At 41.8% G+C, this 72089-nt stretch overlaps 1 protein-coding gene across 1 annotated transcript; it reads left to right on the top strand.

Moving 5' to 3' along the window:
* The first annotated feature begins 41943 nt into the window (after window positions 1–41943).
* On the top strand, window positions 41944–67000 carry wscd1b (WSC domain sialate O sulfotransferase 1b). The gene is made up of 9 exons (XM_006807234.3): window positions 41944–42181; window positions 43185–43833; window positions 51573–51687; window positions 52731–52915; window positions 62116–62237; window positions 63042–63219; window positions 63971–64135; window positions 64242–64442; window positions 66150–67000. The coding sequence occupies exons 2-9, from the start codon at window positions 43440–43442 to the stop codon at window positions 66500–66502; spliced, it is 1713 nt and encodes a 570-aa protein (XP_006807297.1). The 5' UTR covers window positions 41944–42181; window positions 43185–43439; the 3' UTR covers window positions 66503–67000.
* The last annotated feature ends 5089 nt before the right edge of the window (window positions 67001–72089 follow it).

Raw genomic sequence — 72089 nt, 5'->3', positions numbered from 1 at the left:
TTGCAAATAGGAATCTTCATTGTTTGCATTGCTTTTGTCTAACCAGCTAGACGTGCTGTCGTTAAGCCGCATTAACAGCTGTTTTGCATTAGTGTCACGTTCTGGTGGTATAGTTGTGCATTGCATACTGCCGTAAACCGGTGAAAAGAACAGATAAGACATAACTGCAGAAACTATTTGATTTTTAAAAATTCATAACTGAAAACATTTGAAAATGTGAAAATCACAAGCATCCCTAATGGAGCTGTAAATAAATGTATAAAAATCTTATTCTGCAACCATGTCAGAAATCGGCAGATCACCTACACACAAATATATTTACACAAACTCAAACAGCACAGGGTGAGAAGGGTTCGCTTTCACTTCCACAGGGTTCCCAGAGGTTCCCGGGTTTAAGCGAACAGGGCTGTGCTCGCAAGGTTAAAAGGTTAGAAAAGACACAGCAGCTGAAACAGAAAGCTACACTCACTCAGTGTGAGTCCCAAAGATGAATAAAGAACAGCCTCTTCATGTATAAGTCATGCCGTATGACACGTAAACACTGAAGGCTATCGCTGCAGCTCAAGAGAGCACGAGAGTCTGGCTGAGGAGAATAGTGAAGCAAGGAAAAAAGAGCAAAGGCCTCACAGAGAGAGACGTTATAATGTGCTTCAAAACATGTCCAACAGCATTCCTCATCTCAAGAGGTCAAGGCACGATTCTGAAAGCCAGACAGGCTCTGCCATTGTTTCAAAAAGAACAGGTGTTTAAAGACTTGGCGGAGTAACTTGCACCTCACAGCTAAAACCTGATCTGATTAAAGTCTCACAGTCAAAGTCAATATTAATTAGTTACTAATGAATACTAATAATTAATTAAACCAATAAATGATATTCTGGTTTTGTAGCTTGTTTTCTTTATAGGAGCTCATATACCTTCAAAAGGACCCTCCTTTTAAATAGCAGTGCAGGCACTACGATATATTAGAGCTGAACATAAAACCATGATCTCATAGATAAGCAGGTATGCAGTAGGCATACTGCATAAGTGGGTGCTGATAAAGCATGGCAGAATGTATTTGGTTTTAGTAGCTGGATAATTAGAATAATCTATTACCAGTAAAGGCTCTCCTGTCATGGTCTCGGGGCTTTTGTGCTTTTTGTGCGATTAGTTTTTTCCGAGATTCTTTGGATTTAAATTTTGAGTTTCTAGATTTCCCCAATGATGACTTTAGTGTTTAGGTGTGTTTCTAAAATTTGAAATTGTTAGTTACATCCTCTTTTATTTTGCTCATCTTTATTCCCCTGTGTCTTTTATTTTGTTTCACTTCTCCTTGTCTCATTACCTCGATTGTTTGCACAAGTCAGTTTTCTGCATCTGTGTCCACTTCCGCTTATTAGTCCTGTGTGTATATGCAGCTTCAGTTTTCCTTTCGTTCCTTGTCAGACTGTGAGCCTTCCCTGTGTTTTCCTGTCACTGCATTGCTGTGGGTTTCATTTAGCTTTCCCTTTTGGACTTTTTGTTTTGCTTTTCCCTTTGAACACTTTTGCAACAGCCTAATAAAAAAACCTCCCTTGTGTTAAATCCTGTCTCCTTTCCGTGTCTGCATTTGGGTCCTCAATCTCACACTCCATGCATAATCTGCAGATTGTGAGGTGTGCTCCAAACAGTGTTGGGAAGGTTACTTTTAAAATGTATTCCATTACAGAATACAGAATACATGCCCTAAAATGTATTCTGTAACGTATTCCGTTACGTTACTCAATGAGAGTAACGTATTCTGAATACTTTGGATTACTTAATATATTATCATGCTGTTTACAACTACATGAATGTACTATTGCTGTGATTTATTACTGTTACTGAAGGTCCGCGGCTCCAAACCGTAGTAAAGGGACCTCTGGCTAATACGGTGGGTTCTGAGTCGGGCTCGTAGCTGAAAACTAGCTTTACTTTGTTGTCTGGGTCAACTTTCCTAGCGAGAGACAGAGAGAGGCGTTGAAAGGCTGCTCCAACGGAACTTATTGTTTCTGGAGGAAAACACGAACACGGTGTACAGTCGAGTCTTAATAGCTTACTTACAACTGGGCTCGTCAGGCTCTCTTCTTGGCTGCAGTGGTTATTATTATATTTACATGCTTCCAGCTCCCGTTTTTGCTCGATGACAGCTCGTACTTTTCCTTTTTCTCCCTCCCTCGCTCACAGACACATAACGTGTATGGCAGTCCATTCTCCCTGCAGCACGGACTACACTGCCCATGATGCTACATTCTTTAGCGCTATACCGTTAGCATTCTGCCTATTAGCTTAGCACAACAACAACAACAGGCGCTCTCTCACCCAGGAAACACGCAGAGAGAGAGCGGCACCCTGTAACCATGGCAACTGTAACACAACAGAACGTAGCTGTCAAACAAAACCCAAACAGTCCTGACCCGCCACAATATGAAACAGGAAAGTACCGCCGTGTAATCCATTTATTTCAACAAAGTAACTGTATTCTAAATACCACCTTTTTAAACGGTAACTGTAACGGAATACAGTTACTCATATTTTGTGTTTTAAATACGTAACGGCGGTACATGTATTCCGTTACTCCCCAACACTGGCTCCAAAAATCACAGTAAAAATGTACTTGAAATATCTTTTCATTGTAAAAATGGAACTGTGTATTATGACGTTATGCCAGGTAGTATCATGACGCATCTTTGTACGTGCTATTTGTCAAAAATCATTTGAGTACTTTGTAAAGAACTGTTATAAATTGCAAGCATTATGTTGGTTAGAATCAATTAAATACCAGAGGGTGGCTGTTATCAGCTCATAAAGACTGCTCTTTGGCACTCTGGGGATAAAAGCTGCCATCAGCACATTTTACTCACAGTTACTTCACTTGAAGGTAAAGCCACATTGAGGTACCCTGGGCCCTGCGATCCAGGTTTTTCAGAGACCCCCTCATTCTCTAACACTGCATGACCAATGCAAACCTAAGTCTAATTTACTGATACATAAGTCTACACATACATAAACATACACAGCTATCTTGCTTTGGGATGCTCATTCAGATATCCTGTAAGAATGCAGACAGACCTATTCAAACAGCTTCAATTTTCTGTCAATCCACAGATTTATAGGCCTCGTATTAGTCTGCAAAGATGTTTTAATTAATTGTAGCAAAGTGTAAAGTTGTAAGTAGTGCCTTCATTTTGTGTGTGTGTGTGTGTAGGGGGGGGTGTTTGAGGAGGAGGATCAACTTTACTTTGATCTATCTTTCTAGATTCAGTGTCATTCAGCTTCATTCTCTTCAATACTCTTTGTAAAACACTGTGAATTAAAGCATACAAGGCCAGACTCAATATACATAAACAGTGTTCTGTAATTTGGAGAGCTCTGTGCGAGTGCCTCTGGCAAAGGCAACCATTCCTATTACGTGTTGTTTTTTTATTCCATAAAGGAGAATTTCCTCTTACTTGGTGTGAGATTAATATTTCTCGCCATCCTGTGTTCGTTCATCTGCACAATGGAAAAATACAGAAGAAGCTTCCAGACCGCGCACTTTAGAATAATCCTAACTTTTCTGAGTCTCTGGGTAAATTATTCAGCTTGCATGATTCCATTTCTCAGTTATGATTTAATCATTCACAACTGCACTACAGACCATGTTTCCATCGATTGCATTCCATAACACAGATTTCTTTCAGGGTATTGACTGTTTTAAGACCTGCACCTTGAACCATCCTCCACTGCTATCATATTGTTAGGAGCTGAGATGCTCATACCAGTTATATTTTAACTCCTTTATTTGAATCATGTAGTTGTGTAATTTACTATGGATCAAACATCCATAGCAGTTGAAATAGTAAATAATATATTTGTGAAGTAATCCATTGTTATTGAATGCATTTGTGTAGATTCATTAAAGCTGTCTGCTGTAATGTCTGATGGAAGGGCATCAATAGTTGACACGAAGCTTCATGACTGATATTTATTTGGAGCCATTTATATCTGGTCATTATTGTGAGTACAAGCATGTTTGACATGAGGAGACACGTGCGAGCAGCAGAGAAGAAAATGGGTCACCACTGGGAAGAAAATACTGTTGCAGCATACACGCACAAGGACGGGGGAAAGAGCCAATGGGCATCCTCTTGTATGTAAATGCTTCTGCACCTTTAATGACTGGTTTATATACTTTGGATACTGGCTTTCCCAGTAGGAATACAAGATAAGAAACAGGATAATTACATTCAGACAGCTTAGTCAAACAGCTTTGCCATGGCCAGGAGTGGTTGCATAGACAATATATATGTGAATACTGCAGCTACCTATATGGTAACTGAGTATGTTTAGTGTTCATGATTCAACAACAAAAAAAAAGAGATTTCAGACATTTTTCGAAGATGTTCCACCTCTCATCATAGAGGCTTCTTTGGCTCTAAAACCAAAAGGTAGAGGTAGAGTGCAGGCATTTAAACCCTAGTGGAGGTTGAGGAGGAGGTGATCACTGACACACTATTAATCATGCTTGTAATCATGGCAGTTGTGAGTCCTGAGAAGGAATCTCAAGACTGTTGGTGTCATATGCCACCACCTCTGTTCACAGTGGCCTATTTTTTATTCTTCTTTCACACCATCTGTCTTCTCAGTCCAAAATGTGAACACTGGCATACTTCAGGTACAGATGTACATTTGAGTCTTGTCCTGCCAAGGTGGCTCTTCTATGTTGGGCCATGCATTTATGGGGAGGCTGTTTGGTTTCTCCACTGTAGAGGTCCAACACAGTTTATGTTTTACAGGTCTGCACTGCACAGCATAAACTATGATCCTAGCTTGTCTTTGATAGAGCGTGAGCAAAAGTGGAATTAATGGAATGGTTCCAAGGCAAAAACTGCTGACCACAAAGAACACAAATGGTTGTCTTAAATGATTTTCCAAAATGTCCTTTTGGGAAAACTTTTTGTGGAGTGATGGACTTTCTGGAAGGTTTGCATCCTTTGACATCCTATGTGGTGTAAAACTAACGCAGCATTTCAAGTTCAACAGTCAAACATGGTGGTGGTAGTGTGAACGTCTGGGGCTGCTTTTCTGCTTTATATTTCAGGACCTGGATGGATTACTATGATTGATGGAACCATGGAGAATGTCTTACCATAAGTTCATTCCCTGATGCTCAAGTGCATTTCCATTATGCAGCAGTGCAATGATGCAAGTCTCTGAATGGCTCAAAAACAAATAAAATGAAGATTTTGTAGGGGCCTAGAAAAAGTCTGGATTTAATCCAAGTAAGATGCTTTGATATCAGCCTAAACAAAGTCCTTCATGCTCACTGGTAGCTACAGTTATAGCTGTTTTGTATATATCCCTCTTTATTGAATATATTTCTCCTGTTTGCTACTTATTCCTGTTGTCTACTATTTATATTTTACTCTGGCACAGTTGGTGTGGAGCACCCACAACTTCGCTGTACATGTACAATAACAACTGCTATTCTATTCTATTCTATTCTATTCTATTCTATTCAAAAAACCTCCTCTTTCTTTGTTACCATACCATACCAGCTTTATAAAGCACTTTAACATAAAATCAGGGTTCACACAGTGCTGTACATATACAAATGGCATAAGCAAAAATAAAATAAAATAAAATAAAATAAAATAAAATAAAATAAAATAAAATAAAATAAAATAAAATATTATTTTATTTTATTTTATTTTATTTTAAATTTAATTAAATTAAATAACATAAAATTATTTTATTTTATTTAAAATTATTTTAAATTAAATTATTTTAAATTAAATTAAATTAAATTAAATTAAATTTTGAATTAATTCAAAAATGCAACAAAGAATAATAGCGATGTGAAAAACTTGTTATCGGAAATCTTAATTGTAGTTCTTGCTGCCAAAGGTGGGACAATCAGTTATTAGGTTAAGGGTGACAATTAGGTTTTGACACAGAGCCAGATGGGTCTGGGTAGGTTTTTCCCTTAATAAATGAAAACATTTGAAGTATCTGTATTTACTCTGCTGTCTTTGTCTAATATAAAAATTTGTTTCATGATGTGAAACATTTAAGTATGACAAATATGCAGGACAAAAACCCAAAAACTATAAATAAAGAAAAACATTTTTACTGCACTCTAAATACTACAGGGGTTAAAATGTTCCATTCAGGTATGATCGGCACACTTTCAGGCCCTGGAAGACTCAGATGCACTTTATGTTTCATGCAATATTTACATATTGAGAGAAAGATTTTGAGAGTAATGGTGTCTTAGAATATCACCTTTAATATTTATATTAACGGAGTGTCATGATGCTCTTGGTTCAACGCACGTATGTCCATAAGAGATGTATGAGAGGGATCGTATTTTGCTGTTGCTTTGCTCTCTGGGGGTTTCCATTCGTGCCACGATTCCTTGCAGATGATAGAAAAATGTGAGGCATGTAGAGACATGCTGATTGTGTTTGCCATTTCTAAAGCTTTAACAGCACGGCTCTTCCAGTACCTTAATCCAGTTTATCCCTCTGACGCACAAACAGTGAGCTTGCTCATAGTCAATCTCTTGATTGTTCTGTGACCTTGAACAAGCAAATAATAAGAGTGCTTGGTTAGCATGAACCATTCTTTGGCGGAGCCATGTCAAAGAGATGGAGACCTGAGAGGGAAAAATAACTGCCTCATTAAAAGTAAAACCTGTAGATTAAGTCAGAGAGGATGTAGAAATTAGCAGGAGCCAGAGTATCTGTGCTGTCCAAAAGCAGCATGAATAGAGAAAACAAAAACAGCAGCAAATACATTTTTTTTCATAAGTAGCCATTTTTAACTACTTGGGAAGTCACATGGTTAATCAGTGGGCCCAACACGGGGGTAAATAATGAAGATCATCAAAAAGGGTGACATCATTCTCAGAAAAAAGTGATTCAGAAAACTCTTTAATGAAAGGAAAAAAAATGGACAATATTACCCAAAATAGGGTTACCAGGGCCCCACCCTGGAGCCAGGCACATGGGACTCGGCCAGGCTTGCCCTCCTGTAGGGTCACACCTGCAGGTGATGCCACAGAAGTCAGGAACAATGTGTGTCTGACGCAGGGCTGGACTGGGACAAAAAATTGGCCCGGGCATTTTGACTAGAGACCGGCCCCCCAGGTATTATAGGAAAAGCCATAAAGCCTTTGAATGAAAACAGACGCTGTTGTGACAGTGATGTACAGTCTTGTTGGTATATGTATGGTTTCTATACATTTTACATCAGATAAAAACTTTGTTCGCAAGATTCAGATAATTATTTAATAAAAGCGAGACATTTTAAATGAGAATAAGAACGCATTTCTTTGTGCCCCCCTCTCCCTGTTAATGCCCTACCTGGCCCCCCTGGCAACACTTTGGTAGATCCGCCCCTGCACAGTTACCAGCTGTAAGCGTAAAAAAGGATCCTGGTGTTATTTGTCTCTCAGAAACAGTTCATAACTTCCCTTCAACTCATTCATATCACCTAAAAGGTAAACCTGTTTCTCCATCACCTGTTCTGCTCTGATGATTCAGTAAGGACATCTCCTGGTTTCATCTTCATGTTTCCCTCTCACCACATATCCAAACCGATATCATGACCAGCAGGTTTACAGCTGTGGCTCCAGCAAACATCAGCTGATACTAGAAATTAATATTAAATAAATTCTATCAACAACTGATCAAGCTTAAACATGCAGCTGTTGTTTAACGCGACATCGGCTGGTTTCCGATAAATAAACAAGAGAGCCGATCAGCTGATCATTGATCAGTTTCATGATCATGTTCATTGAAGTAGAAACAGGAGAGGGAGGGAAAAGAATGAGAGAAGAAGAGGCAGCTGACAGCGTAACGACAGAATAACTTCAGCTTTGTGTCTTTTTTTCATTATAGCGAAAGTACGGGACAAACTGTTCCTTTTCAGCTCAATACGAAACGCGTAATATTTTCTCTGAATGCGGGACGATTCCGTCTTTTTACGGGACGGTTGGCAACTCTACTAACGAACCTTATGAATAAAATAAAGTTCACTATCAGTAACATCATAGCACCCACCCAGGTGTATAGAAACTCATGCTAGCTAGAGTTATTGTAACTGATGGTAAAAAGTCAGCACAACGAAAATAAACTCCACCTAAACTTGGTTTATATCTGACCCAGATAGACTGCAGGTCATAACTTCTTACCTGAAGTTCAGTTCACCTGACACTTGGACCGGCGGCTGCCTCGGGTCTCTCCTCCTCCTGCCTCCCCTTTCTCTCATCCACCTGCTGCCTCCACCACTTGCTAACGTTACTGAATCTGTGGAAGCTCTGCGATAGCCACCACTAAACAACTGAGTTATTTTTACACACCGGCCAGCATCTGACCAATCCACCACCTTTCATTGTTTATACCGTTACCAGAAAAAAAATTAAAAATCACTGGCCCATAAAAACGAAAAATCACCATCGGCCCACCAAATGCCCGGTATGCCCGATGGCCAGTCCAGCTATGGTCTGACGGCAATCAGGGGTGGAGGCCCTAGTTGTCCGATCATTAGCTGTTGAGAAGGGCTACTGTGACATGGAACATCACCACTCTGGTAGAGAAAGAGTCTAAGCTGGTGCATGAAAGTTAGATACAGTCAGACTCTTAACGCACAGTGTGAACTCTGCAACCACAGAGGGGCTGGATTCTGTTCAGTCTGGCGTTGCCGTCAGTGAGAGGAGGCAGATATTTGTGAGTATCCATGTATCCCCTCAGCTTATTGCCGTATGTGGGGTTTTTACTGATGAATGAGGGTGTTGCGAAGCAATAATGTTACCAACAGTGAGACCTGGTGGGGCATAAATGGGAGGAATAGTCTGTCTGATCTGAGCCCAAGCAGTATTCTGTTATTGGACTTTTGTGCAAATCAAGTGAGCACCATGTTCAAACATAAGCGTGTAGGTCATCAGGAGATCCGAGATCGCAGGCCGATGATTGATTTTAGAATTGCATCATCAGATCAGTGGCCCTATGTTCTAAACATGTGGTGGTTAGCTGGATCAGGTGGCAGGAGAGGATGCTTACAGGTCTGGTGCTGGTGACTTCAGCTAAGGATATAGACACGTCTTTTGTAGAGAAAGCATTATCCGGGGACACAGGGGACAACTCGTCCATCACTGGGGACGAGGTCGCTGAGGTAGTTCCTTGTTGACGTGGCATCTGGGGTGGAGAATATTTGCCTTGAGTTCTGTAAAGTCCAGGATGTTGCAGGTCATCTTGGTTGACATGTCATATGGAGATCTGGGGAGGTGCCTCTAGATTGGCAGACTTGGTGGCATTGCTTACTAAAAGGAATTTTATCAATGTGCAAAGGAGATCCCACAGTGGGACCATTTGAAAACGCATTGCTGGTGGAATTGTGAGTGCTAACTTGATTGGGTGGTGAAGGCCAGAGGGGGAATCCTATTGTGTTCTATGAAGTACGTAAGTATTACAATGTCAGAGTAGATGGCATAGCTGTGGATTCAAACAGATGGACCACCAGTGTTGGTCAAGTTACTTGAAAAAAGTAATCAGTAACTTATTACCGATTACTTCCCCCAAAAAGTAATCCCATTACTTTACTGATTACTTACTGAAGTAATTAATTACTTAGTTACTTTTTTAAAACACGCTTTACAACCTGAATAGGTGATAAAGCGATAGATCTTTCAGCCCAATTCTACTTTTTCTACATAATCCATCATACAAAATGTAATCAAATGGAAAAGTCTCTTTTTAAAACTTGTTTTATTAGTTTTAATCTTTTAACTTCATGCATCAAGCAAAAATTTAATTATCTGCAACATTCTCTGACTGGAAGAAATTAGTTTAACATTTAAACCTATTTTCTGCACATTCCAGCACATAAAATAAAATATTGTTTTGTGTGTTTACACTCATTCTTTCAAATAGATGCAAGTAAAACAAGCAGAAAATAAATAAAATCAAAGACTAGCGGTCCTTTTGCTCTATTTTCACCTGTAAAGCAGGAGTCAGGCAGGCAGAGGTTTACCCTGGTGCAGGTGTGCCGCAGCGGTCAGTGGAAGGATACGGCAGTTTCTCTGTGAGTTTCCCATTACGTCGTAGCTACTCGGTGCTTGCTCTGAGGTTTAGGGGTTTTTTCGCTTTAAAAAGAAGTTTTCTTCCCACGCACAACGGACACTAATGTTTTTGTCACTTTTTATGGAATCAAACTCAAAGTAAGGTCAGTACTTCCACGCTTTAAACGCTGCACGCTCATACTCTCTCCCGCACTCGATATATGATCCATTGTTGATCTGCACACAGCTGTTGTCACGAACGTCGCACTCGCTTACGTCACTGTCATGAGACATTCTCGCAAAAAAATCACAGTTTTAGTAACGCAGTAACACAGCGTTCCTACGGGAAAGTAACGGTAATCTAGTTACTGTTTTTGCAATAGTAATCCCTTACTTTACTCGTTACATAAAAAAGTAATCAGATTACAGTAACGCGTTACAAGTTACAAGTAACGCGTTACTGCCCATCTCTGTGGACCACAGACAGCTGCTACTGATTTTGACTGAGACCAAGCCCTGCAGGTCTGGCGCTCTCCACTAGTAATACAGAGTGAGAACCGCAGTAAGCCTGGGCAGGTTGCAAGTCAACTTTTCTTACAGCAAATCATAAAATAGTGATTTCATCATACATAGTGCTGTGATGCATTTTTAATCATGCAGAAAGGGTTAATAAAACAGAAAATATTATGAAGGAGTGGTGAAGCATGAAGAAAAGCTAGATAGTAATGCTTATATAGTTGTTAAATCGTGAGAAAATCAAATTCCTTTGTCATTGTCTTGTTATCATTCATAGGAAAGAAGAGTTCTTGGCACCATGAACAGTGGATAGATGGGGAACCATCTGCATGAAGAATCTGCCAATACTGGTTTATCTTCATAGAGACACATTCTGCCCACAAAGAAGAATGCCAATGCAAGTTGTAGCAGAGAGGCTCAAAAGAGATGCTGGCATGGTTATGAGTGTGAGAATAAAAAGTAGTGCAAACTGTTTCATCCCTTTGCTTTATTTCTTTGTGTACTGGTGTAACACAATTTTTGTCCCTTGCTTCTTTCAACCCCTGAATTAAAAAAAATGAAATAATATTCTTTGTAGTTACATTTGAATGACCAAATGTAACCACGAGATTCTGTGATTTTATTCTTTTCTTATTCAACTTTAACTCACAGAATATATTTGATAGGTGAAACATTGGTGAGGGAGATTTAAAGGCACAGCATGCCACTGTTTAGTCGCTCTTGTGAATTCAAGCTTTAGTACCCCTTCATCTCTTGGCAGAAACCACTGTGAGGCCCTTATGAGGGAGTCGGGGCAGATGGCAACATTTCTTCCTGCCCAGCTATAAGCAAGCTTGTAGAGGATAGTGCTTGCAAAACATTAAGCCAGTGAATTCAGCTGTTTCTGCGTTCACCACGTGTACCTAAAATATCACAGGAAAGAAGACAGGCAGATGTTTTTGTTTTTGAAATCATGATATGACTGCAAACGGTGTGTTTTGCTTCCTTACACTGTATATAAAACATATGGGTGTTCACTGATATAAGGCAGAGCTACACTTATAGATACAAGTGAACTTAGCTTAGCATGAGGACTGAAAACAGAGGGAAACGTGTAACACTTCACAAAAGAAACTGGATCATATCAATTTTCTCCAGTCTGTAATTGTGCAGAGTATGTTTCAGCTATATTTGACAGAAAAATGCACTATTCTGATTTTGCATTAAAGCCGTCAGGCTGTATTTTAATGTGCATCAGTCTTAAATGCATCTTCTAAAAAAAGCAATTATATGAAAAAGAGACTAGAGATAAGATTTTCCTTGTTTTCAGTGCTATATAGACCTATGCAGGTCAATTTCTTTCAAAAGAAAAAAATAAGGTTAAGGATGGGAACAGGTAAGAATTGTGCAATTCCAATTTGTTTACCAATATCACAATTTGATTCCTTATTAATTCTCGTTGGGTTCCAATTGGCTCCGCTTTGAGAGTTACCATCATTTAGAGCTGGGCGATATAAGATTTTTTCATATCACGATATGTTTTTTTCATTTCAGGCGATAACGATATATATCACGATATAAGCCAAATAACTATATTTGTAAGATTTAAATGTGTCGTTGCTCACAAGTAAAATGTGAAATAATCAGCAGCTTGTTTTGATTTAAATATTTATTTCCCATAATAAGTTCAACAGGGTAGATGTACTTAAGGAACATGAGACTTTTTCAGATAAATAAATGGCAAACTACACAAAAGTAGCCGCTAAAGCGTTTAAGTTTCAAAACAGAACAAACGAAACAGACTAAATTGTCAATTCCACTTAGAAACAAAATATTAATTCTAAAAATAAATCTTAGTTTGTTTTACAGAAGAACAGACAAAATTGACTAACTTTTGTCAATATCAAATAAACTGAGAACTAAAAGGAAATTCTCAATCTCTCCTTGTTGTATAGCTGAGCTTTTCAAACAGTTTTAACAGTTACGTTAGTCTGACAAAAGCCGAATGACGAATTAGCGCTTCCAGTCAGAGATTGAGCATGCACCGCTTTATTGTATTTCCAGACTTGCTTTACAGTGCGCGCTACTCTGTCGAAATACCTTCACACTACGGAACTTCTATGGCTCTTCCATTCGACAGTCTCTCCGTTATTGGAACCTTCATCTGTTTTCTCTTCGGTAACCTTTGGTCACGCTCTCGGAACACTCATTTCCTCCATTACCCGGGCGGCACGGCGGCTGGCTGCTTGCCAAACAAATACACATGTGCGGCTTGGCACTTGTGCTGTACGTAACAAGTCACGTGACATGACGCTGTCACGTCATGTCTGATAAATGTTTGTGCATTTTAAAGGAATTTCCCCTGTTTGTTGTGATCAGTGTTGGGGTCATTACTCAAAAATAAGTCACTATTATACATATTACACACTTTTCTTTAAAGGAATGCAGTATGTTACTTAATTACTCCAAGGAGAAAGTAATTAATTATATTAGTAATTACATTACTTTTGTAATACTCTGTAAAACAGATGAACCCGATGGTCAGTAATACTGAACTAAACACAGTTAATTCATGATTTAACAAAGGGTGCAAATACATTTTCACCAGGTGGGGCCAGGTAAGTTTAGATAGCACTTTGACCTTAATAATTAACCTCCTAGGACCTGGCGTCCACATATGTGGACATCACATTTTGGGTTATTTAGACTAAAATATTCAATTTTGCTCTACATGGGCCTGATATCCACTTACGAGGACATTATACTGCTACTGTTCTATCAAAATTTTAAATGAATATCCTCATATATGGCTCTTATTTTTCTAAAAAAATCTGGTAATTCTTTGTTTTTACATTCATTGGGCCCCAATATGCACAAATATCAAAGAGAAATGAAAAATGCATGTTGTGGAAGAGTTCGGGTCTTAGGAGGTTAAAATAAATACATAAATAAATGGATAAATTAACAACATAAAAAAATAAATAAGTTCAGTAATACCCATGTGTCAAAAGCTTCGGCAGTAGACTCGAAACACTCAGTTTAAGGCCCCTTCTTTTTGCTCTTAAGTATAGCTGGATATTGCTAATATTGACATCTCAGGCTTGCAGCTTTGCTTGTGAGCACAGAAGCCTCACCAACCTTCTGTTCACATGTTCAGTTTGTGATTCAGCCAATCAGATAAAAGCTGGCTTAAAAGGAAAAGAGCTGAAACAGATTCTTTTAAATAAAGGATGAATTGAGGGGCCACACCAAACCACCCACTATAGAGTAAATAAGAATTACTTTGACCTATGAAATATCTAGTCCAAGAATAAAAACATGTCAATAGAAAGGACCAGACTAGGTTTTATTTTAAAGACTAGGAGGGATAATATACCCCTTATGTCATGCCAGTGATTTATGGTCCACTGTCCAACTTTTTATGACTTAGGAAGTAATAAATGTTTAAGACAGATGATAATTTTTATGAAAATCATCAAATTATGATGTGTCATAACTTGGTAATAATCAATAATCACATACCCAAAAAATATGACCATGGAAATGTGTGTGTGTGCGCGTGTGTGCAAAATCATATATAACAATCAGGTTTACGTGTAAAGTGTAAATGACGCTTTCAAGACTGATCATTACACTGTAACCAGTATAGTTCTGTACGAGCGCACGAGTAAGTGTTCCGTGTACCTGTCAGGGTTTAGCTCTGTAACTACCCTACGCCCCAGATGCATATCTAATGTTCACATTTATTTTTCTAAAAATACCGTACTAGCATAATAGTTAGAATTCAGAAGTCAGTCATCTACAACACGTGCTTCAGTAACTCAAATTCTGGTGAAATTTATTATTTAATATATAACAATGATGTAAATTTAAATTTTTTTGGTTAAAAAATATTTTTAGCCCTCCAACTGTGGTACAGAGAGTTTGTGTATCAGTTATTATATACACATTCCTCACTTTGCTACTGGCTTTGTTTTGATTCAGCATTACAGTTCTCTTGCTGGCTATACTTAATATACTGACAGGCTGACAGAGATGGGCAGTAACGCGTAACGCGTTACTGTAATCCGATTACTTTTTTCAAGTAACAAGTAAAGTAAGGGATTACTATTGCAAAAACGGTAATTAGATTACTGTTACTTTCCCGTAGGAACGCTGCGTTACTGCGTTACTAAAACCGTGATTTTTTTGCGAGAATGTCTCATGACAGTGACGCAAGCGAGCGCGACGTTCGTGACAACAGCTGTGTGCAGATCAACAATGGATCATATATCGAGTGCGGGAGAGAGTATGAGCGTGCAGCGTTTAAAGCGTGGAAGTACTGACCTTACTTTGAGTTTGATTCCATAAAAAGTGACAAAAACATTAGTGTCCGTTGTGCGTGGGAAGAAAACTTCTTTTTACAGCAAAAACCCCTAAACTTCCGAGCAAGCACCGAGTAGCTACGACGTAATGGGAAACTCACAGAGAAACTCGCGGATTCTTCCACTGACCGCTGCGGCACACATGCACCAGGGTAAACCTCCGCCTACGCCACTCCTGCTTTACAGGTGAAAATAGAGCAACAGGACCGCTAGTCTTTGACTTTATTTATTTTCTGCTGTGTTTTACTTGCATCTATTTGAAAGACTGAGTGTAAACACACAAAAAAATATTTTATGTGCTGGAATGTGCAGAAAATAGGTTTAAATATTAAATAAATTTCTTTCAGAGAATGTTGCATATAATTAAATTTTTGCTTGATGCATAAAGTTAAAAGATTAAAACGAATAAAACAAGTTTTAAAAAGAGACTTTTCCATTTGATTACATTTTGTATGATGATTATGCAGAAAAAGTAGAATTGGGCTGAAAGATCTATCACTTTATCACCTATTCAGGTTGTAAATCGTGTTTTTAAAAAGTAACTAAGTAACTAAGTAATTAATTACTTTTGAAAATAAGTAATCAGTAAAGTAACAGGATTACTTTTTTGGGGAAGTAATCACTAATTAGTTACTTTTTTCAAGTAACTTGACCAGCACTGGTGGCTGATCATTCGTCAGTAGGTCAGGCAGCTGAACATGAAACTGAGACAGTCAATATACTGTTTCTTTTAGTATACTTCAAAGTATTTATTCCATTAAGCTTAGATGCTTCCTGCAGTGGAAATGGCCTCACCAGCATCTGTGAGGAATAACAAAGCTGCTTTGTATAACAAAATTTGCAGTGTAATATGAAAATCCAACTTTTCATTAATGTTTACTAGTCCTCGCAAGCTTGCTTCAAGCCCCACGTTAATGACCTCTGGAAACAAATCTATACTGTTCAATTTATATTCATGCCGTCTGAAAGATCTGGCTGCAGTGGAAACTAGATGTATAATGTTAAAGCTTGAGCTCAACCCACACATTGATATTCATGTTGGCTGACTGTTGAGGTATAGAGAATTAGAAGAAAGAAACGTAGGGGAGAAAAAAAACAAGTCTCACATGAATCATTTTAAAGCAAAGACAGATACACGAGGAAGATGAGGGGGAAAGGTGGATGTGCAACGCTTCAGTGGGATAGAGTTTTCAGTTCAGACTTGGAGATAGGGAGCAACTATGTAGTCCTGTCAGGGGTGGAGAGGTCATTGCGCTACTGGGAACACAGGGAAAAGAGAGCCGAGGTGCTGAATTCAATATGAGGAACCGTGGAGACAGCGAGCGGGGGCTGAAATGGAAGAATTTAGTGTGGATTAAAATGAGACGGGCTGCAGCCTTCTGTATGAGTTGTAGAGGCTGGAGAAAGGTCGGCCGGGAGCTCAGCCAGGAGGGAATTGTCGTCACGCAGACGAGCAGTGGTTGCACAGTGTGCGAGTTCACACCAAGATTATTGCTATTCTGAGCAGAAGAGAGTGTGGAGCTGTCAGTGAAACGGCGGTCTTGTACAGGGATTTTAAAAAATTGTCTTGGATTGATGTGTTTGGCAGATATCCAGCTGCAGATGTTCACCAAGCAGAGGTGCAAACCTTAAGATGCGAGTTGATAGGAGAAAAGAAGAATGTTCTTATCATGCTGTCAGCTATAAACATAACATATTTCATTTTGCCATGTTTTCTCTGTCATGTACTGTTACAGTCTTAGATCCATCCATCCATCCATCTTCTGCTTCCAGGGCTGGGTCCCAGGCGTAGCAGTCTAAGCAGAGAAGCCCAGACTTCCCTCTCCCCGGCCAGCTTCTCCAGATTGTCCGGGGCAACACCGAAGTGTTGCCAGTGCAGCTGAGAGATATAATCTCTCCAGCATGTGCTGGATCTGCCCCAGGACTCCTACCGGTGGGACACCATGAACACCTCACCCAGGAGGCATCCTTGTCAGAAGACTGAAATACTTCGACTGTCCAAATTCTGTACATCAAAATTATGAACAGAGAATTGACAAAGGGCAGCCCTGGCATGCTGGTTATGCAGACCAAGCTCTTGCAAATGTTGTATAGGTGTCGAATGGCTCGTAGCAACGGGCCAGGCACTCCATACTCCTGAAGCACCTCCCACAGGACACTCTGAGGAACATGGTCGAATGCCTTCTCTAAGTCCACAAAACACATGTAGTCTGGTTGGGAAACTTCCATGCACCCTCTCATATCCTTGAGAGGGTGAAGAGCTGGTCTAGTGTTCTGTGACTGGGACAAAAACCACTTTGTTCCATAACATATACCACAGACTTCTGCTGTAGCCATTGTTACTGTTGATGCTTCTGCTGTCAGTACTCATAAGCACTCAAAAAAATTGAAAATGCCATGTAAATAAGACAGCATTTAAATGGTTTGCTGGTTATTTTTAATGGCAATTTATGTAGTATCCAAACATTTTGGAAACAGGACTGTATTTCTGTTTGAGACCTCTACACCAACAAGTGCATTAGCTGTGCTCAAAAGCACAAGCTGTTGCAGGATTTCTCGAATCCTGACAATTAAAAGAAAGGGTGGCCTTAAGTCCAAGGGTAATATGGCCTCGTTTAGGCTGAACTGAGTAAGATTTGTAAGGAAGGAGTCATAGGATTGAAAAGTACAGAGCTGAAGGTGTGCTTACTAATTCCGTTTGCAATTTTATGTCACGGTGGAGTCAAGGAGAAGATGAATGCGAGTGGATTCTACAGCCCTGGGATAATGTGTGAAAACATAGACCCTGGTGAGGGCAGATTAGAAAAGTCAATCGAAAAAGATTCTTTGGAGAGCAAACATGAAAAGGGACACTTGAGGTTAATATGGTTCAAAGCAAAAACAGCCTGAGCTGAGGTCACTTCTGAAAGACATACTTCTCTTACATAGACAGACTTATGCTCCAACTTGCAGATAACATTTTCTTCAGACCTGTGAACCTGATGAGGTGGAGGTCTACTGCTGAAAGCAACGGTAGGGGAGACTGGGTGGAATAGTAAGAGGGGGCTGTAACACTGTATTTGTCTGTGACCTTTGCACTTTCAGTTTTTTATTGAACATTTCTGTTTTGAGCCTTGTACTATTTTTTTTTTTTGAGATATCTATGGGTTGGTTTCTTCATATTTATATCCTGAGGTTTTACTTTAGTTGTAGTTATCTGGGTTATTTTCATTGTTGTTCGGCTGTATTGTGTTCCTTCTTTCAGTGTATTTTAGGTTTCCTGTGTTACTGGTGTCAAGTCTGTTTCTGTGTCCCATGTTTGGTTACTTCCTGTTTTATTTTGCTAGTCTCTAGTCTTGTGTGCTTTGTTTACATTTGCTTCCCCTCTGTCTCATGAGTTGGATTTGGTTCATCCTTGTCTTGTTTTACTCAGCTGTGTTCTCGCTCCCTAATTGCCCCGTGTGTGTATTTACTTTAAATTAGTAACTTAGTTACATTACTAGTTACTTCTATCAAAAGTAACTCAGTTACTTCAAATTACACATTACTTTCAAAGTAACTAGTTACTAGGGAAAGTAACTTTGTTTTTACTCAGAATTCTCTTGTTAATGTGTTGCTTCCATAATTGGATACCCAGCCAGATTGGCAGTCTTCTAGCTTGCTTACTTGCCACAGTGCACTGTGCCACCTACCAATAGAAAGGAAAAAATAATCTGCATATTTCCAAGAGAGAAATCCCACGCCTGGACCGTTGTTGACCGCCGCCATGATTCTAGCCTACGTCACAGCGTCATGTGCGCTTTTTACATCCAACACAAAAACTGCAGTCGTGGTGCTTTGATTGTACTCAGAACTCAGAAATTCTGCCTCCTGAATAGGAAGATGTAGGTAACACCAGACTGCAGATGAGCTGCATACAGGGCTGGAGTGGGACAAAAATCAGCCCAGGCGTTTTGACTAGAGACCGGCCGCCATTATAGGAAAAAACATAAAGCCTTTGAATGAAAACAAACGCTGTTGTGACAGTGATGTACACTGTTTTGATGGTATATATGCATCAATCTATCAATCGTTTGTAGGAAGATTCAGATAATTATTTTTTAAAAGCGAGACATTTTAAATGAGAATAAGAAAGAAAAGTATTTCTTTGTGCCCCCCTCTCCCTGTTAATGCCCTACTGGCCCCCCTGGCAACACTTTGCTAGACCCGCCCCTGCACAGTTATCAACTGTCAGCTACTTAGAAAAGGATCCTGGTGTCTCTCAGAAACAGTTTATAACTTCCCTTTAACTCATTCATGTCACCTAAAAGGTAAACCTGTTTCTCCATTACAGCTCTGATGATTCAGTAAGGACATCTCCTGGTTTCATCTTCATGTTTCCCTCTCACCAGATATGCAAACCGACATCATGACCAGCAGCTTTTACGGCTGTGGCTCCAGCAAACATCAGCTGATACTAGAAAGTAATATTAAATAAATTCTAACAACAGCTGATCAAGCTTAAACGTGCTGCTGTTGTTTAACGCGACATCCGCTGGGTTCCTCTTTCTGGAGCAAAGTGGGAGATAAACAAACAAGAGAGACTTGAAAAGACGATCAGCTGATCATTGATCAGTTTCATGACTGAAGTAGAAACAGGAAAGGGAGGGGGAGAGAATGAGAGAAGAAGAGGAGCTGTGCAGCGTAAAGACAGAATAACTCCAGCTTTGTGTCTTTTTTCATTGTAGCTGAAGTCCGGGACAAACTGTTCCTTTTCACCTCAATACGAAACGCGTAATATTTTCTCTGAATATGAGATGATTCCGTTTTTTAGGGGATAGTTGGCAACTCTAATAATTAACCTTATGAATAAAATAAAGCTCAACATCAGTAACATCATAGCACCCACCCAGCTGTATAGAAACTCCGTCATGCTAGTGCGCAGTTTATAACTCTTACCTGAAGTTCAGTTCACCTGACACTCGGACCAGCGGCCGCCTCGGGTATCTCCTCCTGCCTCCCCTTTCTCTCATCCACCTGCTGGCCTCCACCACTTGCTAATGTTACTGAATCTGTGGAAGCTCCGCGATGCCACCACACGAAGTAACGAATAATGACCCTATCTAAATCCCAGTAACGACTAACGCATTCCTGATTTTGGCATAATAACTAGTTACCGTGCTCGTTACCACAATAATAACGCATTACTGTAACGCGTTACTTAATAACATGTTTGTCCCAACACTGGTCATACTACTTGTTCTTCATGTGCTCCCTGAGAAGTCGTTGTTTTCACTCGGTGCCTGGGTTTTTCTGTTGTGCCATATAAAGGTTTGTTCTTGCTTTTCTTTTCTTTTCTTGCTCTTAGCGTATGTGTTTGGTTTCATCTGCCACACTGCGCAGAAACAAACTCGAGTGATTACATGTAATCAGAAAATGCTCATTAAGCCCAGGATTCTTTCTCTGCTTATGGGAAAAGTGGAGTTACTTCACTTCTTAACTTTTTCAGCAGTTTGAGCTATAATAGCTCATCTTTTGCGTTGGACCACAGAGGCCAGCCTTCGCTCCCCACATGAGCATCAGTAAATCTTGGCTGCCCATGACTCTGTCACTGGTTCAACATTGTTCCTTTCTTGGACCGCTTTTGATAGATACTGACCACTGCAGTCCAGGAACACCCCACAAGACCTGCAGTTTTGGAGATGCTCTGTCCCAGTCTAGAAACCCCAATTTATCAAACTCACTCAAATCCTTGCTCTTGCCCACTTTTCCTGCTTCTACCATCAACTTTGAGGACAAACTACTCACTTGCTGCCTAATCTATCCCACCCACTAGCAAACGCCATGATGAAGAGACAGTCGGTGTTCTTCACCTGTCAGTGGTCATAATGTTATGCTTTGATCACACAGGTTGAAGTACCTGACATTTCAACAAATCTGTAAGTACATGGGACAACTTTTTCTTTTAAAGTTGCATTATTAGAGACAACTACAGTAATGTGATTAGTAGATTAGTATGATTAATACTAATTTAAATTTCAATGTTACGATTGCTCTCATTGGTGGAAGCAACTGCAAAACTGTCTTTTTGCATGTGTTTTGCATGAAGATTGAGGATACCTTCCCTCAGCTAAAAGACACAGGAGGGTTTGAACTGTTGAGAATCTCGGGTACAACACGAAGCTGTAACCTGTGCACAATCCCAAGCCCAGACACTGGATATACAGTGCGATATCTCCGCAGTCCATTGAGTGGAATTGGACAAGCTTTGATCAATATAAGGCCACTGCAGAAAAGTATTGGTTTGGAAGACGTGAGTAATGACTTGGGTCAGAATATGTTATTTGCATGTATTAATAAACTAGTTCAAATGGCTAGCTAAGCTCAACTATGTGTCAAATCACTTTAGCTGTCAGCTGGTTAGAAACATGACTGCATATGAGTAATAATGGTTCTGAATGTGTATGTAAGCAATTGTTAGAAAAGGTTTAGAAGGAGATATGTCACTTGTCAACTAGCAGCTGGTTCATTTGTGCTGCCAGGCACTCGTGGAGTGCAGTCAGCCTCTTCAGCCAGTAGGCGTGAACCATATCAGGGCCTGGTGCTGTCCAACTCTTCATACTGGAGACCCTTTCTTGGATATCTGCTACTGTGATGGTTACTGGACCCTGTTCGGGGAGGTCGCTGTGGTCTGCCCTCAGATCCACTAGCCACTGAGCACTGAGCAACTGCCATTATGGGTTGCGTCCTTCTCCCATATGCTCTTCCAGTATTGTTCTGTCTCCAGCCTTGTATTCTTGTTTTAGCTTTACTGAAGACACCAGAGAAAGTATGATATTTAAAACGCTGCTGTAATAGACAAAACTATTTCAATAAACTCGCTATTTAACATCAACTTTGTTATGTGTTATCAGAGAACAATCAGCTGCAAACAGCAATGAAACATTCAACTATGTACTATTTAAAGCACTAATGACCCTTCTGTCTACCAAGATGTGATAAGTAAGTAGACTGTGGAAAGCTTGTGGGTCTACTCTCTGTGTAAAAGGTTCCTACAGGCTCCACTGCCCCCAGTCTCCGAGTTAACACACTAACAGCTAACACTGCATCGGCTAAACGTGTCTCAACGCCGAGATGGCACCGATAGCTTTAGCTGTAGCTGCCCCACTTATTTAGGCAGTCACAATAAAAAAGCAAGCGATAATATTTCAATGTCAAACATCATAATTAAGGTCAACATCTGAATAATGCTGTGTACAGACTCACACAGGTGTTAAATTACAGCGTAAACTTACCTCAGACATTCCTCCGTCATTCTCCTCCTAATTGTGCTCGGAGACACAGAAAACATATCGGCAATTACCCCGATGGTTATCCCGGACAGCACTAATAGACCCTTCTGCATTGAATCATATCTGTTATTAATCTCTGTCTCTCTTCCACAGCATGTCTTTATCCTGTCTTCCTTCTCTCACCCCAACCAATCACAGCAGATGGCCCCGCCCCTCCCTGAGCCTGGTTCTGCTGGAGGTTTCTTCCTGTTAAAAAGGAGTTTTTCCTTCCCACTGTTGCCAAAGTGCTTGCTCATAGGGGGTCATATGATTGTTGGGTTTTTCTCTGTATCTATGAAGTGCCTTGAGGCGACTTTTGTTGTGATTTGGCGCTATATAAATAAAATTGAATTGAATTGAATTGAACTAAAGTCCTGAGTGCTGCAGCCGGGATGTCAAGACGTGGACGACCAACATTTGAAGACAGTTGTTCTTCAGCGTATTCCAAACGAACACGGCGCTGAATTGATCTTAAACTTTCGACAATGTTGTCATCGATGCTAAGATCTTGAAGAGCAATTATCATCCCAAGCATTTCAGAAATATCATCTAAACGACTCAAAACAGTATCTACAGGTAAATGATCCCTCTCTATCTGATCTGCTAAAATGAGCAGAATTGATTGAAGTTCACACCAGTCCGCCATCCTCCGTGACTTTTGACCTAGCACGTTTTTGCAAGCTGTGGCAGCCGTCCGCGGAGCAGGTATCCAGGAAAACTAGTCGATGGTAAACGATAAGCCAATAGGCGCAAAGGTCCAGCCCACTCACACTGATTGACAGACAAAGTCATTCTGCTGAAAAGTCGCATTGTGAAATAAATAGGCCATTGGGAAAAATGGGATTTTTAAATAAAGACTTTGAAAAAAGTTTCACAATATCATTCTCACATTAAATATCTGTGTCTTATTTATTCACATAGTTATTTATTTCATCATGTCCTATTTATTTATTTAATTTTGAACACTTTGGAGTTCCATATTAATAAGCTTATCTAGAGATGCATTGATTAGGGATGCACCGATACCACTTTTTTGGAAACGAGTACGAGTACGAGTACTTGCATTTCAGTACTCGCCGATACCGAGTACTTAATAAAAACATGATTTAAATTTACAGGTAACAGCTTTAGTCCTATAATTTAACAAAAAAAAACAACAACAAGGGACTAGTTTGGAATTAAGAACATTTATTTAAAATGAAAAGCATGTTGTATGCAACATATTACAGAATAAATAATTATAAAAAAGCAAAATTTAATTTTAAATTTGTTCGTCTGTTTCTCTGTTTAGAAGTCTCACTAGCACAGTCACAGCTGGGATGACATCAGAGGCTAGTGCGTCGTAGCTGCTCACTTTTTTCGTTAGTTCCTCAAAGGGGGCGAGGATGGCAACAGTCGTCTCCATAAGAGCCCATTGGTGAGCGGTGAGAGAGTCAGGGAGTTCGTGCTCGGACACGCCCAGCACTCGCTTTTGCTCAATGAGGGACTGGAGCATGTAATACGTGCTGTTCCAGCGCGTCTGTACGTCCTGCTGCAGTCTCTTTATTAATGGTTGAGCTGTCCCTGAATGTCCTCGAGGCGGGAGTAGGCTAAGGCGGGATGTTTAAAATGCCCAACTATTTTCCCCCCCACTGTTTTAGCATCAGCTATGCTCCTCTGTGCTAATAAGCGTGGGTAAATAAGCGTGGGTAAACTCTTTGTACTCGTTGTCGTGTTGGGATTTTGGTGCTTGATTAAATTACTTGTGTTAAATGCGCTACCTTTAGAGCCTCCTCTGGACAATTTCGCTGAGCACAATTTGCAGTCCGTCTTCGTTCACTTTGAAATAGTTCCACACGGCTGACTTGTCTCGCCTGCCCTTCTCTCAGATCTGAGCTGCAGCCGGGGCCTGGGGGCGGGCACTCGGGGCCTGGGGGCGGGCACTCGGGGCCTGGGGGCGGGCACTCGGGGCCTGGGGGCGGGCACTCTGGGCCTGGGGGCGGGCACTCGGGGCCTGGAGGCGGGCACTCGGGGCCTGGGGGCAGGCACTCGGCACCTGTGATTAACCCCTTACATGCCGCTCAAACATAGACAGGTCTCAGACCGTGGTATCGGTTCCCGGTATTCGGGGGACTTTTAACGAGTACGAGTACTTTAGAAAATGTGGTATCGAGGCCGATACCCGATACCAGTATCGGTATCGGTGCATCCCTAGCATTGATTGATCAGCTATCAACAGGAACTAATGTGTCCAGATTATGGTCAACTGATCAGCCAATGATTTTTCCGAGCAACTTCAGAAAACTAACCAATCATGATGATGTAGACCATGGCAACAGCTCTCCAGCATGATGAACGGAAGAGGTTTCTTTGGATCGGTTTATACTCCTCCACACTTTTCTCACCATAACTCACATCTGTCCAACATATATTTTTTTGCAAACTGGAATCAGATCATCCAGACTCTAACTACAGCTCTGGAATCAAAGGTGACACAAAGATAAGAAGCAACCCTAGGATTTTTTATTTTATTTCTCTAATTAGTCTTTCCTCATCTCCTCTGGCCTCCTCTTTCCTGCCTGATGACCTGGAAATCAATTTCTGTGCAATATCTTAAATGATTTCCTAAAATGGACCGGAAAGAGGCGTGAGGAGGCTCGCTGGAGGACAGAAAACACACAGCTGTTTTATTCCTGCATTTATTAGTTGTTTTGGTTATTTACTGTAAAACCAACTGCATAATTAGGCATTTCATTCAATGTAAATGTAAATATATAGTCACAAACACTGTTAGGCTCACCTCATATCTAGGATCATAAAATACAGCATTAGGCTGCAACAGAAGAGGCGATAGTTTTAACAAATGTCATGTGTCATTGACATGGTTTCAAAACGACAGCTTGGGAACAAGGATGTCTCATTTTGTAAAATTGCAAAATACCTGCTGCCTTGTCTACTATCTCCTCATGTCTCTTCCTCGCTTTAACCACTCGCATATGTGGGAGGATGGACTAATACATGAGGAGAGGCACTGAGGATGCATGAGCTGAGAAATCAGAAGGTAGGCTACAGCTCTCTTGTGCTGTTGCTAGTGTAGAGAGTTGAAAATAGCTTTCTAGTAAAATCTGGTATCAGAAATAAACTAGGGAAAACAGCCCCCCCCCAAAGGTTTTTGTTGTGATTGTATTTTTGTACCTGTCATTTAAAATGCTATCCTACACCCAGCCGCTAGAGGGCGCATTACGCGCAGTGGTATCGAGTAGCGTTTTGGGGCACAGAGGAAGAATAAACCTTCCTGTTGTGAAACGGACATCAGCTCAACGTGTGTCCCTTTTTCTATTCTTTATCACAGGTTAGTAAATGCATTTAAATGAATGTATACTGCAGACCTTACAAACGGACGATGTTGTTTATGTGGGTAATGAGCGCAACTCGCTAAAGAAATGGATTCGTTCTGAGTTGTGTCTGAATTGTGGGTTAAGGCTGCAGGCTAAATGATGCTAATGCTAGCGGACTTGGCTAATGTGGGATACTGAGTGTGTGTGGGGAAGCTAATCTGACCTGTGAGAGACCTCTGGACTGTGAACTCTTAATGTATTATGCACTCTGATAAATGGGTTTTATACTATGTTTTATTCTTCTGGTTGATCTTGTGGTTACAAGAACAAGTTGTGGTTTAATACAAAGACATTTATAGAGTGTTATAAGGAAACTATTTGATCAATGCTGACTGCACAGTAGTAGTGAACGCTGTTAAAGGAGCATTGCACTCTATATAGTTGTAGGTTGTATAAGAACAGTGAATATGTTTGTTTTATGTCAAAGACATTATTTTCTTGTAAAGAGTAAAATAGCTATATTTTAAAAAAAACAGAAGTTACATTGTCAGTACAGTGGAAATACATTTCACATAAATAATTTAGCGCTGAACAAGAATTAAAATGTTTAAAAATGAGTTCATTTTATGATGTTTGTAATTGTAGTTAAAAATGAAGTACAGAGTACACTATTGTGTTGTGTTTATCTTTGTAAAACAAATGTGTTTATTGTGATACATTGTGGATCTGATATTATCAATGGATTTAAGCAACATTTTGTTTATGTTTTGTCAAAGTTGTATTGAGAGATTTATACAGTCTCTAGCTCAGGGAATTGTGGCCATGTATGGTAAACTGGACTGAAACATAAGGCCATTTCTTTACAGTTAGTATGGTGATACCTGAAGCTGTTCTAAGCTGTTGTGTAGAATAAACCTTCCTGTTGTGAAACGGACATCAGCTCAACGTGTGTCCCTTTTTCTATTCTTTATCACAGCACCACACGTTGTTGAACAGGAAACCAGTTGCCCCTCTGGTCATCATCTTAGGGAGGCAACAATTCTGGGGGCTCGTCCGGGATTAGCGCCATGGCGGTCAGGTGCTAATCAGCCAAGAATTGCGGGATCCATATCCCTCTGATGCACAGCATTAGTAACGATTGACATCAGGTATCCAGACATGGCCACTCTGCACGACCTACAGTGGGAGATCCAGAACCAGCTTCATCAGCTGACCAGAGCCGCTAACAGGGACCTGCTACATAAACTTGCAGTCTTGTGTCAAGAAGAAGAGGTGGAAGATGTTCCCAGCGAGGATGCAACTGAGGTGGAGCTCTTTGACTTTATTGTTGACTTTCTGAGAAGTAAACGACTGAAGAGCCTCGAAGATCAGGGCATGTCTCGTCTGCTTGCATTTCGTGACCTCATTGATGACCTACAAGCACCTCAGGTAACTGTTGAACTTGGTCAAGCATCTGATGAAGGGGATGCTGTTTCTGTATCAGAGACTGAACCAGCAGTAGTAGCATCAGTAATGAAAAAGAGTATCCCAACATCGGTGATTGCTGATCCTGTAACTGGTTTAGTAAAACTGACAGATGTTGCTGCATTGTTACCACATAGAGAATTTAAGATACATGGTGGTCAAATCTCAGATTCAGCTTCTGATTTGAGTTTTAACTGTGTATGTAAACAAATTGATGAAGGTCTGGCTGAGGGGTTCTCAGAAGCTGAGGTCCTAAGAACGGTGCTCAAGATAATTAAGTCTGGTACCTTTAAAGACATGCTCATGACCAAAGACACCCTGACTCTTGCTGAGTTAAAAAGGTTCCTTAAAGCACACCTTAGGGATAAGAGCAGTACTGAATTGTTCCAGGAACTAAGTAACGCAAAGCAACATGACAAAGAAAGCCCACAACAGTTTATGTATAGACTAATGGGGGTCAAGCAGCGTATAATGTTTGCTTCTAAACAAGGTACAGACTTTCAATATGATAGCAAACTGGTGCAGGGAGTGTTTCTTCATTCGCTTTACCAGGGGATGAATGAAAAATGCTCATACATCAGACGAGATCTTCAACCACATATTTCAGACATGAATGTGACTGATGACGTTATACTCGATGTGATCACAAGATCACTGAGGGAGGACACCGAGAGGAAAACCAGGTTGGGACAGGTATGCAAACAAAAAGCAATCAGTATCAATACAGCCCAGCTGGACAGTGACAAACAGAATGCCATTCAAGTGCAGGCAGAGGTGCAGGCCAATCGCAGTGCTATACAGGAGTTAACAGCCCAAGTGTCATCTTTGGCCAAAAGTTTGGAGAAAGCCATCACACCGGTAGTGAATGTGGCAACAGAAAATACCTACAACCCTTTGCCACACACCAAACAGTCAGCCAAGCCTGAAGTTAAAGGGAAATGTCACCAATGTGTATCCCAAGGAAATGACACCTGCTCACACTGCTTCCGATGTGGAAAAGAGGGACACAGAGCTATTGGCTGCTTACAAAAGGGAACTCTGTCGGGAAACCGTGTGAGGTCGCTGGGGAGGGACCACCAGTGACCTTGGAGAATGCAGAGTCCCCAATCCCAGAGAAGCTGCACCCGAAAGATAAAATTCCATCTTCAACCAAGACCTCAAAATCATGTCAAGTGTCCAAAAGGGAGCGGGTTGCCCAGCTGATTGGGGGCAGGTGTATGGTAACTTGTTATCTAGATGGGGTCAAACTTCAAATGTTGTTGGATAGTGGGGCCCAAGTAAGCATTGTGGAGAAGTCTTGGGTGCAAAAAGCCTTGCCAAATGTGACAATTAGGCCACTGGAAAGCCTACTCTCAGATCACCCACTCAAAGTCACTGCAGCTAATGGGACAGATGTGCCGTTTGAAGGGTGGATAGAAGTTTTTCTTGAGATCACAAGTAGCAGACATGGCTCAGTTGCTATTCATGTTCCCATGCTAGTAAGTCGAGGAGGGTTGAGCAGCCCACTACTAGGCTTCAATGTGATACAAGAGATGATTGCAGGGAATGGTGATCAAAGAGACGACGACAACTTAGTGAGTCTCCTTTCAGAAGTCCTGAGAATTCAGAAGAGTAATGCTGAAAGTCTTGTTTCGGTGGTTCACACAAAGCAACCCCTGGAAGAGTCAGAATGTCCAGTATTACGAGTTGGAAAGAAGGGACTCACGATCCCCCGCAGTCAGATCTGTCAGGTGAAATGCCGCATGAGAGCTTTTCCTGGAGGAGGAGTCATGTTGTTTGAGCCGAATGTAGACTGTCACTTGCCAGATGGGTTGGAGTTATTTCCTGCGCTCGTTGAAGTGCCGGCCGGCGCCTCAAAAATAGTGAGAATACCAATCCAGAATTCAACAAGGCATGATGTTTTTTTACCTCCAAAAGCAGTCTTAGGATTCATTGAAGAAATTACTGAAAGCACACCTGTAAACATCCATCCAACTATGCAGGGGCCTGAAGAACCACACAATGACAACCTTCTGTGCGCTACCCAAACAAGTCCGACCAGTGAAGAACAAAGTAATTGGAAGGAAAATCGCTGGGCTGGCAGTGTGAAGGAAAGATGGCATCCAAATGTGGATTTAGATCACCTGCCGGAGCCTGACCAGAGCACGGTACGGCAAATGCTTTATGAGGAATCAGACGTGTTTGCTCGTGATGAAGGAGACATTGGGTGTGTCCCTGGCTTACAGCTCAAAATCAATACAACTGATGACACTCCAGTTCAAAAAAGCTACAATTCCATTCCACGGCCACTGTTTAAGGAGGTGAAGGAGTATATCCAAAATCTCCTAAACAGGGGGTGGATTAGGAAGTCTGTTTCTGCCTATTCCTCACCTGTAGTGTGTGTGCGAAAAAAAGACAACAGTCTTCGCCTGTGTGTTGACTTCCGTGAGCTTAACCGCAAAACCGTCCCAGATCGCCATCCACTCCCACGGATCCAGGATTTGTTGGACAGCCTAGGAGGCAATTCATGGTTCTCCATCTTGGACCAAGGGAGTGCGTACCATCAAGGGTTTGTGAGTGAGGAGTCAAGACATCTAACTGCCTTTAGCACACCCTGGGGACTCTACGAATGGGTACGAATACCCTTTGGACTGACAAATGCACCAGCTGCCTTCCAGAGGTGCATGGAGGGAGTGTTAGAGGGCATCAGAGACGAGTGTTGCGTGCCGTATTTGGATGATGTCCTTTGCTATTCCAAAACATTTGACGAACATGTAGACCATCTAAGACAAGTGTTCCACCGGATGCGACAACACGGCATTAAGCTTCGCCCAGCCAAATGTGAGCTCTTTAAGAGACAAATTCGGTACATCGGGCGAGTGGTGTCAGGAGAAGGGATTCAGATCGATCCAAAGGATTTGGAAGCAGTTCTAGCCCTGAAAGACAAGAAGCCTCGCACAGTTGGAGAGGTCCGGACATTGCTTGGATTTCTCAGCTACTACCGGTCCTTTATCCAAGACTTTTCACGACTGGCGAGGCCCTTGTTTGAAATTCTCCAAAGCCCAGCTGAGACAGGTCATACCATCAAGCCTCAGACTGTTAAGGGAAAAAGTCCAGCGACCAAAGGGAACAAGGGGCAACTTCCCTCTCGCTCACCTGTCACTTGGACTACTGAACATCAGAACGTGGTGTCCAGGTTGGTGGACATGTTGACAAAACCCCCCATCCTGGCCTACCCAGATTTTGATCTTCCATTTGTGTTACACACGGATGCTTCAAACGAAGGTCTGGGAGCTGTATTATACCAACGCCAAAACAACAAACTGCGTGTCATTGGGTACGGCTCCAGGACCTTAACACCTGCAGAGAGGAACTATCATCTGCACTCGGGCAAACTTGAGTTCCTGGCACTTAAATGGGCTATTTGCGACAAGTTCCGGGATTACCTGTATTATGCACCAACTTTCACGGTCTATACCGATAATAACCCCTTGACCTACATCCTGAGTTCAGCAAGACTAAATGCTGTGGGTCACAGATGGGTTGGGGAGTTGGCGGATTTCCATTTTGACATTAAGTATAGACCCGGAAAGAGGAACGCTGATGCCGATATGTTGTCCAGGTATCCCGTGAACCTGCAGCAGCAGATGAGTGACCATACAGAGACAGTGTCACCGGAGGTGGTCTCTGCTGTGTGGCAGGGGACAAAAATGGTACAAAATGATGATGTTCCCTGGGTGGCTGCATTGCAACTAAATGGTGATGATGGAAATGCTGTACCACACAATAGCGTTTCAGGCATCATTCCCAGAGATATTAGAGCTGCACAACAAGCAGATCCAGCTATTAAGGAAGTTATTTCTTTGAAACTGAGAGCTTGGACTCCAAATGAAAAAGAGAAAAAAACAATGTCTAAACAGACAAGGAGACTGCTCTATGAGTGGAACAAGCTAGAAGTAGAAAATGGACTACTCTACCGAAAAACAAACCAAAACCGACAACTGGTCCTCCCTGAACAGCTCAAATCAGTGGTACTGAAAAGCTTACATGACGACATGGGGCATGTAGGTTCTGAAAAGGTGATCCATCTGGCCCGAGAACGGTTCTATTGGCCGTACATGCAGCAAGATGTGGAAGAATACGTGACAAAAAAATGCCAGTGCATTAAACAGAAGCGCCCCAATATCCAGCAGAGAGCTCCAATGGGATCCCTCACCACCAGTGCACCTTTTGAGTTGGTCTCTATTGACTATTTGCACTTGGAGCCAAGCAAAGGAGGATATGAGTATATCCTTGTCCTCGTTGATCACTTCACGCGCTTTGCGCAGGCATACCCAACGAGAAACAAATCAGGAAAGACAGCTGCTGAAAAGATATTTCAGGACTTTATTCCTCGCTTTGGGTATCCAGAGAAGTTGCATCACGACCAAGGACGTGAGTTTGAAAACAGCCTGTTCCAAAGACTGCAACAACTATCAGGAATTGCACACTCACGCACCACTCCTTATCATCCTCAGTGCAATCCAGTGGAGCGATTAAATCGCACACTTCTCCAAATGCTGCGCACCCTACAAGAAGAGAAAAAGAGTGAATGGAAAGATCATCTGCCTCAGATCGTGCATGCCTACAATTGCACAAGACATGATGCAACAGGGTACTCTCCATTCTTTCTCTTGTATGGCAGGGCTCCACGGCTACCAGTTGACCTACTTTTTCACCAAGGGAAAGACACTGAGGCACAAAACCACCAAACGTTTGTCCAAAAGTGGGCAGAGAGGATGCGAGTCGCTTACCAAATAGCTGCAAATAACAGCCGACAATCCTCAGCCAAAAGCAAAAAGCAGTACGACAGACATGTAAGAGGTATCACTCTCCAGCCAGGTGACAGAGTACTGGTGAAAAATTTGTCAGAGAGAGGAGGGCCAGGAAAACTGCGCGCCTATTGGGAGAAGGTAGTACATCGCGTGGTGGAGAGATTGGGAGATGGACCGGTCTATAAGGTACAGCCAGAGAGAGGTAGTAAAGCCATGCGGGTTCTTCATAGAAACCTCCTACTACCAGTAAACGACTTACCTTTTGAGGAAGAACTTCCTGTGGAAGAAAAGACAAAAGCAAAAAGGCAAAGACAACCTGTAAGAGATGTCAATGAAACGGCAACCAGTAGCTCGGATGAGGAAGATAGTTATACCTACCACCATGACCTCCGGAGGAAGATTCCATGCTACAGACTCGTGAACCCTCAACAACAAGGACCTGCTATTCAACAGGAGCACCCTCAGCAACAGGAAACTGTCATTCCAAAGCAGGATTCTCAAAGTCAGCCCAAGCTACGTGCAACAGCAAGAGAGTTCTGTCCTCTTGACAGGCCAGAATACGGGGGAGAGCAAGATGTTGTGGAGGCTGAGGAGTTAGCAGAAAAAGACATGGAGGAAATGGATGGAGAAAATAGAGAAAATGACTTTGTAAGGAGGTCACAGAGGAAGGGGAGACCAGCAGAAAGACTCACGTACAACGCACTGGGTCAGCCATCATACTGTCACTGGAGGGCAGAAATGAACACCCTTTCAGCTAGCCAACCCTGGATGTGGACACACGGCGTCCCATCATTCTTTCACCCCATCTATTCTCAGCCGTACTACCACAATGACTGCACACTCATACACTGATGGGTCCACACATGAAGAAACAAATGTCAGGAGACATTCTTTTAAGTGGGGGAGAGTGTAGAGAGTTGAAAATAGCTTTCTAGTAAAATCTGGTATCAGAAATAAACTAGGGAAAACAGCCCCCCCCCAAAGGTTTTTGTTGTGATTGTATTTTTGTACCTGTCATTTAAAATGCTATCCTACACCCAGCCGCTAGAGGGCGCATTACGCGCAGTGGTATCGAGTAGCGTTTTGGGGCACAGAGGAAGAATAAACCTTCCTGTTGTGAAACGGACATCAGCTCAACGTGTGTCCCTTTTTCTATTCTTTATCACAGGTTAGTAAATGCATTTAAATGAATGTATACTGCAGACCTTACAAACGGACGATGTTGTTTATGTGGGTAATGAGCGCAACTCGCTAAAGAAATGGATTCGTTCTGAGTTGTGTCTGAATTGTGGGTTAAGGCTGCAGGCTAAATGATGCTAATGCTAGCGGACTTGGCTAATGTGGGATACTGAGTGTGTGTGGGGAAGCTAATCTGACCTGTGAGAGACCTCTGGACTGTGAACTCTTAATGTATTATGCACTCTGATAAATGGGTTTTATACTATGTTTTATTCTTCTGGTTGATCTTGTGGTTACAAGAACAAGTTGTGGTTTAATACAAAGACATTTATAGAGTGTTATAAGGAAACTATTTGATCAATGCTGACTGCACAGTAGTAGTGAACGCTGTTAAAGGAGCATTGCACTCTATATAGTTGTAGGTTGTATAAGAACAGTGAATATGTTTGTTTTATGTCAAAGACATTATTTTCTTGTAAAGAGTAAAATAGCTATATTTTAAAAAAAACAGAAGTTACATTGTCAGTACAGTGGAAATACATTTCACATAAATAATTTAGCGCTGAACAAGAATTAAAATGTTTAAAAATGAGTTCATTTTATGATGTTTGTAATTGTAGTTAAAAATGAAGTACAGAGTACACTATTGTGTTGTGTTTATCTTTGTAAAACAAATGTGTTTATTGTGATACATTGTGGATCTGATATTATCAATGGATTTAAGCAACATTTTGTTTATGTTTTGTCAAAGTTGTATTGAGAGATTTATACAGTCTCTAGCTCAGGGAATTGTGGCCATGTATGGTAAACTGGACTGAAACATAAGGCCATTTCTTTACAGTTAGTATGGTGATACCTGAAGCTGTTCTAAGCTGTTGTGTAGAATAAACCTTCCTGTTGTGAAACGGACATCAGCTCAACGTGTGTCCCTTTTTCTATTCTTTATCACAGCACCACACGTTGTTGAACAGGAAACCAGTTGCCCCTCTGGTCATCATCTTAGGGAGGCAACACTAATGAAGCGACTCAACACACCTAAATAATCACCACACAAATTTCCCAAACATTATGGTGCCGTGAGAGAGGGGGAGACTATAAGATGCTGTGATTTTCTCCTTGCTATACAAAAACATCAACAAATTGCTTTTCGTAAAATGTTACTAGTGCATTTTAACAAGAGCAAATTGTCTGTTCACCAAATGAAAGCTGTGAAGCACAAAGGAGAATAAAGGACATAAAAAATCAAATTGTTTCTCCCAATCAATCTAGAGGGCACTGTTGATAAGTGTTAGACCTCCAGATTATGTTTGAACTGATTTCACATCATCTCACACTGAGTTGAACCTTAATGGAAAAGAAGCAGATGGGCAGTGATTGTCTGAAGGGCTGGGGGAGGTCAAGAGTGGCTGTGTTTCCCCCAACTAAGGTTTGAGATTTCAAAACCTTATAGCGGATGAGGAAAGATTGAGATCAGCACTGAAACATTCTGAATCAGCGGGGTCAGAGGAGGATACAAGGATGGAGGAAAAAAGAACCCCCAGATGTAACGCATACATAATCCTTTGCCGTGTAAGAGCGGGGCAGAGTGCATAAAGGAGGAGATGGAGGCAAGTTTCCACAGAAATGCTGTTTAGTTTTTTTAGGGTTTTTTTGCTGAAAATTTCCGCTGAGCCAAGCTTTTTTGCCTCTTTGTGACAGCAGCTGGGAGGCTTTTACAATTAATTTTGCAAGGTTTTCAGACAGCCAAGCTTCAGGAAGGAAATCATGACAGTGAAGGTCAAAAGAAGAACAGAGGACGGCTAATGAAGGAGGAGTGCAGTCTGCGGAGGAGTTCTACAGCCTGCAGATTCTGCTAAGGAGACGTGCTGTGAAGTAAAGCCAGATTAAAATTCTAAGTTGACACAGGAATTGGTGGCAAACTGCTGAATACAATGTCAGATGATATTTTTTAATATTAATAGAAAGATGATCAAATCAAAGATGAAAAATTAAAGACTGTGGTAAAGATGAGACAGAAAGTAGAACTATAATACTTATTCATGTATTATTTACAATATATTCAGTGTTGGGAAGGTTACTTTTAAAATGTATTCCATTACAGATTACAGAATACATGCCCCAAAATATATTCTGTAACGTATTCCGTTACGTTACTCAATGAGAGTAACGTATTCTGAATACTTTGGATTACTTAATATATTATCATGCTGTTTACAACTACATGAATGTACTATTGCTGTGATTTATTACTGTTACTGAAGGTCCGCGGCTCCGAACCGTAGTAAAGGGACCTCTGGCTAATACGGTGGGTTCTGTGTCGGGCTCGTAGCCGAAAACTAGCTTTACTTTGTTGTCTGGGTCAACTTTGCTAGCAGAGACAGAGAGAGGCGTTGAAAGGCTGCTCCAACGGAACTTATTGTTTCAGAGGAAAACACGAACACGGTGTACAGTCGAGTCTTAATAGCTTACTTACAACTGGGCTCGTCAGGCTCTCTTCTTGGCTGCAGTGGTTATTATTATATTTACATGCTTCCAGCTCCCGTTTCTGCTCGATGACAGCTCGTACTTTTCCTTTTTCTCCCTCCCTCGCTCACAGACACATAACGTGTATGGCAGTCCATTCTCCCTGCAGCACGGACTACACTGCCTATGATGCTACATTCTTTAGAGCTATACCTGTAGCATTCTGCCTATTAGCTTAGCACAACAACAACAAAAAGGCGCTCTCTCACCCAGGAAACACGGAGAGAGAGAGCGTCACCGTGTAACCATGGCAACCGTAACGCTGCTACCTGGAACAACAGAACGTAGCTGTCAAACAAAACCCAAACAGTCCTGACCCGCCACAATATGAAACAGGGAAGTACCGCCGTGTAATCCATTTATTTCAACAAAGTAACTGTATTCTAAATACCACCTTTTTAAACGGTAACTGTAACGGAATACAGTTACTCATATTTTGTATTTTAAATACGTAACGGCGGTACATGTATTCCGTTACTCCCCAACACTGAATATATTCATTATTGTTTTTATCCTTTCACTAAGCAGTAGCTGAGGCTGAGGTAGAGAGATGCCTAAAGTCCTGTTTGCATGTCTATGTGCCTTTCTATGAGCAAGATCATACAACGAGGCTGAATTTCATAAAACAAAAACGTAATAACTTAAAAACTGGGCATGAGAAACATATGGAAAAGGAACACTCATCAGAGCAAAGGCCACGACTGTTAATGACAGTGTACCTGAATGTAACACATATTAATTAATATGTTATTAATTTTTATGCTGCTCATTAATTCTTGTAAATAAACAACCCCTCAGGCACAGGAGTAACATTCAAAAAGTGGGTTTTCTTGTACCTCAAACAGACAAAAATGATGTAAAATAATAATAATAAGCTGCCCAAGGAAGAGAGAACTCAGTGGTGCAAAACCTTATCAACACGAAGGGAAAAACACCACAAGGACAAGAAAGTCGGCACAAGAAACTCATTCCCCCATGCTGTCACAGCAGATGGTTCAGGCCATTTCTCTGCATTTCAACCAGCTCCACCTCCTCTTATATTAATCCAGGATGGACTGATGTAGCAGACGGGTAACTCAAAAGACAGACAAAAAGTAACTGTTGCCATTTATATCCATTGATGACATAATGGTGTAAACCAAATATGTGCCACCATTATTTAGAATACAGAGACCATAGTGAAACCATAAACCTATATGTCTGATTTATGTGCATGTAGAGGGTGGATGAATATTATTGTTATTACAGGTTTGTGATTGTAGATACACAACAATGTGATAAAAACACAAAAATGTCACTGTTCAAAGTAAAGCTGACTAATCTAAGTCACAGAGACTGCACAGAATAATGGACTGTGTTCAAATGCTGCTTGTTTATGGACCTACTGTAAAACTAAAACCATATTTTCAAAGTGGAAAACACAAGTAGAAAATCCACCATTCTGACATATGACATCGGTTTACTGATCCTAAAACTCTTCTTGCTGAATCATCTGAAATACTCAAACCCTCCATTAAAGGCAGACACTAATCCACACTAAAACCTAAATATTTACTATGCATCTGTGCACATTTTATCCTGCTTTTTAAGCTACAGCAAATCCATTTGCATACACAAATGCTTCCCTACAAGACTCTGTTTCAAGTACCTGTAGGAAAAAACAAAGATTCCATGATTGTAAAGCAACAGCTTCAAATTAAGACTTAACACTGCTGTCTGTTTGAAAAAGAGGAATGGCAGTGTTCTAGAACAGAGAGTCAGAATTATAGGATAGAGCAGAGACTGAGGCATTGTGCTGCAGAGAGACAGCAGCAAGTGTTTCTGTCTTGTCTGAGGTGATCAATGCCTGTGAGGCAGCACAGAAAGGCAGAGATGAGGGAGATGAGCTCCGCTGTCTGGACTGCTGACTGACAGCTCCACCATCCTGTCTCTGTGATGGTCTGAGCGAAAGCGAGCTGACCTTAAGGGTTGAATAAGGTTAAATCGACTGCAATGTTGGCGACAGATGGCTCTGTGTCTCGGAAAAAGCAAGCAGGGGATGGGAAAAGAGACGGATGAGGATACTGAAAGGGAAAAAATAATGAAAACAAGCAGGCAGACTGCCGTGGATTTACTCTGTCCTTCCTCAACAGACTCTTGTGGATTTTTTTTTATAGGGGGGGCGGGGGGGTGCAGCTGTCCATGCAAGGAGGACGAGTTGCACAAGTCTGCAGCTCAACAGCAGCTATAACCACAGGGAGAGAGCCTGAGATCAAGCAATATTAATGCTGATTGGAATAATAACAGGAGTGTCTGGCTCGGTGGGGGAGGCACTGTCGCTCTTTATAAAGTGGATGTGCAACAAACCTCCAGCAAAGCACCTGACAACTCAGGGGAACAGCAAGCTAACGGCTTACTACAGCTTTTTCCCACTAGAGCACATACCAAGCAAACAGCACGCAGTAGTTTGAAGTCAAATCAATGAAATTTTACTTATATAACACATTTAATTTGCAGTCAGCTCGATGTGCTTTACAACCAAGTGCACACAAACTGGAGCATGAGAATTTATTTAAATGACTACAAGAACAAAACACCACAAATAACAACATCCTCTACAAGACACTGATAAACGGCATGGAGATAGACTTTATCTTGGATCAGACAAATAGTCAGACTCCAGCATTTGTCTAAATCCATCTGTTACACAAAGTAGGATTAAATTTAAAAGAAAATTTTAAAAACCCAGCTGAACAAGATGGACCTGCTCTGTCAAATATTTCAGCTCCATTCAGTCCATCATAATTCTTTTGTTTTCTGGATGGAAGCAGCTATTACATTTTACTGGGAAATTTGTTTAAGAGGTGTCACATTACATATCTCCAAGAGACATTAAATCCCAGTGCACTGCAAAATATTCTTCATCGTGTTAGAGGCCTCATTATACCTTGATGACAACAGTGTCTTAACAACTGGATGTTTCCAAAATATATAATACTGCTCTTTCTACAAACAACCTGTGACCCTGTGGGTGATCAACACGTTCTCACTCCCAAAGCGTAACATTTCACGCTAGGTGACAAATCGTCAACATATTACGTTTTCGGCTACCCACCACGTTCCTAAATGACGACCTCAGAAAAATGAGGAAATATGAGAACCGTATGGACTCAATCTACACATGTTCGCTCTTTTTCTTCAAATCGCTTAGAAACACGCTATTTAACATCATTAAAGTCATGGTTAAGCTCCGGAAAAAGGTTATGGTTAGGGCTAGGGATAAGGTTAGGTTTAGGGCTGGAATACAGGGCTGGAACGTCTATTACCGCGGGAGCGTCATTGCACTGGATTTCGCCCGTAACCCGCCACGTACCATAAGAACGCTGAAGGTCTCCTTTCGCGTTCCTCAGGAACGCGGCGGGACGTGACAAAACGTCGGCATGTTACGCCTCGGGGGTGATTTGTCTTCTACAAGCAGTTATAACTCATATGTTACCAGCACTCTCATGACTGAAGTATCTGCCATTGTGTGATGGTTTGGGTGGGGCAGAGCATAGACCATATCAAAATTCCCAAATCTTTTGTGAGGTGGGCAGCATGGATGTGTAGTGGTTAGCACTTTTGCCTCGCTGCAACAAGGTCCTGGGTTAGAATCGAAGGTTTAAATGCACCATCAGGCCTGACCCATTCTTTACATGATCTCTCTGGGTAATTAAGTGATTTGATGCTTTCTAAGTGACTGTAGGTGAGAATGGATTTCTCTCTCTCTGTTAGCCCTATAATAGACTCTTACCTGGCTAGGGTGTAGCTTGCCTCTCGCCCTATAATGGTTAGCGATTGCCTCCCAAATGAGAAAAGTAGAAGACAATTGACGTCTGATTTGTAAAGCGCCATTTCAAAGATTTGCAGATGACCATTTGTTGCTCTCATGTTGGTCCCCATAAGCAGTCATATTTGGGTGAAACAGTGCAATGCTAAGTTATTTGCTAAAGCTAGCCAGCCAGGTTTTCAAGCTGCATTCATGAATTCAATTTCAATTCAATTCAATTCAATTTTATTTATATAGCGCCAAATCACAACAAAAGTCGCCTCAAGGCGCTTCATAGATACAGAGAAAAACCCAACAATCATATGACCCCCTGTGAGCAGCACTTTGGCGACAGTGGGAAGGAAAAACTCCCTTTTAACAGGAAGAAACCTCCGGCAGAACCAGGCTCAGGGAGGGGCGGCCATCTGCTGCGACCAGTTGGGGTGAGAGAAGGAAGACAGGATAAAAGACATGCTGTGGAAGAGAGACAGAGGTTAATAACAGATATGATTCAATACAGAGAGGTCTGTTAACACATAGTGAGTGAGAAAGGTGACTGGAAAGGAAAAACTCAATGCATCATGGGAATCCCCCGGCAGCCTACGTCTATTGCAGCATAACTAAGGGAGGATTCAGGGTCACCTGGTCCAGCCCTAACTATATGCTTTAGCTAAAAGGAAAGTTTGAAGCCTAATCTTAAAAGTAGAGATAGTGTCTGTCTCCTGAATCCAAACTGGAAGCTGGTTCCACAGAAGAGGGGCCTGAAAACTGAAGGCTCTGCCTCCCATTCTACTTTTAAATACTCTAGGAACAACAAGTAGGCCTGCAGAGCGAGAGCGAAGTGCTCTAATAGGGTGATATGGTACTACAAGGTCATTAAGATAAGATGGGGCCTGATTATTTAAGACTTTGTATACATGACCGTCTATATGAGGGGTAGGGAAACTGTCCTGCTGGTTTTAGATATGCCCTTGATCCAACACAGCTGATTTAAATGACTTGAAGTTGTCCAGATTCCTGGTAATGAACTAACCTTGTGATTCAGGTGTGTTGACCCAGGGTGAGATCTAAAACCTGCAGGACACCCTCCCTTGAGGCCTGGAGTTCCCCTGGTCTAAATGATAACAGACTGCATTGTAACTGCAATAAATATGATCTAGAAAAAACCAACGGCACAACAAGCAAATCATAGAGGTACTGTAAAGCCAGCAAAGCTAGCAACTACAGACACCAGCATCCACCTGTTACTTAAAGGATTTCTTAACAAACACACCTCCTTCCAGGTGAAGAAGAAGCTGATGTAGGACATAAATGATGTCAACAGAAAAACCATTTGTAAGAACATAAACATATTATGGTGTTGGAGACCGTTCTCACTCCCGAGGCGTAACATGCCGACGTTTTGTCACGTTTCGCGGCGTTCCTGATGAACGCGAAAGGAGACCTTCGGCGTTGTTATGGTACGTGGCGGGTTATGGGCGAAATCCAGTGCAATGACGCTCCCGCGGTAATAGACGTTCCAGCCCTGTATTCCAGCCCTAAACCTAACCTTATCCCTAGCCCTAACCATAACCTTTTTCCTGAGCTTAACCATGACTTTAATTATGTTAAATAGCGTGTTTCTAAGTGATTTGAAGAAAAAGAGCGAACATGTGTAGGTTGAGTCCATACGGTTCTCATATTTCCTCGTTTTTCCGAGGTCGTCATTTAGGAACGTGGTGGGTAGCCGAAAACGTAATATGTTGACGATTTGTCACCTAGCCTAAAATGTGACGCTTTGGGAGTGAGAACGTGTTGATGATGGAGGACAAGTACGAAAAAAAGTGTTTATTAATTCATTTAGGAATTTCTGTATATATAATTCCTCTATTTGTTGTCAGTTAAATGATCAAATGATGAATTGGCTCACTTTATGAACGTGTAGATAACAAAAGAAAAGGTCGTTTGTAAATGAAATTGCAGATTCATATTTTATTGCATAATTCATTAATAAATCACGAAATAGCTTTCCACTATGTGATCACTTTGACCCACCTTTACTACTTTACTCGGTACTTCACTGGTAAGTGTGGTTGTTTTCTTTACCTTCAGTCGTGAACACAGCTACCGTGGCATTTAAGTACTGCTTTGCTCGGCATTGTTGGTGGCAGGAACACGGAGGCCAGGCTCTGACTGTGCTGCTGTAGTGCTAGGACGTCATCCACGCTTGACTGACGCGTGAGTCACGGCAGTTCATTAAGTGCTTCAACGAGCCTAACCTGTGGGGCCACACGCGCGGGGACCACTGCGTGATTTGTGCTCTGGATCTCTGAGCAGTGCTGATATTGTCAGTCCTAGTTTATTTATTTAGACGTGGATCTGATCATTCTGTGGCGTTTTCAGAAACGTCCTTCAAATGGTTCACGCGTGGGGTTTTATTGCCCCCCGTCCTCTGCATTGTACCTCAATACATAGTGCACTGTGGGCATGGAGCAGTGTATGGAGATGGGCTTCAGCATAGCCTTTGCACGCCTTTTAAGGCCCTCCTTATGTGCAGTAAAGCCTGTGGACTGCTGGACACGACTCCCGTTTGCACGGTGGAGGAGCTGTGACGCGTCCACATCACCAATGCAAATGAGACCGACTACCCCTCCTTCTCGTCCCCATCACCTCCTCTTTCTGTATCTCTCTCTCTCTCTGACACACAAGCACATACACACGTACTGCCTGCGCTTTATATCGCCGTGCCAGCCTTTCGGGGCGACGGAAAGCAGCGCTGGCTGAGAGAAAGAGAGAGGGAGAGAGGGAGAGCGAGCTTATATAACAGCTCTGGGAAACGCCGAGGACACACTCGGTGCACAATAAAGCGAGGAAAACAGCGATCTTAACGGCTATAAACTGATAAGTGATCGCGCAGTGGAAGGATGCCGCGCCGCTCCGGTGCTGAAGGTAAGCCGCATGGTCCAACATTCAATACTGTAAATGGTGGAGGCACAGTGAGGGGCTTTTAAGATGGAAGACCTCGGCTTCTTAAATAGGTGATGCGTGTTTACTCTCGCTTGTGATTCATTTGCCTTTCAACCTCCCATCCCGTTCCACTAAATCAATTCCGCCACGCGTCTTTGTTTTTCACCTCGAATACACAACCGCGAGTTATTTTACGCGTAAAAACGTGGAGTTGAACATAACTTGGGCACTTGGACATGATCGGAGACTGTTCACTGAGCAAACTGTTGCTTCTATCATAGGGAGCATCACCGCACCCCTACTTTTTTGAGGGGGGGGTGGTGGAGTGTGTCTTAGAAGGCCTTAGATGAAAAGTAGAGCTGAAGGGCATGACGGTGTGTGACGGCCACCGAGACAACGAGGCATTAATGGATCTCATCGGATGTTCACTTCACTGCTCCACTCTTCAGTCAAAGTGTCAGGCTTCAGAGAACACTGCGAACACCACAGTGTTTTTCAGCGACCCTCAACATCTCATCTTTGCATGTTTCCCCCCCACTCATCACTTATTCATCCCTCCACGGATGAGGCAAGAGTTTGTCTGCGCACACTGCTATGATAATCCCCATTTCATAAGCACCCATAATGCGCTCTCCAGACAGTTTTAATCACATGATATACACATGTGATAGTTGAGATTTGGAAGCTGGGAGATAAGAATGCACTTTAAAACCACAAAGGTTCGGTGTCGTTTTAAAATCAGGAATCGCAACTTTGGGCAGCAATGTGATCTAAAAACAAATGCGAACAATGGAAGCAATGGAGCCGCACCATGGGATTTGTTGCAAGACGCTGCAAGACAGAAACACAAGCCGCTATGTCAACATAAGCCGTGAATCTAATTCACCAGTCGGGCTCATCTTTTCCTTTTCATTGTGCTGACATATGGAGAAATACACTTGCATTAAATCTAGCTGCTGCTATTTTTTCTGTTTTCTCCCCCCAGCTTACACCCAAGGATCCCCTTGGAGTCACTGACCACAGCGTTGGATATTAAATCTTTCTGGTGTGATACATCCATTGTTACACTGCGGATCTCCGACTCTGTGGCTCCAAAAGGACCAAGACGATGTGTGCACCTCTGCTAGATCCTACAGGTCTTGTCATTATTATGAAGTTCTAAGTAGGTTACAGATCTGCTGTCTCTCCTTACTCGTCAAATGGCCTTCCACTGAGCTGCGAGACAGTAAACAGTATAGGAATGGTGGCACCCTTCTACAAGCTGCACTGCCTCTTGAAGCGGGCTCAAATGCTGCTGCTCTGCTTGGGCATCGCCTATCTGATGGCAGGCAGCATCCTGCTTCTACAGCGCTCCAGCATCAGAGTGGCTCAGCCAAACCTGGCCAGCCTGCCCCCCCTGTGGTCCCTCTCTGCACCTCCTACTGCCCTCAGGACTGCAGGCTTGGGCATGAGGGCACGCTCCAGATGGGTTGCCATTCAGGCTGCGTCTGGAGGGGGAGCCAAGGCAGGAGGGCGACACTGGACTGCTTCCCGAAGCCTGGGGGTCCAACACTTGCATCATCGCTGGTTTCACAGTCTGCTGCCAGAGAGTCCAGAGCAAAGAGTCTCCGTCCAGAGAAGCAGCAGGCACAAAGGTAAATAACTGTGCACAGCTATGAATTTGCACATTGAGCTGACACTGTCTTGCCTCTATCACTTGTGGCTCGACAAGCTTCACTGCTGTTTTTAGTATAGCTAACTAGCCAGCAGACAAAACAAGCACTGGCCACTGCGTCGCCCTATTTAGATGTATTAGTGTGCCAGTGAAGTGTTGATGCCATTAACGTGCATCATAACAAATGCACCATTCTTTACGTGGAAAAAGATCTTCTCCAATGACTTCTGCTGAGAATGTACAGCTGGGCTTTTAAACACTCTAACACGTTTTAGATCTGCTTTTCTAAAACACCGGGACCTCTGCTTTGTCACTGACTCGTACCTGCGTGACCTTCTCACAAACCGTAGGAAGGCCACACAGGTGACCGTGGCCAAGCTTGGACAACTCTTCTGCCATTAAATTAAAAACATATATTACAAAGTCTATGACAACACTCTGGGGGAAAAAGTGACTAAAACACCCTATGAGCATATTGAGCCGACGGATTTCCCCGTGAAGAACATATCAGGAGCACATATGCATGTTTATTTTCTATTTTTGGGCTTTCTTTTTTGTTCAGATAGCCAGAGGCTGGGAAACCGCACTCTCTGCACAGGACTCACACAGTGCACTCACAACAAGCTTCATTCGACATTTATGAACAGATAATCATGACCTTAGAACATTTAGAAGAGCTTCATTATACATTTATATAACATTTTACATTTGGTTGCTTCAGATCTTGTAGATGAAAGATAGAGCTCACTGATCCTCTCGAAACCAGAAGAGTAAAAAAAAAAAAGGCAGGCGAGCACTAAAGTAGCTTCCAGAAAATAAATTAGTAATTATGAAGCTAAAAAAACGATATAATTTCTTACTTGCACTCTCTGCTAAGGAGCTCTCACCATTACTTGAGTACTTTGAGATATCCATGGAGATTTACTCTATTGTTTAACTGTGCCTGTCAGCGCCTTTTTGCCATTTTGCTGAAATGATAAATACGTTGGAATTACCTTCGGTGGAACATTTGTTCTTTCAGCCCATTCTTGAAAAGCATCCCGTAAAAGCTCTTAATCCTTTTTTTAAACAGACACTACATGACCGTTCAGTCACTAAGTAGGGTAATACAGAAGAAAAATGTTTGAGGCAAGAAAGAGATCAGTTTCAGTAACAGCCATCTGGCAAAGGGTCTTTTTTAAAAAGTATTACCCAGGACACAGAATTCAATTACCCAAGTCCATTGTGCCACAGGCCCTGTGAAAGTAGCCGATTGAAGGGCTGAGAAAAAAGTGTATTTTTGAAGTATATGCATTATTTCAGGATATCAGTCCAGATAATAATGAAGCAATCACTCGAATTCCACAACATGTATTTGACACTGAAATGAAAACCATTTGCATGTAAATGCAATATTTAATAAATACATTTAAATTAAATTGTCTTTCTATTGCATTAAATCGTAACAAGTGTCACTTTAAGGTGCTTTATCATGTGAGGAAGAGGCCCTCGAGTAACCCAGAGAAAACCCCACAATCAGACAACCTCCTATGAACCAGCACTTGGTGACAGTGGGAAGGGGAAAAAATCCCTCTCAACAGGAAGAAACTTCCAGCACAAGCAGGCTCGTGGATGGGCAGCCGTCTGCTGCAGTCACTTCCCACCATGACTAACACATTTTTAGCCTAGCTTAACATAAAAACCAGACGCTGGTGGGTCTTGTCAGCAGCTTCCAGCTGCTGTTGCTGGACTTTGAGGCAAGAAATATCTCACTGAACCTCTAGTGGAGTGATTCCAAGAAGTCACTGCTTCTGATCAAAAAGCATTTCTGTAAATAGCAGCCCACAAAGTCACCGTTTAGCTTTTGTGTTAAGCAAACAAACTCCACCGTGATGGCAGATTCACACACACACAGAAAGGTGAAAAATGTTAACTGGAGATCTTACTGACATTTGGCCATCTTACCTCAAATGAGAACCAAAGTAGCAATCTCCATGCTAGCTGTTTTTACACTAAGCTAGCAGCCTACGGTCTTCACCTTCATATTTAGCATAGCGAGATAAAACAAGCATCACTATTTTCATCTAAAGTTCTGCAAAAGGAAAAATATTTCTGCATAAACCTTTAAATGTGTCGTCAAAATAATAGAAAAGCAGAAAGATGAGATGTGATTGCTGCTATTGTGAATGTTTGTGTACTGGACTACCAGTGTTGGGGAGTAACGGAATACATGTACCGCCGTTACGTATTTAAAATACAAAATATGAGTAACTGTATTCCGTTACAGTTACCGTTTAAAAAGGTGGTATTTAGAATACAGTTACTTTGTTGAAATAAATGGATTACACGGCGGTACTTCCCTGTTTCATATTGTGGCGGGTCAGGACTGTTTGGGTTTTGTTTGACAGCTACGTTCTGTTGTTCCAGGTGGCAGCGTTACGGTTGCCATGGTTACAGGGTGACGCTCTCTCTCTGCCTGTTTCCTGGGTGAGAGAGGCCTTCTTGTTGTTGTTGTGCTAAGCTAATAGGCAGAATGCTACAGGTATAGCTCTAAAGAATGTAGCATCATGGGCAGTGTAGTCCGTGCTGCAGGGAGAATGGACTGCCATACACGTTACGTGTCTGTGAGCGAGGGAGGGAGAAAAAGGAAAAGTACGAGCTGTCATCGAGCAGAAACGGGAGCTGGAAGCATGTAAATATAATAATAACCACTGCAGCCAAGAAGAGAGCCTGACGAGCCCAGTTGTAAGTAAGCTATTAAGACTCGACTGTACACCGTGTTCGTGTTTTCCTCTGAAACAATAAGTTCCGTTGGAGCAGCCTTTCAACGCCTCTCTCTGTCTCTCGCAAGCAGAGTTGACCCAGACAACAAAGTAAAGCTAGTTTTCGGCTACTTGCCGACACAGAACCCACCGTATTAGTCAGAGGTCCCTTTACTACGGTTCGGAGCCGCGGACCTTCAGTAACAGTAATAAATCACAGCAATAGTACATTCACGTAGTTGTAAACAGCATGATAATATATTAAGTAATCCAAAGTATTCAGAATACGTTACTCTCATTGAGTAACGTAACGGAATACATTACAGAATACATTTTGGGGCATGTATTCTGTAATGGAATACATTTTAAAAGTAACCTTCCCAACACTGTGGACTACTTGCTGAATAAAGAAAACCTATGACAGTTAATTGACTTGGTAGCAAATGAGTTAATAGAAAGATTAAATTATAATGAAAGTAGGTACAGTCTTAGAGACAGTATCACATCGATATCAGTTGCAGCACCATGTCTAAAATTATTTAAAAATCACTTTCCTATTTAGTAGAATAGGCAGTGTAATGGAGAGGGGAAATGCTGCTACTTACTGTGAGTCAAGCAGTAATAAGAAGCTAAATCAGGACTATCATAAGGTGGTTCAGCCAAGGTAGGCTGCCATTAAACAGCTCTTACCCATCCAAAACAGTCTCGTTATCCAAATTTCACGGCTTAAATCTCTGGACTGAAGCCCAAAAGCTTCAGGCCAGCACACATTATCTGAATTTTAAAAATGTGATCATGACTTACCATCCTCTGTTTGTATTAATCACATAATGAAAACAAATACTTACAATAAAAATAATTTAAAAGAGATTTTTTTTATTTTAATAACAAATGTGAGGACAAGACAAGACAAGGTGAGGTGGTTAAACATGTCTCTCTATGGTAGCTCATTTATTGGCTGTAATCTGCTGATATATCAGTCCCGCTCCGCTCTGGACTTCCAAAAAGGTGCAAAATCCCAAAAGGCATTTTCATGATTTTAGTCTTTATCCCATCTTTATTCAGTGGCTGCTCTCACGCAGAGGGTGCAGCAGTAATAACATCACACAGTCAGATGGAGAAGTTTGCACATGCATTTTCAGTTTCATATATCCATGGATTCAGGAGCTCTACCTGTTCAAACATCTTATAATAAACGTCAGAGATGTATAATACTTTGTATCTGCTGCTGCAAACCCTACACATTGCAGGAATGAGTGACAAATGTATTTATATGTAAAGTACAAATAAGGAGAGATGTGTAGATGGAGATATCACAAAGTATTTGATTCTCTGGTAAAGTTTCACTCGGTGCTGTAAGTGATTTGTACACACAGGTGGCAGCGGTGCAGTGGTCTGTACTCATGCTTCCGTGTCCTCCCGAAGCCCAAAGGCACACGGAAGAGTCCAAGTTGCCCCTTGGTTTCGCTGGGAGTCTGATGTGAACGTAATAGGTCTCTGCATTAACTCTGTGATGTGACTGGCAACTCTGAACTTCAGACAAAGAAGAAAAGCTATTTCCATCTGCAGTCATTTATATTTTGCACCATGGCTCTTTCCTGGAGCCATGTGGACTGTTTGAGTTAGGCAGAGGAGCAGTTCAGAACAGAGCTGGCGTCAGTGACAACAGATATGACACCGAATAAGTCAGAAACAGAAACAGGAGATTAAGTCAGAAAAAGAGGAGCCGGGCAGGAGGTCGGTTACAAGGTGGGTTTGCAGATAAGGAGCTTAAATAGCATGCCCTCTATGAAATAACCATTTGGATATGTGGAAGTGTATCGGATGTGTGCTGCTACTGAAATCAGTTAATCTGCAGCTGAGCTTGACTTTGTGGCTTCCCTGAATTAATGCTGCACTTGATTTTGTCCTTGTTAAATGCTTTCTCACTACTGCAAACGCTCGGTTTGGTTCAGGCGAGCAGTGGCGGCTGTATAGAGCGTGCATCATTCTGACACGCAGCTCCTCCGCATAATGTCTAGACAAGTTCGGGGCTGCAGCGTGTGTGTGTGAAAAAGTCTTAACAGTCTTAGGAGTGTTGTGTTTCTCAGCGTCCGACACCCCGTTGAGATGATCCTCCTCTCATCCTGTCTCAGGTCAGCCTGTAATGCGTCGAAACCCTCTTTGTTGTCCTTTATTATGACGCCGCTCACACTCGTGAGGGTTTTAGTATGTAGATCCAGCAGCGAGGCTATGAACCCCCTTCAGCGGACTTTAATGGACACACACAGTTGCTACCCGTGGCAGCAGCACATGTCCTCATTCTTGGCCATCCTGTCATTAGCCTCCTCCATCCAATCCTGCGGGGAAGAATCAGCTCCAGCTCAGCCATCTGTCTTGGTGTTTAAGAAAGCAGCACAGTGGCAAGCCAAAAGTGCAGTCGTTTCTATCGTGTCTGGGAATTCAGGCTGATTCCCTCCATTAACCCTGAGCTGCTATTGCCCGGGGCCTCTTCCTCACTTTGATTAAAACAATGACCTGCACCACCGGGTAGCTGAGAGGCATAGAGGGGCCTCACCTTGGGTGATGCCATTTGAGTTTCTTCTTTGGTGGTCCCAGCCTTTCAGTACTCTGAGGCAGCAGCTACTCCTGCATTTGTTTCTTGGGCACCGGCGGCTGGTGACTCAGCCTGACTCAAGCACAACAGGCTGGACGAGCTTCAGAAGACATTGCAGACTGATTGAATCACAAATTCGATACGGTGATGCTTGGCCTGCCAGAGATTTCACAGCCCATTGCGTGTTTCCGTCTTGTCTGCTCACCTTGCTGCACATTCCATCAGTCCCCGTCACATGCACCTCTAACACTTATTAAATCCTCTCTTTGACCAGTCGGCTTCGGCCTATTTCGCCACTGGTAGTAAAGTGAAAACAGAAAGCCTTCGTGTCCTTAAAACCTATAAACATCGATACACGTAAATTCATGTTAGGGATTGCAAAATAAACCTAAAAGCCAAGTATGTGCACGCGCTCCATCCACCAAAAACTCAGTGCCTTAAGGACTAACAACATCTAGCATGTGGCCTCAAAACATAATGGTGTCAGACTCGAGGAGGAAGATGGAAGTTAAATCTGCACACAAAGAAATGCATCAGCTCCCTCGCACGCCGAAAATGAAATTTATAAAGAAAACTTTAATGTGTCAGCTGAGCAGAGTTTGATGTTGCAATGTGGCAAAGACAGGGATTACATCAAAGACTGAATCTGGGTTACATCTTATATGGCGCCTTAATCTTGTCAGCACATCATAATAGTCTGCCGTAGCCTATTATGCGCTACATCCTTCTTTCTGCACGGGTGATTTTTATTCTAGTGGAAGTAAATAGGTTCACAGTAATGCAGAAATACCAATCATCTACATTGCTGGATAAATCAAGCCTTGCCATGTTATAATTTAGTTGGATGTTATGGCTCACAATACATGCTGCTGTGCATAATAACTGTGAGTAAGTGATGACGCTCTGCCAGTCTTGGAGAATGTGTCCGGAGCCAAACTGAAGATGCCATTTCAAGTTGCAGAGGAGTGTGTCAACATGTGTGTGTGTGTGTGTGTGCAACATGGACCAAACACAAACATGGACATGCACAATTTGTCTCATTTCTGTTTGATTTTAAAAAACAAATGTGTTCTAAGTTTGCGAGGCACTACGTAGGACATTATTTAGTTTGTCAGTGGTGCTAATGGTGATTATTTTTATACCTTATGAGCAGTGTTGGGGAGTAACGGAATACATGTACCGTGTTACGTATTTAAAATACAAAATATGAGTAACTGTATTCCGTTACAGTTACCGTTTAAAAAGGTGGTATTTAGAATACAGTTACTTTGTTGAAATAAATGGATTACACGGCGGTACTTCCCTGTTTCATATTGTGGCGGGTCAGGACTGTTTGGGTTTTGTTTGACAGCTACGTTCTGTTGTTCCAGGCGGCAGCGTTACGGTTGCCATGGTTACAGGGTGACGCTCTCTCTCTGCGTGTTTCCTGGGTGAGAGAGGCCTTTTTGTTGTTGTTGTGCTAAGCTAATAGGCAGAATGCTACAGGTATAGCTCTAAAGAATGTAGCATCATAGGCAGTGTAGTCCGTGCTGCAGGGAGAATGGACTGCCATACACGTTATGTGTCTGTGAGCGAGGGAGGGAGAAAAAGGAAAAGTACGAGCTGTCATCGAGCAAAAACGGGAGCTGGAAGCATGTAAATATAATAATAACCACTGCAGCCAAGAAGAGAGCCTGACGAGCCCAGTTGTAAGTAAGCTATTAAGACTCGACTGTACACCGTGTTCGTGTTTTCCTCCAAAAACAATAAGTTCCGTTGGAGCAGCCTTTCAACGCCTCTCTCTGTCTCTGCTAGCAAAGTTGACCCAGACAACAAAGTAAAGCTAGTTTTCGGCTATGAGCCCGACACGAACCCACCGTATTAGCCAGAGGTCCCTTTACTACGGTTCGGAGCCGCGGACCTTCAGTAACAGTAATAAATCACAGCAATAGTACATTCACGTAGTTGTAAACAGCATGATAATATATTAAGTAATCCAAAGTATTCAGAATACGTTACTCTCATTGAGTAACGTAACGGAATACGTTACAGAATACATTTTGGGGCATGTATTCTGTAATCTGTAATGGAATACATTTTAAAAGTAACCTTCCCAACACTGCTTATGAGTCTGTCACTCAGTTTAATTTGGCCAATAAAGGATGATAGGCGAAAACTAAGGGAAAATTCCAAGGTCAAATAAAAGAAAAAAGAAATGCGTTGCTGGAAATCTGTCTGATTCTTGAATGACAAGTACCCGATTCCTTTTTTATTATTAGATTTGACCATAAATGTGTACTTTTCATTCAGCTGCCTTGGTTTTGTGATTGCGCACGCTGAGTGCCACCACAGGACTTTTCTGCCTGAATGAATTTTAATTTCACATTTCTTTTCTTCGTATAGGAACCTACATCGGATGCTTCCTTCACAACGCTAGTGATCGAGCCCTGGGAGGGACCATGCTTTACGACCTGCGCAAAATGACCAGTTCTTTGTGTCAAGACACCTGCTCGGAAAGGTAATGCGCTCACAGCGGGCTCCTGTGAAGGGACCACAGAAAGCTCGCTGTGTGAGTAAATGCTTTGGATCTCAGTCTCCTCCATGAATGCCTCCTGTGTTTTGAGCTATAGTGGAGAGCCAGGTGGCTGGATGACAGTAAACGATGAGGGGGTGAGGAGTGAGAGAGGGGAGAATGAAGAGCAGGCCAGGACAGAAGGCTCGATCTGTTGCAGAAAAAGGAAGAAGGGAGGTGTTTGTGTGTGTGTTATAGAACGCTTAATGAGCTGAGTCCAGCAGTCGGTGAATAAATCAGTGGTTAGATATGTGCTTTTCCTGTGGACGTGCTGCGGTGTGAAAGTCTCTGACTGGGTCAGCGTGAGCCGAGTAATCAGCGCTGCCACATCCTCAACAAACCTGCTATTAAACATGTAGAGACAGGTGGAATTTTTCAAACACCACTCAAGGAACGACCTGCTTGAATTATTCCTTTTTATATGTTAGCAGCCAGGAAGCAGTGCGTCCCCAGTGAGACGGGAACAGCCGAGGACAGATGGATGCTGCCAGGCGGATAGCTGGCGCTTCCATCTCAAATGCAAACCCCCCCCCTCTGCCTGTCCACATGGAAGGCAGTCTCGTTACCTGAGCGAGCCAATTACCGCGATGAGCAAAAGTAAAAAGTCAAGGCAATTTATGAGCAAGCTTCAAAGGACATACATGAAAAGGTCAGTTTTGATGAGGTCTCTGTCTTTCCCAAGGAGCCTGGATAAAGGAAGAGGAAAGGGGGATGAGTCACAAGAGCCTTGATATGTAAAGTACAGATCAGAGGTGACTGCACTGCAGCCAGAAGAAGGCATTACACAGTCAGGAGAGTGCAGAATGAAAAGCACTGATGGCTATCACGGGGAAACTGGACGTGTAAGCCCGGAAACTTTGGGTTAAATGATGAGTTTGAAATGTTATCGAAAGTCCTGTGGGAAAGCATAGCCAGAGGGCAATAGCTTCAGGTTATGGATTGCCATTGGCTAGGGCAATAACTATCAGTGTGTGTGTGTGTGTGTGCAGTGGTTACCAGTTTGCAGGTCTGGAGTTCGGAGCCGAGTGCCACTGCGGGAATCGGATTAGCAGCCCTCGGGCTCCGGAAGAGGATTGTAGTCTGGTGTGTCGGGGTGAGAGGGGGTCTCCCTGTGGCGGCGTGGGCCGTCTCTCCATATACAAGGTGGAGGAGCAGCTGCCAGGTCACAGAAAATGTGAGTCGATTTCCCTCTGGGAAGACACGGCACCGTTTACTATTTATACCCTACACGGGCTCCGCAGATGAGTGAAGTTAAATTCTCAAAACACAACAACACAGAAAAGTTAAAGCTATGCACTCCCCACACCACCATCTATAACGCTGCCACATGCCGCTGTGCAACCAAAGCCTTATACAGCACATTTGATTCCTCTGTTCAGGAGCTAACTTAGAGAAAGCGCCAACAATCAGATGACTGGTATAGATAGCAGTTGTGTTATTGTAAGGGTTGACCTTACCACATAAAGGATGTTGTGATTTGGTGCTGTATGAATAAAACAGAGTTTAAATTGAACTGAATTTAGTACCACAGGATCCAAAGTTTCTACTGTCTCAACTCAACATTTTCTTCTTTGGTGAATCCAACGTTTCAGAGGTATACTGCCATCAGTTTTTGTTGTTTTCTTTTCTCTAGTGCAGGGTGTCCAACTCCCACACAGCTGAATCAAATGATTGGATTACCTCTTCAGCATGCCATCACGTTTGGCAAAGGCCTGGTAACTAGTCGTTCATTTGATTCAGGTGTGTAGGAGCAAGGATGTGTCTAAAAGCTGCAGGACAGTAGCTCTCGAGGACTGGATGTTGTCAAGTTGGTCAGCGTGTCACTTCCACGGTGCATTATTCATATTTTGTTGGTCAGTGAGGATGCGTTGTCGATGTGATGAGGGAGGATTGTTTTGGAGACACAACCAGAGAAGCATCTTTCACATTCATCATCTTTTGTCTGGAACAGGGTTTTAATAGTTTTGCAATTTTCATTAGTTTTTATTTTTATTTAGTTTTGACTTCAGATTTTCAATTTTATATCAGTTTTAATTAGTTTTTACCAATTGTTTGCTAGTTTAGTTTAGTTTTTATTTTTTTGAAAATCCTTAGTTTCAGTTTAGTTTTGATTAGTTTCAGTTATAGTTTTAGTTGTGTTTGCAATAATTAAGTGTAACAAAATCCCAGTTTCATCATATCAGTCATTCTGCTCATCCTTGGGTATGTTGCTATTCCAGCTACCATACTGCACCCTGGACAGGTCGCCTGTCTGTCGCAGGGCTAACACGCAGAGACAGACAACTCACATTCCCACCTATGGGTTCTTTAAATAAATAAATAAATAAATGAATAAAGGCAGATGAACAACCATTGATACCAGGCAACTATAAAATGTATATCTTGGCCCCAATGAGACTATTAACTCTCGCAGCACCGGGTGTTCGTAATTTTGGTTCAAGTGAATTGATAAACTTTTTGAAGGTAATTGACTCACACAGTTGTGTAGATATCCCCGTCCTGTTGTCTCGGGATGCATCACGCTGCCTTGCCTGGGGTTAGCTTCTGTTTTCTGGGGATGAGGGTTGAGTGTGCTCCCTTACCTTCTCAAGGTAAGCTAGGTTAGCCTTCTTGTGTGAGCTTTTCAAGTGCACTTTAAGGTTTGTGGGATTTTTTTCCCTTTAGAAATGTCCCTCATAATTTGTCTCTTTCCACTACAAGACACTTGCTTTATCCAAAACACAGTCATATTCAAAGTAATCCCAAATTGGACTCTGGCTCCCGACTTTTCCTGACACGATTCTGCGCGTGGACGGAGCAGCGACACAGACGACTCGACTAACGTGCTGCCACCTGCTGGCATAATGAGACACAGCAAGAAAAATATCTGTAAACTAAACTTCATTTTCACCCTTGACTATTGTATGACACGCACACATCAATGAAAACTAAACACATTTTTGCTATAAATTCAGTTAATTTTAGTTAGTTTTGTGAACACTCATTATAGTTTTAGTTAGTTTTCCTTTTTTTGTTTTTATTTTTACTTCCGTTAACGAAAATGTTTTTTCACTTCTAGTTTTCGTTATTTCGTTAGTTTTCGTTAACGATAATAACCTTGGTCTGGAACCACCCGACATTACTCATATTCTGAAGGTTTTATCGTCATTTACTTCCTCTAAATGTGTCTACATATACTTAACCATAACTTTGCTTTGTCTAACCCAGTGTTGGCCAATTACTTGAATAAAGTACTGAGCTACTAATTGCTGATTACATCTCCAAGAAAATAATCCCATTACTTTACTGATTATTTATTTTCAAAAGTAATTAGTTACTTTATTACTTAGATACTTTTTAAAAACATGATACACAACCTGAATAAGTAATAAAGCATTAGGCCTTTCAACCCAAATATATCTTTTTCTGCATAATCCATCATATAAAATTGAATCAAATGGAAAAGTCACTTTTAAAAAATTGTTTTATTAGTTTTAAACTTTTATGCATCAAGCAAAAATTAAATTATATCCAACAGTCTCTGATTGTTGCATATAACATTTAAACCTATGTTCTGCATTTTCCAAGATATACAATAAAATAATGTCTTGATGCATTCTCAATCATCCAGGAAAATAAATCTCCAAAAGTTGATTCTGTTCATCTGGACGTAGCGTTTTCTGGGAGAAACGTTTCCTCACTCACCCAAATGACTTCTTCAGTCTCAGCTGACTGCAGGTTTCCCCAATCTTATAAACAGTACATTTGCATAATGACTGAAACCAGCCCAATGAAGGAACAATGGGCTGTGAGGTCAGTTCCTTCATCATAATTGTGCAAATTCTCATGACCATTGATTAACAACCACTGATCAATGGCCATGAGTCCCATTCACAGAGGTGGTGAATGGCTGCAATCACAGCATTGTCAGATGGTGATAGATGTATCCTTAGGCCCCCTCCTCGATTCAGAGATGGTTTTTCCCTTTTCATGTAAATGGCCTCCTTGACTCCACGCTCAAACCAGCGTTCCTCCCTGTCCAGGATGTTACATCCTCATCCTTGAAAGAGTGTCCACTGGCCTGTAGGTGTAAGTAGACTGCAGAGTCCTGGCCTGACGAGGTAGCTCTTCTGTGTTGTGCCATCCGCTCCACCAGAGGTTGTTTGGTTTCCCCGATGTATAAATCCTGGCAATCCTCCTGCACTTAACAGCGTACACTATGTTACTCTGTTTGTGTCGGGGGACCCGATCCTTGGGGTGGACTAATTTTTGGCGCAGTGTGTTTTGGGGTTTAAAAGCCACAGAGACCCGGTGTTTCGAAAAAATGCGTCTGAACTGTTCCGATACTCCTGACACATACGGGATCACTACAGGTTTTCGCTTGGGCAGCGGTTGTCCTTCCCTCCTGGATCGGCTGGAGCTTTCTTTAGGTGCCTTTCCAGCTTTGACAAAAGTCCAGCTGGGATAACCACATTTACTCAGAGCCTTTTTGATGTGCTGGTCTTCTGCCTCCCTGGCCGCTGTGTCAGTGGAGGCATTATGCAAATATACTGTTTATAAGATTGGAAACCTGCAGTCAGCTGAGACTGAAGAAGTCACTTGGATGAGTGATGAAACGTTTCTCCCAGAAAACGCTACGTCCAGATGAACAGAATCAACTTTTGGAGACAATAAAATAATGTAATAATAATAATGTGTTTACACTCACTCTTTTTCTGCTGTGTAAAACACAGCAGAAAATAATCAAAATCAAAGATTCAGCAGCACTAAGTCCTGTCACTCTTGAATCTATTTTCTGTTGTTTAGCAGGAGTGGGGCCTGTGGAGGTTTGCCCGGAGCCGCAGCGGTCATGTCATGGAGGGGATTGGAATTTCACATTCCCGTGGTGGCGTGCCGGGTGCTTGATCAGATTTGAAGTTAAATTTTTCGCTGTGCCTGCCACAGACATCGCACGCTCGTACGCCATTGTCATGAGACACTTTCACAAACAAAATCCTGGTTTAGTAACGCAGTAATGCAGCGTGCTTACTAGAAAGTAACAGTAATCTATTACTTTATTCCAACAGTAATCACTTACTTTACTTGAAAAAAGTGGTCGCATTACAAGTAATGCGTTACTGCCCATCTCTGGTCTCAGTGTTGGGGAGTAACGGAATACATGTACCGCCGTTACGTATTTAAAATACAAAATATGAGTAACTGTATTCCGTTACAGTTACCGTTTAAAAAGGTGGTATTTAGAATACAGTTACTTTGTTGAAATAAATGGATTACACGGCGGTACTTCCCTGTTTCATATTGTGGCGGGTCAGGACTGTTTGGGTTTTGTTTGACAGCTACGTTCTGTTGTTCCAGGTGGCAGCATTACGGTTGCCATGGTTACAGGGTGGCGCTCTCTCTCTGCGTGTTTCCTGGGTGAGAGAGGCCTTTTTGTTGTTGTTGTGCTAAGCTAATAGGCAGAATGCTACAGGTATAGCTCTAAAGAATGTAGCATCATGGGCAGTGTAGTCCCTGCTGCAGGGAGAATGGACTGCCATACACGTTATGTGTCTGTGAGCGAGGGAGGGAGAAAAAGGAAAAGTACGAGCTGTCATGGAGCAGAAACGGGAGCTGGAAGCATGTAAATATAATAATAACCACTGCAGCCAAGAAGAGAGCCTGACGAGCCCAGCTGTAAGTAAGCTATTAAGACTCGACTGTACACCGTGTTCGTGTTTTCCTCCAAAAACAATAAGTTCCATTGGAGCAGCTGTTCAACGCCTCTCTCTGTCTCTCGCTAGCAAAGTTGACCCAGACAACAAAGTAAAGCTAGTTTTCAGCTACGAGCCCGACACAGAACCCACCGTATTAGCCAGAGGTCCCTTTACTACGGTTCGGAGCCGCGGACCTTCAGTAACAGTAATAAATCACAGTAATAGTACATTCATGTAGTTGTAAACAGCATGATAATATATTAAGTAATCCAAAGTATTCAGAATACGTTACTCTCATTGAGTAACGTAACGGAATACATTACAGAATACATTTTGGGGCATGTATTCTGTAATCTGTAATGGAATACATTTTAAAAGTAACCTTCCCAACACTGTCTGGTCTAACCTAACCACTCTGGAAAAAATGAAAACGTTTGATATGAACCAAAGAATCAGATAACTTTTGGGATTCACAGCTGGGAGCAAAGAAGAAAGTTAAGTGAATTACAATGAAAAGCACAGCAGGATAGGATAAGGATTTGTCTTAGTGCATAGTGTTACAGAAGGAAAGGGGAAGGTGTGTGAAACGGTGGGGGCTTTATTCAAGAAGGATTATCATAAAAAGGTATTTATCAGCCCGCACATCAACACACACACACACACACACACACACAAACAGCTTGAGCTGATTTGCATAAATGAACCGATGCCACTTGTGACTAAAATGATGCATTGTATTAGGTTTACACCTAATGCAAACTAAATTAAGTAATAAATGGAGCAACAGCGAGCACATATTTAAACCATGAATAAATAATGAGCAAACATTTAATATGCTACTAACAAAATAAAATGCACTGAACTCCTTCTGTAAGAAAATGTATGCATGTAATAGTGTTTACTCTCCACTTGTCTGAGTCATCTCAGACTGTGTGACAGACCGGCTGAGATGTGTCAGCATTTCTTTGGCTGATGTTTAAATTGACAAATCCTTCCATCGCCGTTCCTGCGGTCATCATATTTGTCTGATGCACACCTAGAAAGCGGGCTGCGTTGCTGCGACAGCCATCTGCGAGCTGTCATCTGTTGATGCTCAGACATGCATGAGTGACAAATCCTGTTGGTTCTGGTATTGTTGTAGTATTTGTAATGCAAAATAATAAGAAAAAGATAACACAGCAACATCCTGTTCTTTGTTATTTTTCATGCCATTGCTTCCTCTGGGAAGATGATCTTGACAAAATTGTGTTACTGTGTAACTGGCAACTGTGCTTTGTTGTTATTCCACTCCTCTGCTTCTTTGCAGTATTATGCCAAGTGTAGCTTTAAATTTGACTGGTGATATTTTTTTGGGGTCAAGTCCAGTTCTTGGGTTTGTCACCCCCAAACATGTCTCTTTTCATTATGGTGAAATAGCAAAAGTTTTGATCTGACCATAATAGCTTATCTCTGTGATCATCTGCAAATTTCAGTTTGAAGAAGCAAGGATTTCTTTCCTGGTCGACACCGTCTTAGACCATGGCAATGTGAATCTTGCTTCACTGTAGACAGTGACGCTGGTGTTCCAGTGGTTTTCAGTTCATGACAGGTTTCAGCGTTGGTGGTTACTGAATACACCCATTCAATTTCCTCTCATATGCCCACATAGCAAAATTGGAAAGGCCCGGATCTGGCCCACACAATGTGCTTACACATGGTCCACATACCACAAAGAATGACGGCCCTTTGTTGGCCCAGATCTGGTTTGCCAGAGGTGGCCCACACATTGGCCAGCACAAGGCCAGTTGCAGACACACTGGTGGTCCTGTGCTGGCCCAGAACAGTTTCAGCTCTGGCCTCAGATGTCAGCCTAATGTGTACTTGAATCAGCCCAACATGTGCCAGAACATAATAGTGCAAAAGTAACATGACAGTGAATCTTATATAGCGCTTTTCTACTCAAAGTGCTCTATACAACATGCCACATTCACCCAATCACGCACTTTCTCTAAACTGAGTGCTTCCTAACTGCATTCATACTAGGGCTGCCACGATTAGTCGACTATCAAAATCGTCGACGACTAATTTAATAGTCAACACGTCGTTTGAAGCTTTGTAAGATCCCAAAAGACGCAGGAATAAGTAGTAGGATTTAAGAGTGTAATAACAGACTGAAACAGAAGAGGGCAGCACTGCATGTACAAGGATGCCAGCTGCCGTTAAACCCCGAAGAAGAAACTGTCCCAGAATTCATAGCGCAGCCCTGCTCAGTTTCCAACAATGGCGGCAGCTAGTTAGTTTTAATATTACTCTTATTATTCTTTCTGGGTCACAAAATAAACGTTTAACATATTTTCAGGCGAGAATGTAGCTGTGTAAACCTCAAATATCTGCTCAGTTTATCAAGACACCACATATTTTCAAAAGCGCTCCGACGTTTTCGGAGACGTCTGTTACCCACTAGCTCGATAGCTAGCTGGGGGCAAGGCTCACTAGCGCCAATGAGAACACCGGACTCCCGGCAAATCGTTTTCCAACCCACCGCTGTCTTTCGCTACTCAGGTGAAACATATATAAGTCACTTAGATAACTTAAAAATGTTATTGTTTGTTTTTTTTTTCAGTATTTTATTTGTTCCTGAGTAAATCGGTTTGGCTGAGATTAAAGTTATAGTTTTTACACAGCTGAATAAACATCAAGCAGACAACTGATTATCAGAGTTGCTCGAGAATATACTCCGGTGTCCTGTTATATTTTAGATAGCAAGGAGTTTATTAAACTTCACCGAAACAATCTGCAAATTTCCTTAAAATTCAATAAACTATCATCTTGTCTTTAGTTTTAGTTAGCACATACCTGAAACACTTAAAGCTGTAAGCTAATGATAGTTATATAAGAGCAGATGCTGCTGGTGCAATAAGCTGTACATTTTACGTCCACTGGATGATGATCTGATTAGTCGACTAATCGCAAAAATAATCGGTGACTAGTCAACTATCAAAATAATCGTTTGTGGCAGCCCTAATTCATACACATTCACACTCTTGACATGCAGACTGGAAGAGCCAGGGATCAAACCACTAATCTTCCGATCAGTAGGTGACCTGCTCGACCTCCTGACCTACAGCTACCTGGTGATGAACATGAGTAAACCCTCACTAGGTTTTGGATAAAGTGTACACTCACAAGCCTGTCAAACCTGCATTTGAAACCATACCATAGCAGTATAGTATTGCAACATGGCATTTGGGTCTTCTAACTAAAATAGGAAAATAGGAACATAAATAGTGCATCATTGCCAGACCTGGCCCACATCTGGTTGACATACACCCTGCCCAGTCAGAAGTGCCAGCTTGATGCCGGATCTGGGGAAGACCTGCTTTCTATGAGCCTGGGCCACATAAACCAAACCATGGGCCTGGCCCATATCTGGATGACATACCACTTACCATGCCAGAAGTCAGCCAGCAGTGCCGGCTTGAGACCAGATCCGGGCCAGACCTGTCTGCTATGTGGGTGAGGCTGAGAGTTTAGGTCTTCTTCCATATCCTGGCAAAGTGGTGACACATCTACTGTATATAACTTGTACATAAAATTGTTTGAACTGATGATCTTGGAATGTGCAGTTATTTAGAAATGGTTGTAAGAGACCATGCTACTCATGCTGATCTACAGTTCCCCTTCTTGCTGTTATCGCTGTGAGTCTTGGTCAGTCCAGTCACGTCTGTCAAATTAAATCATTTTTGTGCTGGCAAAGAGAAACTACCAGTATAGTCTACCATGATTGCTAGCAAAGACTTAATTACATTGGTCTTGTTAAAAGTTAAAAATCAGCATAGAACTTTTAGCACCACTTATTAAAATATTTAAGAGTATATATCTACGTACTTCAGCCTGTATGTGTACTTTTGAGTCTGTGTGCATTAGGGAAAATCCAAAATAAATGTAAACTTATTTTTATAGTCATTAAAGACGTATCCTGTATTCCACCCTGAAAAACAAACAGTTCAAAGACATCATTAAAAGCTTCAAATTACCATGACATTCATGCCCATGATGAGTGTCCATAAACCTCTGACTGTATATTATTTGACATACTTAAAGTTGTATTATCTTAGCAGGATGTTGCACAAAGTTAATCTGCCACTTTTAAAATGACAAGCTTTTAACCTGTGTTGCTGTTCTGGATGCTCAATGCTTCATTTTCCTTTTAAAACCTTTTTGACAGCTCATTACTCTTCTTTGTTTTATGACTAAACTCTTGACTGAACTAAACTAATTGTGTATTAGCCCCACAATGACCACGACAAATCCAGCTATGATGATTATCCATAACTTTTTCTTATAACAGCTGTCTTCACTTGTGTAAAGATTTGCACCCTCTTCCTGTTGCAGTCAAGGGCGAATCTATTATATAAGCAGCTGATGATCATAAACAATATTAATATTCATGACTGGAAGCTTCGGCGTCTCTGGAGATTTGCAGCTGACTTGTGAATGTATTACACTGTGTACCAGAATTCAGCCAAGTATGGAAAGATAATTATCGCAGAAACCCTTTGGATTTAAATTTCTTTGAAAATCTGACATTTTCTACTTGTTTGTATAGAAATAAATGCTCCCCAATGTTGACCAAAGCAAGGCAAACCCTTCAAATGTGTTTTGCAGTCACTAGCAGAGCGCTATTCCTTATCATCCCCGTGTGCGTTTTTCCTCCTTGCAGTCAGAAATGTGCACTACCGGGGTTGCTTCAAGTTGCTGAAAAGCATCATCGGCACCTTCCCCGTCTACTCCTTCCAGCCGAACCTAACCACGCAGTCCTGCATCGAGACGTGCACGGATAAGGTTTGAATTTCTCCTTTGCAAATTACAGAAATGATGATCAATTTATTGCACACTCTGCTTGTGGTTCTCCACTCAGGGAGCTGTCTTCTCTCCCTGGAGAACACATGTAGGAGCGCAGAGCTCTCTGGATTTTTGATGAATATTTTAGGTTTAATGTGTCTGTAATGAGATGTAGATACTCTGCATCCTGCACTGAGATCTTACTCTGTGCAGCTGTGTCGCCTCCAAAAAAAACAGAAATATGGATGGTAGAAATATTGGCAGTGACTGCAATATGATTAATTCTCACCGTGCGGTGTGTTTATGCATGCATATCATTTCCAAAAAAGTTTCGCTCCAGTGTCCTCGTGTTGTGACATTGAGCATTCTAACCTCCTGCTACCTGGCAGAGGGAGGAAAAATAAGAGAGTTGGGATGTTCTGCAGATTTTTTCAGCTGAGTAAATGGACTGGTTCTTATATATTGCGCTTTTTTACTCTGTCTGAGCACTCAAAGCGCTTTATACAATGAATTCATTCACCCAATCACTTCTTCTAAGCTCTTAAGTGCTCTATCTAACATTCACACTCCGATGAATGCATCGGAGAGCAACATTGCCCAAGGATATTTGGCATGCAGACTGGAGCAGCCTGGGATCGAACCACCGACCTTCTGGTTAGTGGCTGACCTGCTCTGCCACCTGTCAGGTGGCATCTGAGCTGAGATGACAGATCACCCTTATCTAGATCAGAAGTCTTTGGAGAGAAAAATTGGTATGACAAGTCATATGACAACCTGAAGAACATTTGTGCTTTTGGTTTGTAGGAGCTCCCACTGGCTGTGTTCAAGAAACCCCACTGTTTCTGTACATGGACGTCATCTCTTTTCAGTCTCAACCAGCAGTCGGACAACCAGCAGTGTGTGGGGAACCACACCATCGCCTCTGCACTCACGGCGTCCACAGAGCCTGACCACTACCAAGTCTACCATACCCCTGTGCTTGGTGAGATATTTATTACACAATGCAAAAATGTGTCAGTCATCTGCACATGTTTTTATTTGTAAACGTATTATTTTGAGCCCATCCCACTGTGCCGTGTCAGGCATTTTTTGCTGATCATCAGTGTAGCTAAAGTTCCAGTCTTGCTTCAATGCTAAAAGGTTCCTAAAAGGAACAAAGTCCCAACAGAGAGACTTTCTGTGACCACTGTGTTGTTTTCTTGGGGTCAGATGCTTAGTAAAAATGAAAACAGTCTTCATCCCAAATTTCAGCTCTGATCTGTGACTTGCAATCCTACTGCAATTTGTGCCACGTAAATCAAAATTCAAATTCAAATTTTATTTGTCACATACACAGTCATACACAGTACGATATGCAGTGAAATGCTTAGACAACTGCTCGTGACCTAAAGAAAAAATAAAAGGCTATGAATAAGATAGGAAATAAATATGAAAATTAAAAAGGGTAAATTTAACTAGGAAGGAATAAAATAAAATATAAAAATTAAAGTTAAAAATGAAATAACTGTACAACACAAATTAGAATGAAGGGTAAATTTAACTGGGAAAGAATAAGATAAAAAATATATAAATTAAAGTTGAAAATAAAATAAATGTACAACAAAATACACAATACACGTAAAGAAAAAACTCCATTTCAGGCTTTCTGCTACAATACTTACTATATATTCTCATACATATTCTGATATTCTGCTGATATACGACAGCTGAAACAAAAAAAACTGTGCTTCCAGACTCCAGGTGCAAAGAGAGGATGTTTCTGCCTCAAAGATCCAGTTCCCTCGTGGCTCTCTCTAGTTTTCCCGGAGCAGGCAACACCTGGGTACGACACCTGATCGAGCTTGTGACCGGCTACTACACTGGCAGCTTCTATTTCGATGGCACGCTGTACAACAGAGGTGGGGAGAACACAGTCCGTGTCCTGAAATGAGAGTTTAAGTGGGTGCTTGATGAAATATTGCCCTACAGCTGACTGTTATCTATTCATTTATTCATTGGTACCAGGTTTCAAAGGCGAGAAGGACTACTGGAAGAGCGGCCGCAGCATTTGCGTAAAGACCCATGAAAGTGGGCAGAAAGAAATTGAGATGTTTGACTCTGCCATCCTGCTGATTCGCAACCCTTACCGCTCCTTAATGGCTGAATTCAACCGCAAGTGCGCCGGACACTTAGGACACGCCACAGATGCCCAGTGGAAGAGTAAAGGTGATGTCGTCCAATAGAATGAAGTGGTTTATGGCTTAGCTGAAGGTTGCTATAGTTACTGCTACATAATGTTCTGCTGTTGATGATACAACAAGAGAGACAAGAGATGAACGTCGTGAAGCACCTTTATATTTACAGGCCAGCACTCAAGACTCGCTCCTGAGCACCAGACAGCCTTCAAGAAAAGTCCAACTTTGTCTAAACTTTGTTCAAAAGTTGTCTTTTTACTTTGTTCCACTAAACAATTATCTGTTGAGTAAAGTCTAAAAAATGCATTCAGGCATAGCAGACATCAGATCACACCCTTCATTGTGTCTCGTTTGTGGCTTTTTGGGCGAGTCTCTGCACGGTCATATTGTTCCCACGTACTCGGGCGGTATAGCGAGATTTATGTTCGAGCATAGGCGATGTGTTCACTGTCCACTCCAGCCAGGAGACCGCTTTCCAAGCAGATGCTTGCGTTACCTGTGACATCTTGGAGGGCTGGATAGGAGCGGTCGAAACCGTAAACATGTACGCAGACGGACCTTTGCGGGATCGTAAATCTCGTTATTGGCACCGCTGCGGTTAGGGCCGTCACAGGAAGAAGGTTCTTGGTTGGTTGTAGCTTTATGCTTTTCACTTTTTTCTCTAACAGATCTCAACATCGTCTCTTTAATATCTCTCCTCACAGGTTTTAATTGAACTTTTTTACAAGTCGCTTGAACTGAAACGAGTTTACGGGGACTACGTTCACCTATTTAATCGTTTTTATTTGCTCTGAGTTTTTAAATGCCTCCACTCCACACCGTGGGGTTAAAGAAGACAACATTCATGTTGCTCACAGCACTGAAAATCTTTGATTTTCAAAAGACAGTGAAAAAGCAGTTTCTTGGTCCCACTGAAAGCTATTGACAGAGTGTTCTGAGGATAACGCAGAATACAGATGAGTGTGGACTGAAAGCTACTGCTGTGGCATCACGCTGCTAAGCCATCGCCACGCTGCATTACTTCTTGACAGTTTTTTTCTTTGTTTCTTACAAAATGTAACTACAATGTCTCATGCATAGTTTAAGAACGTAATGAATGTTATAGAAAAGTTAAAATATCTCATTTCAGTCACGGTTGAGTCCCAAACTTAAACTTAAAAACACCTCGATGCGCTCATCAACCCCTGTATGTGGCTGCTCTTACACAAAAAACGCAAACAGAATAAAACACCAGTTCCACAACCAGTTAGTGAGATCCAACAACGAGCCAGCCTGTCTATACCACGGGCATACGCACACATGCTGTATTGTCTCCTCTCTGCCTGCTTCCTGGCTGACATTCCAGTTTCTCTCTTTTTTCACACGATGATGAATGATGTTTATCATCTGATTGCAGTGCATGAAATCATTTGATTTATAGTCTTCACCTTGGGAGTAACTATGTTGAAGTTGTACTGCCGTTTCATATCCACACAGTGGAGCTCTCCACAGTTTTTACGCATATTTTTTTCCCATAGTTTGTGTCATAACCAGTTGAGTCGCATCTTCCACATTCACACAGATAAACATTCACACAGATGATCATTTTTTACTTAGTTCTGCAATCAGTTCCTTCAACACTGACACAGACACAAAAATGAAGATTCTGAGGAGCAGTATACTGATAAAATCCAACATCTATGTGTGATTTCTGATCAAATTAGCTATAAATAATCCAACTGTACCCTCTCTCTTGCAGAATGGCCAGAGTTTGTCTCCAGCTATGCCCCCTGGTGGGCATCTCATGCTGTGAGCTGGCTGAAGTTTGGCCGTCGCCTCCTGGTGGTGCATTATGAGGAGCTGCAGCGAGATCTCCTCCCCCAGCTCCGGCTCATCACAGCCTTTCTAAACGTCACTATGACAGAGGAGAGGTTTCTGTGTGCGGAGAGCAACCAAGACGGGCATTTCAAACGCTCAGGGGCTCAGCGGCCCTCTTTTGACCCATTCACGCCCGACATGAGACAGATGATTGACTCCCACATCCATGCTGTCGACCAGGCGCTGCAGAGCAGGAACTTTAGCGGACTTCCGCAAGATTACCTCCCCAGATGATGATGTGAAAAGGTCACGAGGTAGTTCTTTAAATGACTGGTACAGCAGAGGTGTGTGAGAGGAAAGGTTTCCACCGAGTGCTACGTGGGGAGCAGACACACGCTGGCTATTGTAAGCCCACCTGACTCTTTAATAAGCCAGTCACACTGTGAATGCCCGTAGAATCAGAGAAACTCTTTAGAGGTCACTGGAGAAAAAATTCAGTTCATTGTGAAATTCTACAGAGAACAGATATGAAAGCATCAAGGCCAGGACTGCCTCTATGCAAGCAGCAAATATGACGATTACTCAGAAAAGAATTTGTTAGGCAGCAGATCTGGATGTATCTGTGTGTCCTTCAGAGCTGCTGCATGCTGTTATATGGACATGGACTCAGAAATATGGTGATGACAATGAAAACTTCTCCAAACTGTATGAAATGTTTCTATTAGCATTTTATTTCATTAAATGCGTTTACTTTGAGCTGGGTGCAGTTGCGCACACTGGCATCACTTGAAACGTGTCTCACTTTATTGTCACCAGGTGAGGACAGGTCTTCATTTCAAAGGTGACATTGGGAGGGTTTGTGTATCTGCTGTTCAGCTTGTCACAAAGAAAGCAAACTGTAGATCTCTTAGCAATTGCATATTGCAGAAGTGCAGATGTTTTTCAATCGTTCCTGGAATAACCTGGGGGAACAGTGCCACCTGGTGGCTGAATCTGCATCTATCAGTACTACGAACACTGGTGCAAATTCCTCTCTCTGCATTCACCGTTACATTTTTATTTTTTATTTGAGTCACGTTCTTGTATCTGATATTAAAATGAAATATATCAAGGAGACATAAATTGAATGAATTTCACCAGACTGCTCAGAAACTGTAGCACAATCAGCACCTCGCTGACATTGCTAAAAAAATAACACCTCTGAAAATGAAAGATTCATGCAGGGCTGCTGTCACTGTGTTCATTCACTGCAACAGAGATGCAAACAACTGATTCCAGCAACGAGCTAAATGTTTGCCTCCTCTATCAGCCACATGTGAATGTAAGCTTTACTCCAAAATCCAGTCCCTGCTTCTATGAGCTCGTTTTGGACTACTAACCACTTAGAACTTTGTTTTTGTAACAAGTATCCCATTTCACTGCTGACAATATCTACAATCTGGACCTCTTCTTTGTCTGCTAACACTAGATAACCCCACCAACACCTGTCTGATACAGTACGTCAGAACATACAGGTGAGTACAAAGAGAAGATTTGAGACAGTAGAAAAGAAAAAAGAGACAGAATGCAAGAAGGTGGACATGCTGCTGCTAACGAGGTGGTTTTACAGAGGAGATTCTCCAGACAACACAAAGCACAGCCTCACACCAACATCACATTACAATAGAAAGTTTGTGTGTTGTGCAATAATTCACACACATACTCATAAAAAGAAATCCGTCCAGTGTTCGGATTAGGATGGTATGAAAATATGCTCTTTCAGGTGGATACATGCATATATATCCATCTTCTATGAAACAAATAAGTCCCCTTTAGCCACCGTGTGGCTTAAACATCAGCTAGTGTCTGAGATCAGTCTGCTGCAAGTTGTTTTAGAAATTCCGTCCACGTGCTACATCTCTCTCAAACCCTCCAACAGTGTGATGGGGTTTTTTGTTTTGTTTTTTTGGGGTTTTTTTTGTCTGTCTCATTTGGTTCTTTAGCCGTCAGAATTGTTGTCTGAAGACCAACAAGGATACCCAATGGATTTATTTTGCCAAATGGATCATCATGGCATTGCCGTATTGGTCCATTTGTTAGACCTTTGTTTTTATTATTTATTTTATTTTATTTTCAGTTGTTACAGACGGGACAGACATGAGTGAGGGATAGGAAAGGGAGAAAGAAAGAGGAAGGAAAAGAAAAACAGAAGGGGAGAGGGACAGTGAGAAAGGGGGAAAAATCTCCTGGATCACCTGTTGAGAGAAAAAGAATAGAAAACAAGCAAAAAAACAAACAAAACAAAGCAACATACTATACACAACACCATCGCATTAATCTAGCTAAGTGTAAACAGCAGTAAATACTAAATATTGAATGTTGTTGTGCAGCACGCAGGACAGACAGCGCACAATGTGCTTTGAAGTAGCAGCCAAGAAAGGTGTGATTTAAGTCTACGAACAGTGAACACCCGTGTGCACACCTGTGTGGATCGGCGCGCTTGTATTCAGATGGTTTCCCCATGTAATGGTCTGCAAGAGGATGTAGAGAGCCATAGCCCTGTCCCCCAGGGCATGAAGCAGGCATGGAGGAGATCCAGGCCCCAGACATCCAGAGGCCCCAGAGTGCGAGAGCCCAAGGAGAACCACCGGAGGGGCATCCGTGCCACCCTCATGGGAAGGGCTGAGGATCCCCAGACGAGGGGTCACCCAGTAGCCACCGAGCAGAAGGTAGAGGGGGCTGCACCGTGTGATGGGTTTCAAATCTGCATTGTGACTAAACCAGCCAATGACTCTGCCTTCTTTCTGAACCAGTATTTTTGCCCCGTTGAACCATCTACTTGTAGTCCATCTTGGATAGCTTTTACCAGCCTGTTTTTCAAAGGATGTAGGGTTCATAGATGAATAACCAACTGCTGAGTCTCCAAGGCAGCAAAGCAAACCCAAACAAGAACATGTCTGTGCTTCAAAATTACTCTCCAGAATAGTTCCCCTTCATTTGTGCCAAACAAGACTGCTGTTATTGTGATCAAACAAATTTCTCTTTCATGTCCAGACTGCATTGCTTCAAAAGGCCAGGTCTTTACCTCCATGTTCACAAAGTGTTGCTCAGCTCCACTGTTCCTGTTGGACAGCAAAGACGTTTTCTGGGACACCACTCGTGCATTTATGATCGCGGACACATGCATTCTGATACTAACAGTTACCTGATGAGGATCCTGGAGTCTTCTTTTCACATTGAACAGTAGACTAGTTAGGCTGAATTTGTTGGGACATCCAGTCTCACACAAATTGGCAGTCATTTACAATCCACTTGTATGTGATTGTCTTTATAGTGGAATTATTCATTTTAAATAATTTGCAGCTCTTTTTCGTATCCTTTGCCAGATGAACAGACAGGTTGAAGAGCTCTTCAGAGACACTTCAAAATCAAAGAGGATAGCAGGTCATCACTGCCAGAGGTTTGAATATGTCACGTTTCTAACTCAAAGAAAGCTGTACACACTGGGAACTAATCTAAAAGTCACTATTTAAATAATATGGATGATTTAAAAAATCATGTAAAGTTGTTGAATACTGTGTGCCATGTGTTAGTCTTCCATCTTCACTGATTTGTTTCAAAGAGGATCAAATGTTTATTTATTAAAATACAAAAAAAGTGAACAATCCATTCAAAATTTCATTTAGTGTTGTTAGTTTTTTTACATCATCTAGTGTTAATACGTATTTATTAGTAACAGTCAATGACATCTTAACCAATAATATTCAGTGACTGGCAAATAGTTGGCTTATAAAATAACTTTTCAGTAATTATCCAAATGATGTTCAGTATATGATACTTGGGACAGCTCGGTGACACAGTGCCATGCTGCCGTGAAGCAAGAACGTCCTGGGTTCATCATACGACATTCAGCATCATTAAAAAAGTCCTGGGAGTCTGTGGAGTTTGCATGTTCTCCCCCTTGTATGTGTGGGTTCTGTCCAGGTAGTCCGCCTACTCCAACTTCCTTTAGCTGAAAACATTGGAAGAGCCGTTTGTCGGCCATCCAAAGGTCCAGCACCCTCAGCAGCTACAGCCTCCACTTCACAATCGCCGCAGCACATGTCCAGCTAAATCGCTGCACATGCTGGTAGGCAAGAAGTGAAGCAGCTCATGGTGGTGAGAAGTGAGCGTTAAGGGAGAGCAGACGCAACCTGACCACCACCGGCACACTTTAGCGCCGGAGGTTTTCATAAAGCACGTAACGTTTGCACGTTAGCTAAATATTTAGTTTCCTGTAACATTTAACATTTAGATTTAAATATTATATTTAGATTTAAGATTTATTATGGTGTTTTAAATATAAAAAGTTACAAACATTTTAGTAAATGTTAAGAAAAATGACTTGAAAAAAACATGTTTTTATAAGGTTTTGAGCTAAATGTGGAAAAATGTTGCCGTTGATTTCAGCGTGTTTCTGTTCACAAACGGTCCCCCATAGCTGTCTCACCCCTGTAGAGGCTGGGAATGGTGTGAATTGGATAAGGGGAAGAGAATGGATGGATGGCTAACACTAGCATTTGCCTGCATGTATGACATTCAAAAAGTTTCAACGATTCATTGGTCATAAACTGACAAGATTCGTCAAGGTCAGTTCACTGACCTGAAGGTCAATGTGATAATAATGCTATATGGAGCTATTAAAAGCTGTTTCTTACTGTCATTGTATTGACAACATATAGAAAATGATTTATGAGGATCTTAAATATCACATTACTTTGGACTTTTGACCTCTTTTTCAATTCAATTTTATTTATATAGCATCAAATCACAACAACAGTCGCCTCAAGGCGCTTTATATTGTACAGTGAATCATACAATAATAGATACAGAGAAAAACCCAACAATCATATGACCCCCTATGAGCAAGCACTTTGGCGACAGTGGGAAGGAAAAACTCCCTTTTAACAGGAAGAAACCTCCAGCAGAACCAGGCTCAGGGAGGGGCGGGGCCATCTGCGACTGGTTGGGGTGAGAGAAGGAAGACAGGATAAAGACATGCTGTGGAAGAGAGACAAAGATTAATAACAGATATGATTCAATGCAGAGAGGTCTGTTAACACATAGTGAGTGAGAAAGGTGACTGGAAAGGAAAAACTCAATGCATCATGGGAATCCCCCGGCAGCCTACGTCTATTGCAGCATAACTAAGGGAGGATTCAGGGTCACCTGGTCCAGCCCTAACTATATGCTTTAGCAAAAAGAAAGGTTTTAAGCCTAATCTTAAAAGTAGAGATAGTGTCTGTCTCCCAAATCCAAAGAAGGAAGCTTTCAAAGTCAAACTCAGGTCATATTTTGTCATATTATAATTTGCATCCAAATATCATGCCACATTTGACCTCTGACCTCACTTTAACATTTTACATCACATTTCTTTCAAGATGACCCCAAAACATGTCCTATCTTTAAAGAAAGGGTTGTCAAGAGAAAGAGAATGAACTGCCAAGTTAGTCATGCTTCGCTTTTTATTGCCCCACAAACTTCCGACATTACATCTAAAAAGAACAGATGAAACAAAAATGAAACAAAATTAATATATAAAAAAATTAAATAATTGTCCCTTAAAAGTAAACACTACCCAGCGAGTGAGCTGCTGTGGCGGAGGTCTGAGCTCTCTGAGTGCTTCTTGTTTCTGAAGTACACGGACATATTTCGAATCCTGAAATCCCACTTTGTTGTTTCCTAACACTTGGTGTTAGCATCACTGCTTATCCACCATTTTTTGCCGAAATAATATTTGTGAAGTTATTTGATAAATATTTGAGATCCAGTTGCACGCAGACGTTAAATAAAGACTGTTTCTGGTGGGGAACCGAATCAGCTGCTAAAGCTGAAGTCGTTCACCGGTGGTGAGTTGACAAGC

This window comes from Neolamprologus brichardi, chromosome 10 (genome assembly GCF_056152115.1).
Source record: "Neolamprologus brichardi isolate AB-2024 chromosome 10, ASM5615211v1, whole genome shotgun sequence".
In the NCBI taxonomy this organism is placed as follows: Eukaryota; Metazoa; Chordata; class Actinopteri; order Cichliformes; family Cichlidae; genus Neolamprologus; species Neolamprologus brichardi.
Note: the sequence above shows the minus strand (reverse complement) of the source record. Positions and strands in the feature narration are given on the sequence as shown.

Excerpts from the sequence above, each read along its gene's own strand:
- wscd1b (XM_006807234.3), top strand. The coding sequence starts at position 43,440 with ATGGTGGCACCCTTCTACAAGCTGCACTGCCTCTTGAAGCGGGCTCAA. Across the intron at positions 52,916-62,115 it reads GCTGCCAGGTCACAGAAAAT|TCAGAAATGTGCACTACCGG; the intron begins GTGAGTCGATTT and ends TCCTCCTTGCAG. Across the intron at positions 64,443-66,149 it reads TGCCCAGTGGAAGAGTAAAG|AATGGCCAGAGTTTGTCTCC; the intron begins GTGATGTCGTCC and ends TCTCTCTTGCAG.